Here is a 62,181-nt window from a genome sequence, read left to right on the forward strand (position 1 = left end):
GGCCTCCAGAAGCTGGAAAAGACAAAGGAACGGATTCGCCCCTAGACCCTCCAGAAGGAATGCAGCCCTGCTGACATTTTGACGTTAGCCCTGAACTGTACACTCAGAGATTCATGTTGTTTTAAGCCTCTAAGTCTGCAGCAATGTGTCCCAGTAACGACAGCAAGCTGACGCAGAGGGAGCTGGGAGGTACTTCGGGGCATCCGGGATGGTCCACCCCTACGCCACTTGGATCCATGTGCTTTGCAGGGAGGTTGGCCACATGCTGGGATAGCTACTGCGGGAGATTTGCTGATCTCTCTCCCAGACAGAAAGTGGAATCATCCACTGCTGCCACTGAATCGAGCAACTCCAACTATTCATCATCTCCCTCCCCAACCATTCCCTCTGGATTCCCTTCCACTTCAGCTGGCACTTCTGTTCCTCTAGGTGGCTTGTCCAATGAGGTGACCCAGTTCCTCACCCCTGAGGGGTCAGAGACCCTGGTCACCATACCTTTAGACCTTCAAGAGTGGCACTGATTTCTGCCCTTGTATTGTGATGCAAGACTGCATTTAGTTTACTACCTTGATTGGCAAGGGATGTGGAGGAGAAGGATTTGGGAGGCTTCCACTTGACCTTATCCACAGCAAAAGCTTACTAACAATACTTGACCTGCTCAGTGACTTCCAAGGGCCAAGTGCCAGACATACATTATCTCTCTAAACCCTCACCACCATGCTGTGGTGTCAATATTATTATTGTCCCCTGACTACTAGAAGAGGAAACTGAGGCATTGGGAAGTGAAGCAACTGGCCCAGAGTCCTTCATCTAGGAAATTATGGAGGCTTCTAATCCCAGAGCCTTTGCCTAAATCTCTTTCCTAAATCTACCACATGATACTCCAGTGTATGCATAGACCCCATTTTATTATCCACTCCCCTATCGATGGAGACATAGGTTGTTTCATAATATTATACAAAATACTGTCATGAATGCCCCCATCATGACTTTTTGTGCAGGTGGCCCCCCTCTTATAGGTCCTGGGTGCCCCTCACGCGAGAGCTCGAGAAGGGTTCTGAGCTTGTATGCGTTGACCTCCATCCTGGGACCTCAAATCCAAGACTTCCACCCAGCCTCCCTGCCTCCCCCACCGTTTCTCCTCCATGACCCACCCTGCCTCCTACTTCAGGACACTCTCACCAACACTTGTCCCTGAGGACTGACTTGCTCTACACCTAAGGGACTCCCTCCCCCATGTCACCCTGGTCGGGTCCCTTTACCTGACTGAGCCTGTTTCCCCAGCTATAGAACATGGGACCAGTCACTTCAAAGATCCCATGCAGGGAGGAATAATGATTTTGAAATCATAATGTAAGATCTTTTTCCCTTCCTTCTTCTGATCTAAATATTTACTTCAGTTACTGGTTGAGTGACCTTAAGTAACTGGCTTAAACCTCTCTCTCTGTTTCTTTGTTTGAAAATTAGGGATTAGGGACACCTGGGTGGCTCCACAGTTGAGCACCTGCCTTTGGCCCAGGGCGTGATCCTGGAGTCCTGGGATCGAGTCCCACATCGGGCTCTCTGCATGGAGCCTCCTTTTCTCTCTGCCTGTGTCTCTGACTCTCTGTATGTGTGTGTCTCTCATGAATAAATAAATAAAATATTTTTAAAAAGAAAATTAGGGATTATAATATCTCCACTACCTCACACCTCATAATACAACCCCACACACACACTACTTGAGCACAGTGAAAACATGTTAAGGTTTAGTTGAGTGGTTTCTGGTACATACTAAGTGTTCAGTAAATACTGGCCACTGTTGGTGATATTATTATGGTTGACCCTTGAACAACCTGGAGTTTAGGAGTACTGACCCTCCGCAACACAGTCAAAGATCCACGTATAACTTTTGACTCCCCAAAAACTTTACTATAAGCCTACTGTTGACTAGAAGCCTTACTGATAACATAAACAATCGATTGACACATATTTTCTGTGTTCTACGTATTATACACTGTGTTCTTACAGTAAAGTAAGCTAGAGAAAAAGAAATGTTATTAAGAAAATCATAAGGAATAGAAAATACATGTACAGTCTTGCACTGTATTTATCGATACCGTAAGTTTACATCAGATCTTTACACGACCAATCATCTATTAGTACCTACATCAATGTTACTTTATATGACCAAAAAAAAAAAAAAAAACACCACACACACTTCAGATCGATACATATTACTAATACTAGACACCCAAAGTGAAAAGATAATATGAAAAAGAAATTCATATTTCTTAACAGGAATCATGATTCATGCATTTGTAACAAAGAGGTGGCAATAAGATTGCTTTGGGGTGGCCTAGTGTAACAGATACAGTTGCTTCACTGTAGCCCAGCCTATACACTAATAAATGAATTATTATAAATTTTTTTTAATTTTTTATTTATTTATGATAGTCACAGAGAGAGAGAGAGAGAGAGAGAGAGAGGCAGAGACATAGGCAGAGGGAGAAGCAGGCTCCATGCATCGGGAGCCCGATGTGGGATTCGATTCCGGGTCTCCAGGATCGCGCCCTGGGCCAAAGGCAGGCGCTAAACCGCTGCGCCACCCAGGGATCCCCTATTATAAAATTTTAATACGATTATGTTCATAATACAGCATCAGAGACCTTATTGCACTTTTTAAAAAACGTGTGATGATAGGCTGATTCGCAGTTCCTCCAATTCTTTGAAAGCGAAGTTATAAAAGTCAGAAAACTAATACATTAATAATTTTACATTAAATATCACTTATCTTAGGCCTACATAAGGATACGCTGTGCATGGCCCCACGTACGTTCTGTGTTCATGCGCCTAAGTTTTTTTCTGTTTCTTTTTTCATGCGCCTAAGTTTTGATAAATTTTAACTTTTTACAACAGATTTCTGTACATTTTATGATAGCAAATGATAAAATAGATCACTTATCTACATATATTTTATGCATTCATGGCATACCTAACTTTTTCTTAATTTGTCCATATTTCGAGGCTACCCAGTTCATCTGCATATTTTTTTCAAATTGTCACAAATCTCCAAAAATGTTTCCAATATATGTTTTGGAAAAAGAATGCATGTAAGTGGACTCACGCAGTTCAAACCTATGTTGTTCAAGGGTTGACTATCTCCCTTGCCTCTTTTCCTAGTTAAGGAGTCGTTGGTTTTGTATATTCTTTCCTTCCCAAGAGAGATGGTGGGAACCTATGAGTCTCTTGCATCGATCTCCAAAAGCCTAAAGTGATGAAGTTTGGGATTTGACCAAATAGATGATGTTTGTAGCCATCACAATGACATTGGAAAACTCAACATCCTTGTCTTGTTTCTGATCTTTAAATGAATGTTTTCCCGGTTTCCCCACCAAAGATGGATCTGCTGCTGGGTTTTTTAGGTAGCCCTTACCAGATGACGGAAATCCCCTCCTATTCCTAATTTGCTAAGAGGTTTTGCAAAAATCATGAATAAAGGTTGAATTTTATTATATGTTTTCTCTGTATCACATAATCTGAAAAGTATTACAGAATTCTTCCCCTTGAGATTGACAATGTGGTGAATTATGGACATCAGTATTCTAATGTTAATTATCCAACCTTTAATTTCTGGAAAAAATCCAACTTGATCAGGGTGTATTTTTTAATACATTGCTAGATTCAATTTACTGATATTGTAGGTAGGATTTTTGCATCTGTGCGAAGGAGGAAGATGGTCTATGATTTTTCTGACTCATACTATTCTTGGTCAGGTTTTGGTATTAAGGCAAGGCTAGCCTCATTAAAAAAGAAAAAAGAAAACTGGGTGTTGGAGCACGTGGGTGGCCCAGTTGGTTAAAGCATCCAACTCTTGGTTGTGGCTCAGGTCATGATCCCAGGGTCATGAGATTGAGCCCTGTGTTGGGATCTGTGCTGGGCATGGAGCCTTCTGAAAATTCACTCTCGCCCTCTCCATCTGCCCCTCCTCGTCGACTCTCTCTAAAAACAAAAACAAAAACAAAAGAACACCTGGGTATCCTTTTTTTTCTGTATTCTGAAATAGTTTGCATACTGTTAACATTATTAGTCACACAGATATTTGTAAAACTCGCTTGTAAAAACATCTAGATCTGGCATCTTATTCGTGGGAAGGGTTTTTTTTTTTTATGGGAGAGGAAGGTTTTTATTATTCAGTTTCTTTAATGACTTTTTTAGACTTGGTATTTCTTCTTGGCTTGTTTTTTATATTTTATCTACATTGTCCCAATCATGGTTGAATAGATATATTGGTGAATAAAATCATTCCTTGTGCCGTCTTATGGCCTCTACAGCCCCATGCTTACGTTCCCTTTCTCGTCGTAAATAATTCTGATTTGCACCTTTTTTTTCTTTATTTTCCTTGATCAGTGTCACCAGAAGTTTATCTTCTCTACTTTTCAAAAAAAAAAAGAAAAAAAAAAAGAAATATTGCCCTTTTTATTATGTTTGTTTTCTAAATTTTCTGCCCTTATTTTGGCTCTTTCTTTACTTTCTATGTGTTTATTCTATTGTTCTTTTCTGACCCTCAGTTCAATACGTAGCTCACTGATTTTCACTTTAAGGCTGCAGATTTTCCTCTAAAAGTTTCCTTTGGTTTCATGTCATAAATTTGATATGTAACTATTTTCATCTGGATATGGAAACATTGCATACCGTGTGTTCTGCTCTGTTAATAAACATTTTCTGACTTTTGGCTTTTCCATAAGGTTAGGGCTTCTCATGCCTTTTTATTACCCCTTGTGGCAATGAACAAAATGCCCACACTCATCCTTGAAACCTACAAGGTTTCTTTTTTTTTTAAGATTTTATTTATTTATTTATTTATTCATGAGAAACAGAGACAGAGGCAGAGACACATGCAGAAAGAGAAGCAGGCTCCCTGTGGGGAGCCTACTGGGGGGCTCAATCCCAGGACCTCAGGGTCATGACCTGAGCCAAAGGGAGATGCTTAACCACTGAGCCACGCAGGTGTCCAAGAGGGGTGTTTTTAAAATCTCTGACTTCAGTGGTATAATTATCTAATACAAGATATTTTACATTAGTCCTTTTTTTTTTTTTTTCCGTTCTGGGTCTTCGATTTTTGCAGAGCATTTTACATAATAGCACATCTCAATTCATACTACCCACATGTTTGAATAGTTCTGTCAATTTTTGCTTCATTTATTTTGAGACTTTTTAAGTGCATACACTTAAAACTTATGGTTTTTCTAGTGGTTTTATCTAGTAACGCCTTTTACATTAAACTCTGTGCTGTTATTTGTAGGGCTAAACCAACTTTCTTTCTGGCTATTTATATCCTTTTTTTTTTTTTAAGATTTATTTATTTATTCATGAGAGACACAGAGAGGGGGGAGGGCAGAGACACAGGCAGAGGGAGAAGCAGGCTCCTTGCAGGGAGCCCGTCGTGGGACTCGATCCCCGGTCGCCAGGATCATGACCAGAGCGGAAGGCAGGCGCCCCACCGCTGAGCCACCCAGGCGTCCCTGGCTGTTTATATCCTTTAACTAGTAACTGGTTACATCTTACATGTCTAAATGTAAACAACACGTTGCTGGATCTTAAGTTTTCTTATCCAGCCTGATAATATTTGTATTTTAATTTGAGTATTTAAAACAATGCTGTCCAAAATAAACATAAGGTGAGCCATCTCTGTAATTTAAATCTTTTCTAGCAGCCACAATTAAGAGTCTAAAAACTGGTGAATGGAAAAAATAAATAAATAAATAAATAAATAAATAAATAAATAAATAAATAAACTGGTGAATGTTCATAATGTAGTTTATTTAGCAATGTACCCAGAATGTTATTCATTTCGAGGTGTAATCGGTATAAAATTATTAGTAAGATGCGCTTCACTTTTTTTCATTCCAGGTCTCCAAATTCTGGAGTGCATTTGTCACTGACGCAGGAGGGATCTCAGCACAGACTGCCTACCTTTCAAGGTGCTCCACGGTCCCCGGCCACTCTATCAGGTGGCAGAGATTTAGAGCATCCGCGTTCATTCCAATTACTGATGGGTTTGGATTTATTTTGTGATTTCTGTTTGTCCCTCTTTTTCTTTTTCTTTTCTTTTTTTTCATTTAAGATTTCATTTCTTTATTAGAGAGAGAGCATGAGCAGTGGGGAGGAGCAGAGGGAGAGGGAGAAGCAGACTCCCTGCTGAGCAGGGAGCCTGACAGTCCCAGGACCCTGGGATCCTGGATCATGACACTCAACCCATTGAGGCATCCAATCGCCCCATCTCTCCTTTTCTGTTTCTTTTACTCGCCCTCCTTGCTTTATTGTGGATTTTTTTCTCATTCCAGTTTTTTTCTTCTACTTACCCAGAAAATGACGGTTTCTGTTCTTATTCTTTTAACCATTTCCTCAGGCACCTTCATGTGGAGGTTTAACCTGTCTAAAGCTCCTGAAGCCTCCTGACGGTTCTACCTGTATCCACTCTCGCCCCCTCCAGGCTGTTCTCCGCACAGCAGCCAAAGTGAGATTTTTGGTGACCTTTTTTTTAACATGTAATATTTATTCAAAATCACAGATAATCTCATTTAAAGACATCTCTTTGACCAAAACATTCTTAGGATAAAAAATATGTTTTTTCTATTCTTCCAAAAATGGAAATTACTCACCAAAAGGAACAAAAACCAATTCAAGTATCACAAGCTAACAACAACAAAAATAACCAAAGAATTGTAAGTTCACTTTCTGTTTTAGTGATGTAAAAAGAAAAAAAACCTGCATTTATTTTATTTCACTGAGGTATGACTTATGTACAAAAATGCTGTATATGTTTAATACTACATATTGATGATTTTAAAGAAAAGTAAACACCTATGAAACCATCACCACAATGTCACAAGCTTAACCATCACTTCTAAAAGTTTCCTCTTTCCTTCTTTATTTATGTGTGATGAAACCTTTTTTTTTTTAATATGGAACGCTTCACGAATTTTTGTGTCATCCTTGTGCTGTGGCGATGCGAATCTTCTCTTGGTATCATTCCAGTTTTAGTATATGTGCTGCTCAAGCAAGCATGACAAGAACATTTAGTATAAGAGCCATCCTCTATAAAAAAAAATTTTAGGGGCACCTGGGTGGCTCAGTTGGTTAAGCGACACACTCATGGTTTCCACTCAGGTCATGATCTCAGGGTGGTGCGATCAACCCCCGCAGGGAGCTCTGCGCTCAACATCGTGGGGTCTGCTTAAGATTCTCTCTCTGTCCTTCCCCCTGCTCATGTGCTCTCTCTCTCTCTCTCTCTGTCTTATAAATAAATAAATATTAATTTTTTTTTAAGTTTAAGTAGGGATGCCTGGGTGGCTCTGTGGTTGAACATCTGCCTTTGGCTCAGGTCATGATCCCAGGGTCCTGGGATCAAGTCCCTCATTGGGCTCCCCACAGGGAGCCTGCTTCTCCCTCTGCCTATGTCTCTGCCTCTCTTTCTGTGTCTCTCATGAATAAATAATTAAATATTTTTTTTAATTTAAAAAGTTTAAGTAGACAATACAGTATTGTTAGCAATATGCATTGTGCTTTATCATAGATCTCTAGGACTTACCCAGCCTCCATAACTGAAACTGTATACCCATTAAACACCAATTCCCAACCCTCCCTCCCCCAGCCCCTGAAAGTCATCATTCCACTTTCTGTCTCTATCCACTTGACTTACCAGTTCCCTTGTATAAGTGGAATCATCTTTGTTCTTTTGTCCTCTGCTTTATTTCATGTGCTTGAGAGAGTGGCAGATTTAACTTCTTCCTTTTCTTTTTTTTTTTTAAGATTTTATTTATTTACTCATGAGAGACACAGAGAGAGAGAGAGGCAGAGACACAGGCAGAGGGAGAAGCAGGCTCCATGCAGGGAGCCTGACATGGGACTCCATCCCGGGTCTCCAGGATCACGCCCTGGACTGAAGGCGGCGCTGAACCGCTGAGCCACCCGGGCTGCCCTAACTTCTTCCTTAAGGCTGAACAATATTCCATGATACGTATACACCATGGATCCTTTATCCATTCATCCGCTATGCCTTTGCTTCTGTAAATAACACTTCAACGAACATAGAAGTGGAGGTATCTCTTGGAGATCCTGATTTCAATTATTTGGGATTTATACCCAGAAGTAGGATTACTGGATGGTAAAGTAGTTCTATTTTAACGTTTGAGGAACCTCCACACTGCTTTCCATAACATGGCACCATTTTGCATTTCCATCATCAGTAGTGCACAAGGGGCGCCAGTTTCTCCACATCCTCAACAGCGCCTGGTGTCTTTTGTCTGGGATTTTGTGTTGGGTGGATTGAAACCATCGTAACGCAGTGGGATGGTATCTCACTGGTTTTGATTTGCATTTCCCTGATGATTCATGAGCACCTTTTCCTTATGCCCATTCGTCTTTATATCTTTACTGAGTGCTCACTAATATTTTTATTAGAACTTTTGCATATGAGTTCATAAATGAAATCAGTGCCTTCTTGTGTCTTTTAGTGACCATATGTGTACATTTGTGCTGAGTATATATCTAGGAGTGGACTTTACACCCAACATGGGGCTCAAATTCACAATCTCAAGATCAAGCCATTAACTCCACTGACTGATCTAACCAGGCACTCCATGCCCTTGTAGTTTTATTTTATTTTATTTTATTTTATTTAGATTTTATTTATTTATTCATGAGAGGCAGAGACATAGGCAGAGGGAGAAGCAGGCTCCATGCAGGGAGCTCGATGTGGGACTCGATCCCAGGTCTCCAGGAACATGCCCTGGGCTGAAGGCAGAAGCTCAACCTCTGAGCCACCCAGGTGTCCCGCCCTTGTAGTTTTAAACTGCATTTTCCTGATAGTTAATATGGTTGAGCATCCCTTCATGTTTATTATCCATTTATATATTGTTTTATGTGAAATATTGGGTCACATCTTTTGGCCCTTTTAAAGATGAGTTGTCTTTTTTTTTTTTTTTTAAGATTTTACTTATTTGAAAAAGAGAGAAAAAAAAAAAAAAAAGCATGAGCAGGGGGGCAGGAGAGGAAGAAGCAGACTCTCTCCCCTGAGCAAGGAGGGGAGAGTCTTGATCCCAGGATGTGAGGCTTGATTCCAGAACCCTGGGATCATGACATGAGCCGAAGGCAGATGCTTAACCAACTGAGCCACCAAGGTGCCCTTTTCCTTTTTGATTTATAGGAACTCTTCATATAATCTGGAAGTGAGACCTTTTGTCAATTATATTTTTGCAAATCTTCTTTCTCGCTCTGTGGATTACCTTTTCATTCTCTGAACTGGTGTCTTTTGAAAAACAGAAGATCTTACTTTTAAAATACTATAAGAATAATATTTAATGGGGATCCCTGGATGGCTGAGCGGTTTAGCGCCTGCCCTTGGCCCCCCGGACGTGATCCTGGAGTCCCAGGATCAAGTTCTGCATCGGGTTCCCTGCATGGAGCCTGCTTCTCCTTCTGCCTGTGTCTCTGCCTCTCTCTGTCTCTCTCTCTGTCCCATGAATAAATAAATAAAATCTTAAAAAAAATAATATTTAACTTAATGATCATTTTAATAACTTCCTTTATATTTATAGTATTTTTAGTGTTCTGCTTTTAAAAATCTTTGCTTACTCTAACATAAATAAATATTCTCCTGTAAGAATATAAATCTCTTTCTTTAAACTTTATCTTTTACTTTTATATTTAAAATCCACCTGGATTGCAGTCCATCCTTGCACTAACAGCACATTGTCTAAATTCCTGTGGCTTTATGATAGATCTTAATGTCTGAAAGGGTAACACTCCATTTTGTTTTTCTTCTTGAAAATCTTCCTGGCTATTTTTGGTTATTTGCATTTCCGTGTGTTTCTTAAATCAGCATCACACACACACACACACACACACACACACACACACACCCTGCTGAAATATTGCTAAGATGGCATTGAATCTATAGATCAATCGATGTTGGTGTAGAACTAATGTCTTCACAATTTTAAGTCTTTCAATCCATGACCATAGTATATCTTTCTTTTTATTTAGATTTTACTTAATATCCTCAATAACATGTTAAGTTTTGTGTGTAAATTTCTTGTACTACTTTCCTTAGATTTAGTCACAGGTCTTTGATGTTTTTTGATGCTCTTGTAAATGGCATGATTTTCAAATGTCTTTTTCTAGAGATGTTGATACATAAAAACACCATTGATTTTTGTATTTTTATTTTTAATCCAGTAACCTTGCTAAATTCCTTTATTAAATCTACCTATAGGGCAGCCTGGGTGGCTCAGCGGTTTAGCGCCACCTTTAGCCCAGGGCCTGATCCTGGAGACTGCGGATCGAGTCCCATGTCAGGCTCCCTAGAGGGAGCCTGCTTCTCCCTCTGCCTGTGTCTCTGCCTCTCTCTCTGTCTGTGTCTCTCATGAATAAATAAATAAAATCTTTAAAAAAATAAATCTACCTATAGTTTCTTTTAGTTATCTGCCTACACAATAATATAATCTTTTATTTCTTCTTTTTCAAGCCTTTTGCTTCTTTTTGTTTGTTTGTATGTTTTATTGTACTGGCTAGGACCTCAGTGCAATATTAATAAAAAGTGGTGATAACAATTCCAATTTCAATTGTCCACCCTTAATTATGTTGTTGTTTTAGATATTTTGGTGATATTCTTTAGCAGATTGCTAGATTGCTGCAAGTTTTTATCATTAAAAGATGCTGAATTGATCAATTGCTTTCTGCATTATCTTTTGAGATGATGTCATTTTTCCTTTATTATGTTCATGTAACAAATTATAATAATTGATTTTTAATGTTAAACCAACCTTGCACTTAAAAGGCAAATGCACAATCCAATAATCATATGTTAAGGGGAACACAATGAATAAAAATGCAATCTGTGACACTAATGACATAAAGGAGGAGGGACAGAGATGCAGAGGAGCAAAATGTATACTATTGAAAATAACTTGGTATTATTAAAACTAGATTACTATGAGGTTAAAATGTTAATTGTAATCCCTAAGGTAACCACTAAGAGAATAAAATTTTTAGGAAAGGAAAGAAAAGGAAAGGAAGGGAGAGGAGAGGAGAGGAGAGGAGAGGAGAGGAGAGGAGAGGAGAGGAGAGGAAAGGAAGGAAAGGAAAGGAAAGGAAAGGAAAGGAAAGGAAAGGAAAGGAAAGGAAAGGAAAGGAAAGGAAAGAAGGAGAGGAAAGAAAGGAAAGGAAAGGAAAGGAAAGGAAAGGAAAGGAAAGGAAAGAAGGAGAGGAGAGGAGAGGAGAGGAGAGGAGAGGAGAGGAAAGGAAAGGAAAGGAAAGGAAAGGAAAGGAAAGGAAAGGAAAGGAAAAAGGAAGGAAGGAAGGAAAGAAGGAAGGAAGGAAGGAAGGAAGGAAGGAAGGAAGGAAGGAAGGAAGGACGAATGAACATCTGAGTAACTCAGTCAGTTAAGCATTGGACTTTTGATTTCAGCTCAAGTTATGGTCCCAGTTTCCTAGGATTAAGCCTGCAGCACTGAGCCCACATTGGGCTCTGCATTCAGTGAAGCAGAATCTGTTTGTCTCTCTCTCTCCATTACTGATCCTGCTCCTGCTCTCCCATGCTGATGCTCTCTCTCACTTTCTCTCTGAAATAAATAAATACATACATACATACACACATACATACATAACTCTTTTTTAAAAAAATAAAGAAAAAGGAAAAATAAGAGAAATCAAATGGGTACACTACAAAAAATCAACTAAAAATTTTTTTAGAGCCAATAATGGAAGAAATGAGGAACAAAACATGTAAGACATACAGAAAACAAATAGCCAAATTACAGAAGGAAATCCTTCCTTATCAGTAAATGCTTTAAATGTAAATGGATTAAGCTTTCCTATTAAAAGGCAGAGATTGGCACATTGGCAAAACAACACAACAACAAACATGTTCCATCTGTCCACAAAAGACTCACTTTAGATGCAAAGACACACAAAAGTTAAAAGTAAAAGGATGGGAAAAGATATTCCATCCAAATTATTCCAAAGGAAAGCTGGGGAAGCTATATTATTGTCAAACAAAATAGATCTTAAATCAAAAAGATCTCAAGACACAAAGAAGGATATTGTATATCTATTAAGATTCAAAATAGAAAAAGATATAACAATAATAAACGCATATGCACCTAACAAAAGAACCCCAACATGTAGAAAGCAAATATTGAAAGAACTGAAGCAAGACTAGAGAATTCGACAATAGTAGTTGTAGACTTTAACACACTACTCTCAGTAATGACTATAACAATCAGTAGAAGATCAATAAGGAAACAGAAGATTTGAACAACATGATAAACCAATTAGACTTCACACATATACAGAATACTTGGCCTAACACTAACAGAATACACATCCTTCTAAAGTGCACATGCAGTATTATTCAGGATAGACCATATGTTGTGACACAAAACAAGTCTTAATAAATTTTTAAAGATTGGAACCATATAGAGTATTTCCTCCAATCACAATGTAATAAATCAGAAATGAATAATAGAAGGAAAACTGGAAATTTCACAAATACATAGAAATTAAGCAACATAATTTTAAACAACTAATGTGTCAAACAAGAAATCATAATAGAAGTTAGAACATGGGATCCCTGGGTGGCGCAGCGGTTTGGCGCCTGCCTTTGGCCCAGGGCGCGATCCCGGAGATCCAGGATCGAATCCCACGTCAGGCTCCCGGTGCATGGAGCCTGCTTCTCCCTCTGCCTGTGTCTCTGCCTCTCTCTCTCTCACTGTGTGCCTATCATGAATTAAAAAAAAAAAATAAAAAATAAAAAAAAAAGTTAGAACATATCTTTAAATGAATGAAAATTAAAACACAACACACCAAAATGAATAGGATGCAGAAAAAGCAGTACTAAGAGAGATATTTATAAATGTAAATGTACATATTTTTTAAAAGATCTAAAATCAGTAACTTCAATGCATACCTTTAAGAACTAGAAACGGAATGTCAAGTTACATTGAGACCTATCAGAAGAAAGGACAAGGAGGCCTGGGTGGCTCAGCGGTTGAGCACCTGCCTTCACCCCAGGGCATGATCCTAGAGTCCCAAGATCGAGTCCCATATTGGGCTCCCTGCATGGAGCCTGCTTCTCTCTCTGCCTATGTCTCTGTCTGCCTCTCTCTCTGCCTTTCATGAATAAATAAATAAAATCTTTAAAAAAAAAAAAGAAAGGACAAAATAAAGGTTAGAGCAGACACAAATAAAATAGAGAATAGAAAAACAACAGAGAGAATCAATAAAACCAAAAATCTATTATTTGAAAAGATCAGAAAAACTGCAAACATTTAGCTAGATTCATGGGAAAGAGAGCAGAGACAGAGAAGAGACTCAAATTACCAAAATCAGAAATGAATGTGGGGACATTACTACTGATTCTACATAAATAAAAAGTATAGTAAGAGAAGACTATGAAAAATTTTACACTAACAAATTAGATAACCTAGATTAAATGCATAGATTTTTAGAAATATATAACCCACTAAAGTTGACTCAAGATGGAAAAAGAACATCTGAGTTGACCTATAACAAGTAAGGAGGTTAACCACTAATCAGAAACCTCCCAACAAAGAAAAGCTCAGAATAGGGATCCCTGGGTGGCTCAGTGGTTTAGCGCCTGCCTTCAGCCCAGGGCGTGATCCTCGAGTCCCAGGATCAAGTCCCACATCGGGCATCCTGCATGGCGCCTGCTTCTCCCTCTGCCTGTGTCTCTGCCTCTCTCTCTCTCTGTGTCTCTCATGAATAAATAAATAAAATCTAAAAAAAAAAAAAGAAAGAAAGAAAGAAAGAAAGAAAGAAAGAAAGAAAGAAAGAAAGAAAGAAAGAAAAGAAAAGCCCAGGACCAGATGATTTTAAAGGTAAATTCTACCAAACATTTAATAAAGAGTAAACACCAATCTCTCTCAAATTCTTCCAAAAAAAAAAAAAATGAAAAGGAGAAAATACTTCCTAACTCATGCTGAGAACAGCACTACTTTGCTACCAAAACCAAATAATGGCATCACAAGAAAAGAGAACTACAGACCAATATCTCTTATGAATATGTATGTAAAAATCCACAACAAAATACTAGAAAACAAAGCTAGCAGCATAAGTGGGATTTATTTCCAGAATGCAAGAATGGTTCAACATACAAAAATCAGTCTGTGTAGTATACCAAATTGATAAAATGACAGGGAAAAAACACATGATCATTCCAAGCGATACAGAAAAGCTTTTGAAAAAATCCGGTTCCCTTTCATGACAAAAACACTCAGTAAACAAGGACTGCAAAGGAACTTCCTTAGCTTAATGAAGGCCAACTGTGAAGAACTCACAGCTAATATTATACTTGATAATGAAAGCCCAAGAATAAGACAAGGATGCCTACTTTTGCCAGTTCTATTAAACATAGTACTAGAAGTTCTAGCCAGAGCAATTAGGCAAGAAAAAACAAGACTGCAGACGCAAAACTTTTTAACCAAAACTAGAAGCTGTTCATTCCTGAAGACTCACTATTCCCCTACAACATTCTTTTTCAGATTTGCTTTGTGACCCATAGGGAGAGGTGAGCCTTATGCTGGCAAGTCAGCTTCAAAGCCTATTACATTTGAAAAAGATTGAAATGTGCATTTTGCAGGGAGAGGGAGAGGCTCAGTATTCTTTAGGGAAGAAAAAGGTGGTGTGACACTGAAGATCCAAAAACAGATCCTGAAGTTATACCAAATGAGTAAAATATTAATGAGCCTTTCATTAGCTGAAACCTTTAAGTTTGAGACACGTAACACGAAATTCTGTTAATCATGGAGAAACTAATGGTTTCGTTGAATCCTGCTCTGTGTCTATGGGAATTCACACGTTTATAGCTACTACCCATGTGCCTTTTCCACCTTTCTTCACTGTATTTTTTCCTAGGGACACCATAACAAAGCACTACAAACTTGGTGGCTTAAAACAATGAAGATTTATTCTCTCATAGTTGTATACACCAGAAGCCCAATACCTAAGTGTTAGCAAGGCCAGGCTCTCACTGAAGACTTAGGGAAGGAGCTTTCCTGGTTTCCTCCAGCTTCTGGTGGCAATCCTTGGTGTTCTTTGACTTGTAAATGCCTCACTCCAATCTCTGGCTTTTTCACATATACATTTCATGTGTATGTCTGTATTTTGGGGAAACTCAGTTTTATCCTCCTGTGTTTCTCCTTTACACACCCTGCTACCACACTCACAGCACTTCTGAAGCAATTCTCAGAGATCAGCTGGGTGTCCTACAATTCAACTAAATTTTCGCCCTCTCTACCTGGAGATGACACCTACGAGACTCTCCCCAATGTCAGATGCCAATCTGACCTACTGGCTATATCAGAGGTTCCAGTGACTCTCCCTCCTTGTGTTCCATTAATTTGCTAGAGTGGCTCACAGAATGCAGAGAAATATTTTACTTACTAGATTACTGGTTTATTATAAAAGAATAGAACTCAGGAATAGCCAGATGGAAGAGATGCACAGGACAAGGAGTGGGGAAGGGGCATAGGGCTTTGATGCTCCATCTGAGCACACCACTCTCCCTAGTCCTTAGGGAGACAATCCATGGGAAAATGAGCAAAAAACTTAGAACAGACATTCCGCTGAAAAGAATGTCCAAATGACCTATACACATTTGAAAAGGTGTACATCTTCACTGAGCATCATTAAAATGCGATTTATTTATTTATTTTTTTGAAAATGCAATTTAAAACCATAAGATAGCACTATACAACCATCAGAATGGCTACTTATGTGTGTATGTGGTGGTGTCAACATGTAGGTATATAACGCAGTGTTGTCAACTATAGTCACCATGCTGTACATTAGATCCCCAGAATTCATTCATCTTAGAACTGGAAGTTTTTATCCTTTAACAAATGTCTTCCATTATCCCCATTTGTATGTGTGTGTGTTCTTTACACATTCATCTGAAGATGAACACTTAGGTTGTTCCCACGTCTTGGCTATTGTGAATAACACTGAAATAAATTTTTTTTTAAGATTTTACTTACTTATTCATGAGAGACACTCAGAGAGAGAGAGAGAGGCAGAGAAATAGGCAGAGGGAGAAGCGGCCTCCATGCAGGGAGCCCAATGTGGGACTCGATCCCAGGGCTCCAGGATCACACCCTGAGCCAAAGGCAGATGCTTAACCACTGAGCCACCCAGGTGTCCCAATAAAAGTTTTTTAATGGCAAAAGATTCTGTCTGTGTTCTTAGCAGGACCACACTCTCACATTCAAGCTATGAGAAGATCTGACCCTAGTATTGACCCCATGGCAGAGAAGGGGGGTAGGTTCCTGTAGAGGGCTTATTAAAGAGGGTGCCCTGCAAGACACCAGCCTCATTTAAAGCCTTTGAATAATCTTCCAACAACAGAGATGGGACCATTCTTGTGGGTCCAGAGGCTCAAGGGATGTGGAGACTCAAAGTTTTCAACTGTACCTATCCAGGGACTTGGCTTACTACTCATCCCTCATCAGGACCCTGACTTTGATATTGGAAACTTGCTTCAATAGCCAAAACAACCTTAGGTAAAATTCTGTAACCCTTACTATTATGTTGTGAGTCTGATGCTCAGCTCTGCATGACCTTCACTATAGGTGAGGACCCTTCCAGATGCTGCCAAAGAGCCCCCAGACTCTTGCACTACACCCTGAATTGATCATTAATATATCTTTTTTAAAAAGATTTTATTTATTTATTCATGAGACACAGGGAGGGGCAGAGACACGGGCAGAGGGAGAAGCAGGCTCCATGCAGGAAGCCCGATGTGGGACTCAATCCCGGGAATCCAGGATCATGCCCTGGGCTGAAGGCAGGTGCTAAACCGCTGAGCCACCCAGGCTGCCAGATCATTAATATATCTGAGCCTGTTCTCTCTCTTCAAAGCATCAGTGTTGCTCAGCAATAGCCACTCAATTCCACAGTATTTTTTTTTTCACGGTCTTTTTAGTTATTTTTTCCTCTAACTCCAACACCAGAGGTACGGCACAAGCTAGTGCATACCCCTCCTCCTGTATCCCATTTCAGTTGATCACTAGTGAAAGTATTAACACACTGCACTAGGCTTGGGGAAAGGATGTTCAAAAATCCCCATATCACCAAGGATGGGGTTCTCACTGACATCTGATCAGTGAGGTACCCTCTTCCAAAATCTCTTTTAGAGTCCTTTCCCAGGACCACTTTTGGCACCCAATGTTTAGATTGGGTCTCCTAAAACCATATGTGCATATGGCTTACTGAAGAAGGTCTCTCAGAATAAACCTGTAGAAGAATGAAGGAAGCAGAATAGGGGCAGAAGAAGCTAGCCTTGTAGATGTGATTGCAAAGGAAGAGAATCTGCCTCAGCCTGATCTCATAGGGAGCTCTGGAGCATGACCTGCATCACAAAGACTTTCTTACCCAGAGACACAGAAGTGTGATCTGTTATTTATGTAAACCATTCACTCATTGGCCAAGGGCTACCCTTAGGGAGGGGAAAATAACTTTCATACCATCTTCAAGCAAAGAAACATCTGTCAGGCAAGGACACTCTCTTGAAAAAATAAAGTACAAGAATGAGTCATTAGTAGCCAACACCCACAGCAGCTGGAGGTTGGGTGCCATGGCCCAGCAAAGAGGATCTGGGAGAGGCAGTCACAGCACCATGTGTTCTTTGTCTATCACCACCTGGAACATAAACTTCAAAGAGCAGAAACTTTGTTTTCTTTACCATTGCATCCCCAGTGCCTGTAACTATGCCTGGCACAGGGTAAATGCTTATTAAATAGTTATTGATTGAATGAATGTTCTCTAAGACAAGATCTATCAGGCATGCCCTGACTCAGAGGGACTCCTTGCTCTCTATTCTCAGTCCTGAGAAGAGGCAAACAAAAGAGGGATTAAATAGAGAACACTTACTGATATTAAAAGCATTCAACCATGAAAGAAGAATCCAGTGGACCATACAAAAATTAAAAACATCTGGGATACCTAGCTGGCTCAGTCGGCTAGATGTCTGCCTTTGGCTCAGGTTATGATCCTGGGGTCCTGGGATCAAGCCCTGGGTTGGGCTCCACATTGGGCATAGAGTCTAGTTACAATTCTTGATTCTCTCTCTCACTCTCCCTGTGCCCTTCTCCTCACTCCCGCTAACAACATGCGCTCTCTCTCTCAAAATTAAGTAAGGGGGTGCCTGGGTGGCTCAGTGGGTTAAGCATCTGCTTTCAGCTCAGTTCATTATCCCAGAATCCTAGGATCTACCCGCATGCTGAGCAGGGAGGCTGCTTCTCCCTCTCCCTCTGCCTACTGCTCCTCTGCTGTGCTCTCTCTTTCTCTGTCAAATAAATAAAATATTTTTAAAATAAATTAAAAATTGAGTAATTGCAAATATTTGCTCTTCTAAATATCCGATTAAGAAAGTTTAATAAAATTCACAAAACAGGAATAAATATTTACATATTTTATGCCATGCATCTAAAAAGGAATTTGTACCCAGAATATATCAAAGACACCTGGGTGGCTCAGTGGTCGAGTGTCTACCTTCAGCTCAGGGCTCAGGTAATGGTCCTGGAGTCCTGGGATTGAGTCTTGCATCTGGCTCCCCGCAGGGAGCCTGCTTCTCCCTCTGCCTGTGTCTCTGCCTCTCTTGCTGTGTCTCTCGTGAATAAATAAATAAAATTTACTTATTTAAAAAAATAATTCTTACAACTCAATGATTAAAAGACAAAAACCTCAGCAAAAAAAAAGAAAAGAAAAAAGAAAATTGTCAAAAAGCTGGATAGCTATGTCCTAGAGAAGCTATACAGCAGACAAATGAACATATGAAAAGATGCTCAATATTTATTTGTTTATTTATTTATAAATATGGTAACGCTTCACAAATTTGGGTGTCATCCCTGCACAGAGGGTCATGCTAATCTTCTTAGTATCATTCTAATTTTAGTATATGTGCTGGTAAAGCAAGCACAAAGTGCAAATTTAAATGACAACAAATTGGGGCACCAGCATGGCTCAGTTGGTGAGGCGGTAAAGTATTTGCCTTCAGCTCAGATCATGATCCCAGGCTCCTGGGATGGAGCCCCACATCTTCTCCCTCTGTCCCTCCCCCTGCTTGTGCTCTCTCTCAAATAAATAAATAAAATCTTTTTTATAATGACAGCAAATTACCACAAGAATGTCTAAAACTAACATGACTAACCAAACCAAGTATTGTTAAGGATATGGAGCAACTAGAACTCAACATGGGATGGCCACTTGGGAAAACAACCAGAAATTCCCTACAAAGTTGAACATACTCTTGGCTTATGACCTGCAGTCCCACTCCTATGAATTTATCCAAGAGAAGTGAAAACATGCCCACATAAAGACCCACACAGAATGCTCATAGCATCGTTATCCGCAATAGCCCCAAACTGAAAACAACACAAATGCCCATCAGTTGATGAATGCACAACAAAATGGAATATTACTCAGCAATATTGATACACATAACATTATGTCAAGCACAAAAGATACTGTGGGATTCCATTTACATGAAATTGTAGAAAAAGCAAAACCAGAGTGACAGAAAGTAGATCGATGGTTGCCTACGGATGGATTGGGAAGAGCAACTATAAAAGGGTCATGGGGTGGGGATCCCCAGGTGGCTCATCAGTTTGGCGCCTGCCTTCCGCCCAGGGCGTGATCCTGGGGTCCCGGGATCGAGTCCCACATTGGGCTCCCTGCGTAGAGCCTGCTTCTCCCTCTGCATGTGTCTCTGCCTCTCTCTCTATCACTCTTTCTCTCATGAATAAATAAATAAAATATTTTTTTAAATGTTAGCATTTAAAAAAAACGATTGAGGCTAAAGAGTTATGGAAAGCCAGTTGAAAAAAAAAGGTCACAGGGTAACTTTCCAGGGCAACAGAAATATTCTAGATCTCAACTGTGGTATTATTATATGACCTTGTGCATTTGGTAAAAATCATCACTCTATCCACTTAAATGGGTGAATTTTATTAGATAGAAATTATACTTCTGTTAAAAATAAACCTTTATGTTGATAGTGGCAAAAATAAAAAGGCAGAGCCTGGGTCTGGTACTGATGGCTCCACTGATCAGCTAAACCATGTCAGCAAATATTCATTTCCAAACATCTTATTCTCTGAGGAAAGTACTTTTCTCAACAAAAGTAATCACTGTTGGTCAACTTCCCATTTCCTTGCCACTGAAAATGATCTTCAACACAAGAGGTGACCTTCTCAGGCCACAGGTCTCCTGCTGATCACATCTTCTCCCTGTGTAGTCACCTGTGCAGATTTTTCAAGAAACCTGGGAGTAGGTGGTCTAGGTTTTCACAGACCCAGAATACTGAATGGGAGTCTTGGTCAAGTTATTAGTTAAAACCACATTCAATTCTCATGGCAAGGCGGACCAACCTGGAGGACGTTATGCCAAGTGAAATAAGCCAGATGCAGAAAGACAATCACTGTATGGTCTCACTTATACGTGGAATCTAAAAAGTCTCATTCATAGAACTAAAGAGTGGACCGGTGGCTGCCAGGCGCTGCGGGGTAAGAGGGGCGAAGTTGGTCAACCGGTACAACTTTGAATAATAAATAAGTTCTGGGGAATCTAGTGTGACAGAATGATGAAATAATGAGTAGCACTGTGTTATAGACTTAAAATTTGCTAAAGGGGTGACACCTGGGTGGCTCAGTTGGATGAACCATCTGCCTTCAGCTCAGATCCGGATATTGGGGTCCTGGAATCGAGCCCCCACGTCCGGCTCTCTGCTCAGTGGGGAGTCTGCTTCTCTCTCTCCTTCTGTGCTCTCTCTCTCTCTCTCTCTCATTATCTCTCAAATAAATAAATAAAATATTTTTTTAAAAAATTTGCTAAGGGGGCAGCCCTGGTGGCTCAGTGGGTTTAGCGTGGCCTCCAGCCCAGGGCGTGATCCCGGGGACCCAGGATCAAGTCCCACATCAGGCTCCCTGCATGGAGCCTGCTTCTCCCTCTGCCTGTGTCTCTGCCTCTCTCTCTCTCTGTGTCTCTATGAATAAGTAAATAAAATGTTTAAAAAAGAAAGATTAAAAAAATTTGCTAAGGGAATAGATCTTAAGTGTTTTCACCACAAAAAAACAGCAAGATGGCAACTGTGAGGGGATGGACCTCTTCATTAACTTGATAGTGGTGATCATTTCACAGTGTAAACATATTAAATCATCCTGTTGTATACCTTTTTTAAAAAAAAAACACTGCATTGGGCACCTGGGTGACTCAGTGGTTGAGCTTCTGCCTTCAGCTCAGGGCATGATCCTGGGGTCCAGGGATCCAGTCCCACATGGGGATCCCTGCAGGGAGCTTGCTTCTCCCTCTGCCTGTGTCTCTGCCTCTCTCTGTGTGTCCCTCATGAATAAATAACTAAAATCTTTTAAAAAAACACACATAATACAACCTAAGCTGCATATAATTTTTATTTGTTGATCATACCTCAATAAATCTGGGAAAAATTAGAAATGTTTAAAAACCACATTAGTTCCTTTTTCAGGCTTGAGCTTTGTCCTTTTAGTAGACTGTCTGCAGAAATGATCCCCAAGCATTCCCCATCTCTATGTGCATGTGTTCCTTCTCCCATCAAGTCATGGATTCAGTCTACTTCCCATTTCCTTGAATCTGGGTTGATCTTTGGATTTGCTTTCACCAAAAGAATACAGTGGAAGTGACACAGTTGCCACTCCCAAGCTGAGATCCTGTGACCATCAGCTTCTAGTTTTGCCTTCTTAGGATCCAGCCACCACGTATAGAAGCTTGGCTTAATTTTGGAGGATGGCTTGGCAGTTTCTCATAAAACTAAACATACCCTCACCATAGGAATCTGTAATCACAGTCCTTGGTATTTACCCAAAGGAGTTGGAAAACGTATGCCCGCACAGTTTTATGCATAATTGCCAAAACTTGGAAGCAAGTGTGCAGTAGGTGAATTGACAAATAAACTGTGGGGCATGCAGACATCGGCATATTATTCAGTGCTAAAAAGAAGTGAGGACTCCACCGCGAAAAGACACAGAGGAAATGTAAATGAATATTACTGAATAAAAGAAGTCAATCTGGGAAGCCTACGTAAGGAATGCTTGCAAATATCTGCAATTCTCGGAAACACAAGCTCAGGAGAAAAGGGATCTTACTTCCTTGCAACCAGATTGCCCCAGGGCAGGGGAGGGGGTGGAGAGGCTCTATCCTCTTCCTTCCCTACGGGTCAGAAGAGGAGTAGTAAGGGAGGTGGAAAGTTAGCTGGTAAGGGGAGGGAGCCAGCCTCTTGCTTGAAGGTAGGGGAAGCTCTGGTTTCAGAACTTCCTCAAACATCCCACACCGTCCCAGCACAACTGCACAATTGGGAGAACAATCGATTGATGGAGCCCCCCTAATGTCCCAGGCCAGTAATTTCAGAGCAGCAGGGAAAACCCAGACATGGGGTGCACATGTGCAATCAAACTCCGGCACACCCCCTCCACCCACCTCTCTGCGAGGTGGTTTCGGCTCATCTTTCTAGCCCTGCTGCCCTGAAAGATGGAAGTCGTAGCATGACACGCTTCACCGACCATGCAAAGTCTCAAAAATGTGATTCTTTATTTATCACAGGTATAAGCCCCCAATAACAAATGGGTGTTTGCGTTGGTTTTGTTTTCCCTTTTGTTACTACAAATCACACCACGTCGAATTTAGGTGTGAGCATCCGTGTTTGTGATGTGTGAGGGTGTGCTTATCACATAAAATCCTTCAAGGACAGCTGCTGGGACACAGGGAAGCTGTATTCTGGTCCCTTGACTGGTTCTGCTCTACCTCATCCTTTGCAAAATTGCGGATCCATTTCAAATCCCATCATCTGGGCCGGAGGATGCCTCCCAGCCAGATGCCGAGAAAACACAGCAAATCATCCAGCGCTTTGATCTTTCACCAAACCGCAGGTGAAAATGAAAATGTGTATTCCACCGGCTTTGAACTTCCAAATTCTCTTATTATGAAAAGAGAGTGTATCGCTTGATGCTATTTCTTGTGCGTATGCGTTTCTTTTTATAAACGGACTTTTTCTGTTTCACGTTTCTAGAGAGTGTCAGTCATTTCTTAAAGACTTCACAGGTATATTTTATACCTTAAAGAAAATCGTCAGTGTGTGATCCACTTTTCCTTTTTCACTCCCGCTTCCCATCTTGCGTGTGTATGTGCCCTTAAACTTGCTATTTTTACTGGAGCAATTATTCATTTATCTGCGAATCATTTCAGCATTCTCTTTTATGCCTTCTTAGTTTGTTTGCTTTTTTTGTTTTAACATACTTAACACATCACTGCACCAGGATGAATTTTTATGAAATCACCATGCTTTCGGTGTTTTCCTGGTTTCTTTTTTCCTTTTTACACTTAAACCTTTGCTCCAGCTGGAATTTTTTTTCTTTTTTTTTAAATTTTTATTTATTTATGATAGTCACACACAGAGAGAGAGAGAGAGGGGGGCAGAGACACAGGCAGAGGGAGAAGCAGGCTCCATGCACCAGGAGCCCGATATGGGATTCGATCCCGGGTCTCCAGGACCGTGCCCTGGGCCAAAGGCAAGCGCCAAACCGCTGCGCCACCCAGGGATCCCTCCAGCTGGAATTGACTTCGGGTTTGGCCATCTCTTAGCTTTTCTGTCAACTGGTGATTGATGTAATTACCAATTGACTGCCCAGAGAGGTTGATACCCTTTTTCTGCGTTTATAAACCACTTGAATTCCTTTCTTTGTGAATTGTTTGTACCCTTGTACGTTCTTTTTTTATTAATTTTTATTTATTTATGATAGTCACACACAGAGAGAGAGAGAGAGGCAGAGACATAGGCAGAGGGAGAAGCAGGCTCCATGCACCGGGAGCCCGATGTGGGATTCGATCCTGGGTCTCCAGAACGCGTCCTGGGCCAAAGGCAGGCGCCAAACCGCTGCGCCACCCAGGGATCCCCCTTGTACGTTCTTCTAATGAGTATTTTGTGGGTGAAAATAACAAAATCAAGAGCGGGCCTTTATTGAGCACTTGCTGTGTGCTTGGCGCCAGGCTATGGCCTGACACATACCTTTTCCTCTGAACCCCTTCACGGCCCACGTTAGGGATTCCAGGAACATTGACCCTAAAAGTTGATGAGGATATGAGTTTCTCAAAACGTCAAAGCTAAAATGTGACATTCCAGAGACTGGAATACAGGTGCGCTGAGGGACTGCAGATTCCACGTACTTGACTATCCTCTGTAGCAATTAGTCTTACCGCGTTGAGATGGAGGTCGGGAGGGACACCAGGTGGACTGCAGGAAATCGTCAAAAGTCCGTTGTGGGGAACAGGACATGATGAGGACTAGAGGCTCTGGAGATGGGGTTAGCGGCTGGAGCTAGACTTTAGAACCCAGGGGCGGGGGCGGGGGGGTGTTATATAGTAAGAAAGAAGGTTGGGAAAATTTTCTAGGATCATGCCACCACGCTCAGGAGAGCTGGAAGGGGAAAGCCCTTGGGGGTCCTGCCCGCTAAAACCCCAAACTTAATCCTAGGGCTTTAGGAAAGGTAATTCCTTTAGCAGTTGGGGGTCTCAGCGTACAAATGCCAATCACCTGCATCCCAAGGATTATGGGTGCGTTTGACTCCTTTCTTTTCTTTTCTTTTCTTTTTTTTCTCTTTTCTTTTCTTTTTCTTTCTTTCTTTTCCTTCCTTCCTTCCTTCCTTCCTTCCTTCCTTCCTTCCTTCCTTCCTTCCTTCCCTCCTTCCTTCTCTTGCCACCCCACCAGCCAAGGTGGTTGGCTCCGGCTCTGAAATCTCTGAAATCTATCCCGTGTCCGCCCTCCAGACCAGGTCTCTACCCACTCCTCACTTTGGAAGGAAATTTTTAAGTTCCGGTGTCTATCGGCAAAGCTTCTTAGAACACAGCTCTGGGCACTTGTTGCGGCGACAGCAGCTTTCATGCAGTGAAAGTGCAGGGTTAGATTCACTGATACGGACCGCGATGGGCATGATCCTGCAAGCCCAGGCCATCTCTCTAACGTCTTGTTGTAGGATTTTTGCGGCTGCCACAGCACAGTACCACAAATGGGGTGGCTTACAACGACAGAAATTCATTCTGTCACAGGTCCAGAGGCCAGATGTCTGAAATCAAGGTGTCCGCAGAGCCTCGCTCCCTCTGGAGGCTTTAAGAAAGAATCCTTCCTAGCATCTTCCCGGTTTCTGGTGTCCTGAGCAATTCTTGGCAATGTCTCTGCCTATGTCTCTGCCTCTCTCTCTCTCTCTCTCTCTCTCTCTCTCTCTCTCTCGGCTTGTAGATGAATCCCTCTGATGTCCACCTCCATCCTCACATCTTCCCTCCGTGCCTCTGTGTGGCCTTTCCTCTCCTGACAAAATGCCATTCTTTGAATTTAGGACCCACCCTATTCCAGGATGATCTCATCTAACGACACCCATCTAATGGTGTTCCCAAGTGAGGTCACATACCAACTGCGGTTCTAGGCACCACAGGAATTTGGGACCGGATACTATTCAACCCACTGCAGCCATTAGGGACAGGTGGTCTCCGAAAAGAAGAGAACCCTGAAGGGTGATGTGAAGTGTTTATAAGAGCCGGCCACCAAAGTGACCTTTACAGGCTTCTACTCTCCTCCTATTGGGCAGGTCAGTCACGTGGCCCCGCAGCAGGCTGGGGAGACACGGGAAAGTGAAGAGAAGCACGTGGGTGTTTGGAGAGCCTCCCTGCCATCCCTGGCTGCTTGCCCAGCGCAGCATCTGGTCCGTAGGGGATGCTCGGTGAAGATTTGTTGAATGAGTGAATGAGTGAATGAGTGAGTGAGTGAGTGAGTGAGTGAATACCAGGAAGGTGAGGGGAAGGAACCAACTAGGAAGCTCAAGGGGCCCAGTGCAGCTGGCCCACCGCTCTGGGAGCTGGGGGTGTGCAGGAGCTGGGGTGGGGGGATTTCCCTGCTGAGTGAGTGAACCACTCAAATCCCTCCCCTTTGCCGGACATCCCCAGAGTGGGGCGGGGCGGGTCCCAGGCAGGTTTGGGCAAGCAGAAGCCTCAGAGCTGAGGGAGGGCTGACGTTTCATCCGGCTGATGCAGCGCCGACTGAAGACCACGATGGCAGAGGAGGGCTCCGGCTGCCCGGTGCCCCGCTTGCCCTGGGCGTCCGTCCTGCGGGTGGCTCTGCCGCTCTTTCTGGCGGGCGCGGTTATCTACTGCTTCCTCTGCACCCAGCGCCTCGCGCAGCAGCGGCAGCTCGAGTCACCTGGGGTGAGTTGAAAAGCAAGGCGGAAAAGAGATGCAAACCTGCCACCTGCCCCGTGGAGCCTGGGGACCTCCGGGCGCGACCCGGTCTTGCGCGGGTGGGGGGAGGGGCGCGGAGGGAGCCGGGGCGAGCGACCGGAATCGCGGTGGGATCCAAGCCCAGGGACCGAGCGGCCGGGGCTCTCGGAGCCAGATGGAGAAAAGTCGCCCGGGGAGACCTGGTTGGGAAAGAGTAGGGCGAGAGTTAGAGACCCGAGCAAGCGGATAGGGCCCGGCTGCCCTGGAGGGTAGGGGATGTCGCTTGTGTTCCGGAGGTGAATCCCGGGTGGGGATCCCGGGGTGGGGAGGTTGCCGCTGAGCAAGGGGCATCCGATGTGGGCATAGAAAATGACTCGTCTTTGGTGTTCCCCCGGCGGGCTGACTCAGAGGCTGCTGGGGGCTTCACAAAGCCGGGAGGCCGTGGGTCCGGCGCCTGCGAGACCAGGGCGGCCCGGCCCGCTCTCCTGGAAGCCCTGGACACCCATCACGGGGGCCCCACCTCGCGGGGGACCAGGGGTGCGCAGCGCAGGGGGGTGCGCAGCGCAGGGGGCTGCGCGGCGGAGAGAGCAGGTGTAAGCAGTTCATTCAAAACTACTTCCTCTTTAAGAGATCTTTAAAAAGTCGACTCAGGCGGACGGGTCGAGAAGCGGGTAGAAGGATGAGCAGAAGAGAGAGGTCTTCATTGGGGCGCCGAGGCGGGGGGAGGGGGGCAAGGGGGGGACTTAAAACCTTCATGCTATGTGCCCACCGGGAGGGGGGGGACTTAAAATCCTCATGCTCACGTGCCCACCGGGAACGGGGAGGACTTAAAACCTTCATGCTTATGTGCCCATCAGGAGGGGGGTGACTTAAAACCTTCATGCTTATGTGTCCACCGGGAGGGGGGGACTTAAAACCTCATGTTTATGTGCCCACCGGGAGGGGGGGACTTAAAACCTTCATGCTTATGTGCCCACCGGGAGGGGGGGGACTTAAAACCCTCATGCTCATGTGCCCACCGGGAGGGGGGACTTAAAACCTTCATGCTCTTGTGCCCACCGGTTTCCCCTTCTTTTCTTCCAGTGGGACATGGCTGAGCTCCAGCTGAATCACACAGGTAACCTCGCGCGCGCGTGGGAGGCAGAAAGAGAGAGGGACAGAGAATGAGAAATCGCGATAAAGAGACAGAAAGAGAAAGAGCCAGAGAAAGGGAGAGAGAGTGAGCCCGGGAGGGAGAGGAAGGTGAGGGGGGCGTAGTGTGTTTATGGCTCTCTACGACCTTGCTCCTTCTGCATCCCTCGCCCTTTACCGTCCGCCTTTTGGGGAAAGAAAGCGCACTCAGCACAGTCGCCAGGTTCCTCCCTTCGCCCCGCAGGCCTTAGCCCGGCGCTGTTCAGGTGCCACCGCAGACAAGGGAGCGGGGCTCCCTTCTACCCAGAGGCTCAGCCAGTAAATACAAGAACATGCAAACTACCTACACGCCGAGGGGAGGGGGGGTACACCCCGCCGCCTCGGACGTGTCCTACCGAAAGATTAAGCAGGGGAGGGGATTGGGGCGCACCAGGGCTGGCTTTGCCGGGGACAGTGGAGTCCTCGGGAGCGGCAGCGTCCCTGAGAAGGTGGCCTTAGAGAAAGAGGTGAAGGTGGTGAGGGAGCCAGCCACTGGGTGGCCCGTGGGGAGGCCCTCCCCCTCCCTCTAGCCCTCCCCACCGTGGGGCCTTTCCCGCTCATCCCCAGAGGTTTGGATGCTGTGTTCATTCCATTTTGTAGTGGAGGGAAACCCTGTTCCTCTTTTTCTTCTCTGGCACTTTCTATTCTGGCTGCTGAGACACCATGCCGTAAATTAGGTGGTTTATAACAGCAGACATTTCTTTCTCATGGTTCTGGAAACTGAAGTCCAATATCAAGGCATCAGCAGATTCTCCGTGGCTGGTGAGAACCTGCTTCTTGGTTTCTAGCTGACCATCTTTTCTCCGTGCCCTTACGTGGCAGGAACGGGGAGAGTGGTCTCCACACCCATGATCTCATCCCCTCCCAAAGGCATTATCCAATACCATTATCTTGGGGGTTAGGGTTCGACAGAGGAATTGTGGACATTGGGGCTGTAGCGCTGTTTCCCTAAACCTCCATCCTCCCACCTCCCTGACGCTCTGCCCCCAGGACAGCGGCAGGACTGCAGGCTGCGCTGGCAAGGAGGCCCAGCACTGGGCCGCTCCTTCGTGCATGGACCGGAGCTGGACAACGGGCAGCTGCATGTCCAGCGCAGTGGCATCTATAGGCTGCACATCCAAGTGACACTGGCCAACTGTTCCTCCTCCCTATGGGCCACCACGCCCCACAGGGCCACCCTGACGGTGGGCATCTGCTCCCCAGCAGCTCGCAGCATCAGCCTGCTGCGCCTCAACTTTCACGGAGGTTGTGTGGTCACCTCCCAGCGCCTGACACCATTGGGTCGAGGAGACACTCTCTGCACCAACCTCACCCTGCCTCTGCTGCCATCCCCAAATGCCGATGAGACCTTTTTTGGGGTTCAGTGGGTCCACCCCTAACTATTGCACTTCCTGGCCCAGATTTATTGGGAGAATGTGTTTTTCTCTTTTTTATTTTCTCTTATAAAAATGTTTTTCTTTGTGTATCTCTGTAATATAGTGATTTATAATAAATATCTATTTGGTTTTTGTCCTCTTTTCTGGCACTGGAGCCTAGTGGCAGAAAACCCTTGGCATTTCCTCTGTGTGGAGAGCGTTAAAGGTTCTGTTATAAACAGAATACTTTTGGATTATAATTCAAAATATAAAATAAATATCCATGAGTCCATATTGATATAAATAGGTGGTTGAATATATTTGTAAGTGGAGAAGAAGAGACAAAGCCCTTGTGCAGAATTTCAAATACTTTATATTGTCAACCCTAGAAGTGAAACTGCCAGTTATGGGCACTTGGTTTTGACTCAGGTCCGGATCGCAAGGTCCAGAGATCAAACCCCACATGAGACCCCATGCTCAGCCAGAGTCTGCTCATCCCTCTCCCTCTGCTCCTCCTTCTGCTGTCTCACTGTCTCTGGTGCACGCTCTCTCTCTCGAAAAGATAAATAAAATGTTTTTTTAAACTGCCAGTTATTTTATCAGCAAAAATAGATTTATTCAGGAATAGTACCAAACTGCAATCCATAGCGAGCAAAACCTATGCCAAGTCTGCCAAACAAAGGAGAGGACTGCTCTTTTCTAGAGGAAAGCAGAAAATTGGGAAGGCATCATAGATGAAGTCCATTGGAGTAACCTGGGAGATTGAAGTAAAGTGGCTTCTCATTAGGTGAGTTGTGACTGTCTGCCATTGGCTATACTGCTGCCCGGGGAGGAGGAAAACTTTCTTCCTCCTGCTGATATGGTTAAATAGTATCCACATGCAAGATGTGGCTCTTCCTATTGGGTTTGCAGTCAATGATGAGTGGTAGGGCATGAGAGTTCCTCCTGCCACACATCGCAACTTCATTTAAATGAAGTTTCGCTTTATAATTTTCACAATGGGGGGATCCCTGGGTGGCACAGTGGTTTGGCGCCTGCCTTTGGCCCAGGGCGCGATCCTGGAGACCCGGGATCGAGTCCCACCTCGGGCTCCCGGTGCATGGAGCCTGCTTCTCCCTCTGCCTATGTCTCTGCCTCTCTTTCTGTCTGTGTGTGACTATCATAAATAAATAAAAATTAAAAAAAATAATAATTTTCACAATGTAGCTACTCCATCCTAAAGGAGGAGTAGCTCCCCACTCCTTAGGTGTGGACTTCACCATAGTGACTTCCTTCCATGGAGGACAATATGGAAAGTGAGAGGATGAGGAGTAATTTTATGGTGGAAAAACCTGACCAGGTGCGCCTCAGTGGTTGACCATTTGCCTTCTGTTCAGCTCGTGATCCCAGGGTCCTGGAATCAAGTACTGCATTGGGTTCCCCCCAGGGAGCCTGCTTCTCCCTCTGCCTGTGTCTCTGCCTCTCTCTGTGTGTCTCTCATGAATAAACAAATAAAATCTTAAAAAAAGAAAAAGAAAAACTTGACCAACACACCTCAGTCATGTGACCAAGGCCAACATCAGTAGTGTTAAGCCACTGCCACAGCACACACCCCTAACATGAGAGGATGAGAAAAACATTTCACTTTTGCAGTCTTCCTCCCAAAATCCATCACCCCAGTCTAACTAGGAGAAAAAAATCAGACAAATTACAAGAAGGAGGCATCTTACAAAATACCTAACCAGTCTTCTTCAGAATGCTCAGTCATCAAAAACAAAGAAAGTTTGGGAAACTGTCGTAACCAAGAGGAACCTAAGGAGACATGATGATCAAATGTACTTAGGAATCATGGATGGGATTCTGGGCAGATAAAGATATTGGAGGAAAAGTGAAGGAAATCTGAATCAACTATGAGATTTAGTTAATAATAATGTATTAGGACTGGTTCATGAATTGTAGCAAAGGTTCTATACTAATGTAAAATGTTAAAAATAGAGAAACTGTGTGCATGGAAGTATATGAGAAGTCTATACTCTCTGCTCAGTTTTCCTGTAAATCTAAAACTCATCTAAAAAATAAAGTTTATTAGTAAAAAATAATGAGAATTGCTTCAATGGAAGGATGGTGTAGCCAAGTATGAAAGTCTGAGTTTCAAGATGAATGGATAAAGAAGATGTGGTTTATGTATACAATGGAATATTACTCAGCCATTAGAAACGACAAATACCCACCATTTGCTTTGGATGGAACTGGAGGGTATTATGCTGAGTGAAATAAGTCAATCAGAGAAGGACAAACATTATATGGTCTCATTCATTTGGGGAATATAAAAAATAGTGACAGGGAATAAAGGGGAAAGGAGAAAAAAATGAGTGAGAAATATCAGAAAGGGAGACAGAACATGAGAGACTCCTAACTCTGGGAAACGAACTAGGGGTGGTGGAAGGGGAGGAAGGTGGGGGGATGGGGTGACTGGGTGACAGGCACTGAGAGGGGCACTTGATGGGATGAGCACTGGGTGTTATTCTATATGTTGGCAAATTGAACACCAATAAAAAATAAATTTACAAAAAAAAAAAGAGAGAGAGAGAGAGAAAGTCTGAGTTTCAGGGATGCCTGGGTGGCTCAGCGGTTGAGCATCTGCCTTTGGCTCAGGGTGTGATCCCATGGCCCCAGGATCGAGTCCCACATCGGGCTCCCTGAGGGGAGCCTGCTTCTCCCTCTGCCTATGTCTCTGCCTTTTTCTGTGTGTATCTCATAAATAAATAAATAAATAAGCCTTTTGGAAAAAAAATAAATTCTGAGTTTCAAAAGTTTAAGCAGTAAACTTGTAAAATCTCATCTTCCAAGATGATCTCCACAAGGCATGCAAGATGATGTCAATCAGATGTAAATTTCTAAATTTAGTACACCTATGCTCATAGCAGCACCATTCAATGTAGCCACAGGTAGAAGGGTTAATAATGACTCCTAAAACAATAGAAAATTGAAGTTAAGAGCTAGCTCTTTAAAAATAAACAAAATACACAAACCTCTAGCTAGACTCAATAGGGGAAAAAGAGAGAAGACTAAAATAAATAACATCAGAAAAGTGAGAGGAGACATTACAACTAGCTCCATAGAAGTACAAAGGATCCTAAGAGGACTCGAATAATTGGAAAGTTATTCCATGCTCATGTATTGGAAGAATTAATATTGTTAAAATGTCTGCATTACCCAAAGCTAGCTACAGATATAATACAATTCCTATCAAAATTCCAATGGCGGGATCCCTGGGTGGCGCAGCAGTTTAGCGCCTGCCTTTGGCCCAGGGCGTGATCCTGGAGACTCGGGATCGAATCCCACGTCGGGCTCCCGGTGCATGGAGCCTGCTTCTCCCTCTGCCTGTGTTTCTGCCTCTCTCTCTCTCTCTCTCACTCTGTGTGTGTGACTACCATAAATAAATAAAAATTTTAAAAAAATTTTAAAAAATTCCAATGGCATTTTTCACAGAAATAGAAAAAAAATCTAGGATTTGTATGGAACCACAAAAGGTCCCAAATAGCCAAAGCAATCTAAAAAAAAAGAAAAAGAAAAAGAAATAATGCTGCAGGTGTCACACTTCCTGATTTCAAATTTATTTATATTACAAAACTATCGTAATCAAAACAGTATGGTATTGGCATAAAACCAACACATCAATCAATAGAACGGAATAGAGTACAGAGGTTCAGATGGCTATGTGTCGGCCTTTGGCTCAGGTCATGATCTCAGGGTCCTGGAGGCTCCTTGCTCAGTGGGGAGTCTGCTTCTCCCTTTGCCCCTCCCCTCTACCCTGCTCATGCTCGCTCTCCCTCTCAAATTAATGAATAAAATCTGTTTTTTTTTTTTAAGAATAGAGTCCAGAAATAAATTCATGCATATATGGTCAATTAATCTATAAAAATATGTGATGGAGAAAGGACGGTTGGTTTTAAGAAAACTAGACAGCCACATGCAAAAGAATGAAACCAGACCCCTACCTTACACCATATACAAAATCAACTCCAAATGGATTAAAAACTTGAATGGAAGACCTGAAACCATATAACTCCTAGAAGAAAACACAGGATATAAATTCCTTGATGCTGGCCTTCGCAATGATTTTTGGATTTGCAGCTTTTAAATTTTTTCCAAAAGTAAAACATGCCCAGTGGGAAAAATCCCAACAGTGCAAAAGAATATTAAATAAAACAAACAACAAAAAAGCCAGATTTTGTATAGTCCTTCCCTTAATTTACCTTTTAAAAGGACCATAGTAGAGATATCTGGATGGCTCAGCCGTTCAACACCTGCCTTTGGCCCAGGGTGTGGTCCTGGAGTCCTGGGATGGAGTCCCGCATTGGGCTCCCTGCATGGGGCCTGCTTCTCCCTCTGCCTGTGTCTCTGCCTCAGTATCTCTCCCTCTCTGTGTGTGTGTGTGTGTGTGTCTCATGAATAAATAAATAAAATCTTTTTAAAAATAAATAAATAATAAATAAATAAATAAATAAATAAATAAATAAATAAATAAATGGACCATAACTGACCATTTGGCAACACACCCTTCCGATCACTTGCCTAGTAGATCTGAGTTTCAAGAGGATAGCAAAGATAAGTGAGTATGGGAAGGATAACCATTCTGATGAGTGTAAAGGGATATCTCATGTGATTTTGATTTATTTCCCTGTTAATCAGTGATGGTGAGCATCTTTCATGTACATATTGACCACCTATATGTCTTCTTTGGCAAAATGTCCAGTCAGGTCCTCTGCTCATTTTTTTAATTGGATTACTTCTTTTTTTCACTACTGAGTTATATGAGTTCTTTATGTAGTTTGGATACTAATCCTTTAAGATAGATGGTTACAAATATTTTCTCCCATTCCTTAGGTTGCCTTTTGATTTTGTTGATGGCTTCCCTTTCTATGCAGAAGCTTCTTCTCTTGAGATAGCCCCATTTGCTTCTTTTTGCTTTTTGTTTCCTTTACCTTTGGTGTCAAATGTTCAAGACATTAATCCATTTTGGAGTTTTTGTTTGTTTGTTTAATATTTTATTTATTTATTCATGAGAAAGAGAGACAAAGACACAGGCAGAGGGAGAAGCGAGCTCCATGCAGGGAGCCTGACATGGGACTCAATCCTGGGTCTCCAGGATCACGCCCTGGGCTGAAGGTGGTGCTAAACCGCTAAGCCAACCAGGCTGCCCATTAATCCATTTTGAGTTGATTTTTGTGGATGGTGGTAAGACAGAGATCCAGTTTCGTTCTTTTAGCCCAATGAGACCTATTTCAAACTCTGACCTTCAGAACCATAGGAATGTAAACTTGTGTTGTTTTAAGCCACAAGGCTGATGATCATTCATATAGTAGCCACGGGAAACCATATATGCCCTCCGCCTTTGGCCTTTGCCGTAGCTGTTGGGGTTACATTTTCTCACCAGCTGCTCCTCACCTCTCCCCCCTTATCTCTCTCTTCATAGATCTCACTCCCTTGTCTCAAAATTCTGCTGATTCTATCATGCAGAGCTCCTGAATTCTGTCCTTACTGATATCCAGGGTTATATTACTCAACAATCACCAAAGATCAAGACCCATCAAGAGGTTTTCATTAACAAAAAGTTCTCATCCACTTTCAGGAATGAATTGTAACATTCCACTAGAAGGCTAGGAGCCATAGTCGGGATCATGAACCTCTGATGGTAGAAATGCAAGGGGCTCTTGGGTGTATTGTGAAGTAGAAAATGAGTCTAGAACCAGGTTAGGCAGACCTCTAAATTCCAGACTAAGGATTAAGGATTTATTGCCCAGGCAAGAGGGAGCCATTAAAGATGTCAGAATGAGGAGGGACCTGACTGAATTTGCAGTTTTAAAAGGTCATTCGAGGGATCTCTGGGTGGTGCAGCGGTTTGGTGCCTGCCTTTGGCCCAGGGCGTGATCCTGGAGACCCAGGATCGAATCCCACGTCGGGCTCCTGGTGCATGGAGCCTGCTTCTCCCTCTGCCTGCGTCTCTGTCTCTGTCTCTGTCTCTCTCTCTCTCTGTGACTATCGTAAATAAATAAAAAAAATTAAAAAAAAAAAAAAAAAGGTCATTCGAGGAGTCTTTTACACAATCCTCCCCACCCCAGGACTGGATCACATTCTCTCCTTCTGCATCCCTAGTGCTTTCCTTCACCATGCTGTCTACAAATAATAGCTATACATGGGGATATTTTGCTGACTCTCCATCAGGACCAGGGTAGCCTTGTTTATTTCAGACATTAGGGTATCTGTGGTTTGGCAAGGGAATGAGTATAATAATGATGGGGGAAAGGATAAATACTGGTGAAAGAAAAGAAGAAAGAGGGACGCCCGGGTGGCTCAGTGGTTGAGCATCTGCCTTTGGCTCAGGGCATGACCCTGGAATCCCAGGATCAAGTCCCGCATCGGGCTCTCTGCATGGAGCCTGGTTCTCCTCCCTCTGCCTATGTCTCTCCCTCTCTGTGTATCTCTCATGAATAAATAAATAAAAATTTTTAAAAAAGAAAATGAAAAGAAAAAAGAAAGTCTCAACATCATTAGCTATGAGGTAAATATGAGTCAAGACCACAATGAGATATCACTACATACTTTCTAGGATGACTATAATAAAAAATATAGACAATAGGGGCAGCCCGGGTGGCTCAGCAGTTTAGTGCTCCCTTCAGCCCAGGGCCTGATCCTGTAGACCAGGGATCAAGTCCCACATCGGGCTCCCTGTATGGAGCCTGCTTCTCTCTCTCTCTGTGTGTGTGTCTTTCATAAATAAATAAAAATCTTTAAAAATAAAAGATAGACAATTAAAAAATGCTGGCAAGGAGGGATAGAGATTAGAACTAGGATGGTTAACTTTAGGTATCCACTTGACCAGATCATGGGACACCCACACACCTGGTTAGGTATGATGTCTGGATGTGTCTGTGAGAGTGTTTCTGGAAGAGCTTAGGTTAGCATCTGAATCTGTAGACTGAGAAGGGAGTGCTGCCTTCCCTGATGAGGATGGGCCTCATCCAACCTGTGGAGGGCCTAAACAGAACAAAAACAGAGGAAGGGAGGACACATGTCTTTTTTAACTGCCTAACTGAGCTGGGACAGTGGTTCTCTCCTGCCCTTGAACTGTGATGTCCATCAGCTCCTGACCCCTTCAACTTGGACTCAAATTATACCAACAGCTCTCTCCAATCTCAGGCATGCAGATGGAAGATCATGGGGCATACTGTCATGAGCCAATTCCTCATTCTAAATCTCTTTACAGATGCACATCTCCTGTTGACTGTGTTTCTCAGGAAACCCTGACTAATGCAGAAATCCTCATATATTGTTGGTGCGATTCTAAAATGGTTCAGCCTCTGTGGAAAACTGCTCAGACATTTCTCAAAACGTAAACACAGGACTGTCACATGATGAAGCAATTTCACTTCTAGGTATGTACGCAAGAGAAATAAAAAAATCATATGTCCATGGGATCCCTGGGTGGCTCAGCGGTTTAGCGCTGCCTTCAGCTAAGGTCATGGTCCTGGAGTCCCAGGATTGAGTCCCACGTCGGGCTCCCTGCGTGGAGCCTGCTTCTCCCTCTGCCTGTGTCTCTGCCCCCCCCCCCGTCTGTGTCTCTCATGAATAAATAAATAAAATCTTAAAAAAAAACATGTCTACACAAAAGCTTGTACACAAATGTTCACTACAACATTATTCATAATAGCTCAAAGTTGAAACAACCCAAATGTCCATCAACAAATGAATGGATAAACAAAATGCGGGACTCCATATGATGCAATATTGTTTGGCAGCTAAAGGATGAAGTAATGACACATTTTACAACATGAATGAATCTTGGAAAGGGGATGCTAAGCGAGAGAAGCGAGACACAAGAGACAACATATTATATGATTCCGTTAATTTGAAATGTCCATCACAGAGAAACCTACAGAGACAGACAGTAGACTAGTGGTTGTATTAGTAAGGATGCTTCAGAGAAACAGAATCAATACGATGCACAAAAATATGGAAAGAGATTTATCATAAAGAATCAGCTTACAGAGTCATAGAAATAGACCAGTTTCAAGAGCTGACGTTGGCAAGCTGGATACATGGAGAAGCAATGGGATAGGCAATCCGGAGGCCCACGGGCTCAAGACCAACTGAAAGAGCCAGTGTTCCAGTTTGAACATGAAGGCATGAAAAAAAATCCCAGTTCAAAGGCAGGCAGGAGTTCCCTCTTCCTCCACTTTTTTGTTCTACTTGGGGGTTTCAGCTGATTGGATGAGGTCCACCCATATTAGGAAGTCATGACTTTAACAGTATTGTTGTTTTTTAAGATTTTATTTCTAAATTATGTCTACACCCAGTGTGGGGCTCCAACTCACAATATTGAGATCAAGAGTCACATGCTCCACCAACTGAACCAGCCAGGACACCCCATTTTTAACACTCTCTGTGTGCCCCTTTGGGTTTTGTGTTTTTTAAAGATTTTATTTATTTATTCATGAGAGACACAGAGAGAGGCAGAGACACAGGCAGAGGGAGAAGCAGGCTCCTTGCAGAAAGCCCAATCCGGGACTCGGGACTCAATCCCAGGACCCAGGGGTATCACACCCTGAGCCATAGGCAGGCACTCAATCACTGAGCCACCCAGGTGTCCCTCTGCATGCCCCCTCCCTTTTTTTTATTTTTTATTTATTTTTATTTTTTTTAAGATTTTATTTATTTATTCATGAGAGACAGGGGGTGGGGGAGAGGGAGAGGCAGAGACACAGGCAGAGGGAGAAGCAGGCTCCGTGCAGGGAGCCGGTCGTGGGACTCGATCCAGGGTCTCCAACATCACGCCCTGGGTCAAAGGCAGGCGCTAAACCGCTGAGCCCCGCCAGGGATCCCCTGGATGCCCCTTTTGATGAATGATGATAAACGCCAGAGAAAGAAAGCTGAAAAAAGGAAAATATGTCTTTTTCAAAGTCACCAAATAGTGACTCAAAGACCATGCAAGGATGTGATTCTAACCTGAATTTCCCCCAGACCTCATCACCCCTAGGACCTAAATGAAACTATTTGAACAAAGATAGCTCAGATTTCCCCAGTTGAGGCAACCACATCCTTCGGTATGATGCAAGACACCAGAGCCCTCATATTCTGTATTTCTTTACCCGTAGGGGCTTGGCATGTGTATACGGGCCAAGATGCACCTGTCGTACTTACTATCAGTTCCTTGGTGATCACATCAATGTCCAGAAACACAGCCCTTGAAGATATAAATCTGTGAGGCTTATCAGACAGTGAGACCTCCTCCAACACTGGGTTCTAGGAAAAGGTGGCAGGATCTTTCAGCCTAAGTGAAAACTGATCCATTAATTTTTCCTCGAATTCCATCTGTTGGGATCACACAAGACCCAGGGAAGGTAAAAAATCCATGCTGGCAGATCTGGAGCAGACTCTTCTTTTTCCCCCCACCCCCAAGATCACATTATAGTCCTGTGATTCTTTCCTCCCTTACAATTACTCTATACTGTAAGGACTCTTCATTATCATAATGCAAATAAGCCGGATAGATTGGTGCCCCAACGCTCAGGAGACAAGCCCAGACATGCCTGGACTTTCTTTAGCTTGACTGCATTTGGACTCCCAGTCTCAAAATCAAACCGAAAACACTCACACCCAATGTGCCTACCCCTCTCCCCACATGCAGACAGCCTTTTATAAGGCCCTGGGTGTTCCATGCTTGCCTAATAAGGATATATAATGAAATTTGTCAGCAAGAAAAGCGATTTAAAATGATGGCTAACGTTGCTTAGTATTTGTTTGTTTGTTTTAAGTTTCTATTTATTTAAGTAATCTCCACACCCAGAATGGAGCTCTAACTTACAATGCTGAGATCAAGAGTCACGTGCTCTACCTGCTGAGCCAGGCATCCCAGTAAGTAATCTAAACATAATTGTGGCGGGGGGTGGGGGTGAGTGTGTGACGGGCACTGAGGGGGACACTTGATGGGATGAGCACTGGGTGTTATTCTGTATGTTGGTAAATTGAACACCAATAAAAATTATTTCATTAAAAAAATAAAAAATAAAAAAATAAAGTCAGAAAAATTTTTTTAAAAATAAACATAATTGTGAACAAATGAATTAAATAAACATAAGCTAAACATCTATAGATGAACTTTTCAACAATGATTATGTTTTATAAAGTATGTCTACTTTAAAATAGTTTCTAAGGGGCACCTTGGTGGCTCACCCTGGTGGCTCAGTGGTTAAGCATCCACCTTTGGCTCAGGTTGTGATCCTGGGGCCCTAGGGTACTGGGATCGAGTCTGGCATCAGGCTCCCCACATGGAGCCTGCTTCTCCCTCTGCCTGTGTCTCTGCCTCTCTCTCTCTCTCTCTCTCTCTGTGTGTCTTTCATGAATAAATAAATAAAATATTTAAAAATAAATAAATAAAATAACAAAATAGTTTCCAAAATGTTTTGGTACCTTGAAATCTTAAAGTTCTACCAGGTTAAAAAAGTTAAGCGATTGATATTCATTGAATATCTAGATTATTTCCAAATTAGATAATATAATGAGACACTAATTGCCAAACAAAAGTCTGAGTTTACCTGCTTTTGGCTTTCTATTTGAATGAAAGAATTTTGAGGTCTGTTAGTAAACATGTCTTGTGCCACACTGAAAATTGTGGGAAATGTATGCTTCTAGAAATAATAAAACAGTATATTCATAATTTGCCAACATTCTATGGAATGTTGGTATGTAACAGTTCATAATTTCTTGCTCTTTAGTTTTCACTAGAAATTAAGATTTCTAAGAGATGAGAATTCCAACTAATGTATATAATTAAAACTACTAGAAATAATTCCCCAAACAGGGTAGAGAAATTTTCCCCCCTGCACCATATATGTCTGGCTGGGTACACAGACTATCATTCTGTCCAATAAAAAAACAAACCCAGAATTAGGAGAGACTTTATCCAAAAGGAATCTTAAAAGGGGGCAGGGGAAGATACTGAAATTGGTCCGCGGAGTATTGTGATAGAACACTGAGCATAAAGTCTTCAAGCATCACAAGAGTTAAGCCAGATTTTTCTTTTATGGAAAGGAATAAACAGGGACGCTTGGGTGGCTCAGTGGTTGAGTGTCTGCCTTTGGCTCAGGTTGTGATCCCGGGTCCTGGGATCGAGAACTGCATCTGGCTCCCTGCAGGGAGCCCGCTTCTCCCTCTGCCTAGGTCTTTGCCTCTCTGTGAGTGTCTCTCATGGAAAATAAATAAAATCTTAAGAAAGAAAAAAAGAAGGAAAGAAAGCTAGAAAGAATTGAGCTTTCTGGCACTGGGGAAATAGAATGAAAGGATAGTGAGGTCGGATACTGGATCAGAGAAAGTTTTATTCTGAGGCCAACTTGTTCTCAGGAGGGACTGTCTACTGGCTTAGGTGAGGAAGAGCCAAAGTCCAGGGCCTATGAGAAAGACAGGAGCTTAACCAAAGTTTGGTTAGCAAGCACTGTGTTCTGATGGATCCGTGGGAGCAAGCAGTTTGGCTGATTTCTTTTCAGGCTAAGAATGAGGGTTTGGAGGATCTGTGTCTAGCCTTGCTACAGGTAAATAAGGGGGGACCATCTGTGAGTCTTATCTGTGTCATATGGTGAAGGGTGGTTCCTTCACGAAAGCAATTTTCCCAAACACTGACCATAAAGGGATTTCTTAACCTTCAGTCAATCAGCATTGCCAATTCGCAGCAGCAGATGCAGAAGAAAGAAGACTTTAAAAACCTGGACATAGAGTGCCTGAATGTGCCCTTTGATTTATTCATTCTACAAAGGTCTAATGAGGACCTGCTATGCACTACTATGTCTCTACCCAGAGATACAATGAACTACATCCCATAATGTTCCCTGCCTCTACAGTATCAGTCAGGTCCAGTCTGGAAACAAATGGCACAATCACTATGCTTGGTAAAGGGACCGTGTTCAACAGTGTGGACAGCATTTAGGGGAACCCACCAGGAATGATGTGGGTCCTTAGGGCTAGCCACAGCCCACAGGAGCCAGAGGAGGAACCAATTCCAGGAACCCAGAGAGGATAGCTGTAACTGTAACAAAAGGCTGCAAGAGAAGATCTGTGGCCTTCAATGAAGTTCAAGAAATGAAAGCCACAATGAAAGTAAACACGAGTCAAAAGATTTTATTCAAGTCATTTGTTAATGGAGGAATTGGTAAGATGGTAGGGCAGATTTCAAATTCAGGGAACATAACCTACAGAGTCAAAGAACATGCAACATGAATTTGCTGATACATACAAAACTGACTCATGCTTTTACACCAAATTCTGTAGCAGCAGTAATTGTAATAACCAAAAAGTAGAGACAACACAAATGTTCATTAAATGATGAATGGAGAGACAAAATGTGCTATACAATGTAATATTATTCAGGCACAAAGAGGAAGAAAGTTCTGGCACATGTTACATTGTGGGCAAAACTTGAAGACAGTATATTAAATGAAAGAAGCAAGACACAGAAGGTCACATAGTGCATGATCTCATTCACATAAAAATATTCAGAATCGGCATATTATAGGAACAGAAAGTATATTAGTGGCTACCAAAGGCTGGAAGGAAAATGGAATGGAGAGGTAGCAACAAAAGAGAATGGGTTTGGGTGTGTGTGTGTGTGTGTGTGTGTGTGTTTCACTCTAGTATCCACACTGGCTTGACTGGAACTTGGGCAATCTGGATTGTAGTCCGAGGTTCTTTCTGTCCCATCTTGTTTCCTTCCCGTTTAAAATTTGAGTCATTCGCTTTTGGTCATTGTCTTACATTTCTGACTCAGTCTCAGCCTCTGCTTCCTGGAGAACCTAACTGACAAACCCAGCGGACAGTGATCCTGAAAGGAAATGAGGCCATCTACTCAGTTGACGTTTTATCAAGTTTTAGATATTTTTCTCTCTTAATGTAAGGGGACCCAGCAGAGATGGAGCTAAGGGGAATAAATACCCAGTTCTCGACAACCCCCTATCCCTCATTCCCTTCCAGCACCTCTTACCAGTTAAGCCCAATTGGGAATAATGGTTGTGGTGGTGGTGGAAGGGTACTTATTGACACCATCAATATAGGTCTTCCTTCCAGAAGATGGAGAAGTATGGACAGTGCATCTAAAGAGACAAACAGAAAAGAAGTGGGCATTGAGTGAGCCAAAACACCAGCCTGAGAATCAGGGCATATTAAGATAACTCTAGCTGTTGTAATAGATAAACACCAAAGCCCCAGTGCCTTAGCACAATAGAAGTTAACTTCTTGTTCATACAAAGTCTAAAACAGGTATTTCCAGCTTATTGGGAAGCTCTGCTCCAAGCAGAGACTCAGAGATCCAGTCTTCTCCCATGTTTTGGTTCTACCATCCACAGATGTGCTCATCTGCAAAAGAGGAAAGGTGATGAAGGATCATTTGTGGGAAGCTTTTAATGGGCCAGGCATGGAAGTGGAGCATACAGCTTTCTCTTAGAGTCCACTGACTAGAACTCAGCCAACCTACAGAAAAGGAAGCTGAGACACACGGTCTAAGAGTTGTATGTGTCCAAGAAGAAAAGGGAATGCTTTTGGGGAATGACCAGCCAGCCTCTGGAGTGGGGGTAGCAAACAAATCATTACCAAAAAAACAATGTTGTAAAAGACATTTGTAATAAGATTTGTAAAAGCATCAGTTCAGAGAGCTACAAGTTTTTATCTATCAGGGAGATCTTGCTTAATTTGGGGACAGGGGTTAAGGAAGGGTCCCTGAAGTAGTGACCTTCAAGGCAAACACCAAAAAGGGATCAGTTGGAACTGGCTAGGAGGAGAGGGGACAGTTTCAGGGGAGGAAGGAAGGGAGTTCCTGACTGTAGCGGCAGCAGTGGACAGTAGCTGGGAAGCAGGAAGAAGCTAAAAGAAGGCTGATGCAATGAGGAAGATGTTGGTGCAAGATCCTTCTGAAGAAGTGGGCAAAGACTAGTTCACTCAGGACCTTACAGGACCCCCAAGACACATCGTTATGTCTAACAAAGAGAAGTCAAATCTATAGGCCCTAACAAGGCTTAATTGGACCAATAATCAAGGCTCAAGTCCAAGACTGCCCAATAGACTCGCATCGTGATGGAAGGTGATTAATGTAGCCGATTAGCTCTTCCCTGGCACACACTCCATTGTCCATGGTTCTGAAGTATCTTTGCACACAGGACAAGTGACCCAATCAACAAGCTGGCCACATAGAAATGACAAATGTAGTGGTTTAAAACAACACTCATTTGTTATCTCACGGTGTCCACAGATCAGGAGTCCAGACAAGGCTCAGCAGGATTCCGTGCTCAGGGTTTGGTAATTGAGATGTTAACCATGCTGTATTCTCATCTGGAGACCAGTCTGAAGAATAATCATGTCCCAGTTCATTCATGTTGTTGGCACAATTTAGTTCCTTGCAGTTATAAGACTGAGGTCCCCACTTTATCGCTCATTGTTGGCCAGGGGTTGCTTTCAGCTTGAAGATGTGCTTGGGTTCTTGCCATGGGATTCCCCTTATCTTCAAAGCCAGCAAGGACAGGGTGATTCTTTCTCAAGTTTGTGAATCTCTCTGGCCTCTGACTTTCTCTGTAGCTAACTTATAGATCCAGATTTAAAGAGCCTGTGTAATTAGCTCAGGCCCCCCTGAATTATCTCTTTGGATTAACTCAAAGTCAACTAAATAAAACCTGCAAAATCCCTTTTGCCATGTAACATAATCATGGGAGTGACAGTCTATCATTTTTACATGGAAGGTAATTATATAAGAGCCGGGGTCATTGGGGTTGATCTTCAATTCTGCCTACCACATCCAGCAACCTGTTAAAAATGCATATTCTCAGACCTCATATCGAGGTCTCAGATGGTCCCAAGGCTCAGTGCTGGTTAAAGCTTTCCAGATGTTTCCAATAGACAGTTCTCTACCAGGTGTGTGTCTTGTAAGCCTGAAATAGTTATAACACATGTTCAATTTTCTCCTGAAGATCTGAATCAGAGGATGAGACAGGAAAAGAGAGAAAGCAACAAATGGATAAACTATGTTAAGAGAGAGAGAGAAAAAAAAATTTTTTAAAGAGAGAGAGAGAAAAAAGAGAGAGAGAGAGTTACAGAGAAATACTCAAGAGGAAAATAAAGTTATAGGAAAATGCTCAAAAAAAAAGAAAGAAAAAGACAACGGTTCAAAACCAGTTTTAGGCTTTCCCAGTTTCCGGGTCATTCCCAGAAAGTTCAAGCCACCAGGGGGAAGGAAGAAACGTAAAAGCAAAAAAGAGCAGGATAGAAACAGTCATGGGAATGAGTGATGGGGATGGTTGCACAATATGAATGTACCACTGGCCTTGAATTGTATACTTTAAAATGGTTAAGATAGTAAATATTAGGCATATTTTACTGGAATAAAAGAAAATATCTTTTTTTCATGGGAGGTTTTGAATGATCATGTGGTTGCGGGAAAATCGTTAACATATGGGGGCCACATTTTTTAACTGATGTGCAAACGTATACATGTGTTTCAAGTTTCTGTTTCTATTTTATTTTTAAATTGCTATTTTACAAAGAAATTATGGTACAGGCCTTGTAAAATTAAAATTGTGCCAACCCTGTAACTGATTGTTTCACTTTTAGGTATCTCCTGGAGAATAACGAACATGTGTTCACAAACACATATGCAGTGCTGTTTGTAGCAGCATTATTCATAATAAGCAAAAACTGGAAACAACCCAAATGTCCATCACCTGGGGAACGGATTTTTAAAGAAAGAAAATTCAACAGAGTAAATTTAATAATTCACCAGTTGGGCAGCACCCCTTCCAGTAAATAGGTACTCCGTGGAGCAGACAAAACAGAAAGTATTTCTGAGTAGGAGAGTAGGGCAAAGAAATTATCAGCAAAACAAAAGAAAGTATAGTTTCAGGCTGTCTTGTACGGTCTGGGGAAGAGGGAGAGGAAATAGCAGGGGTATTAATTCAAGCATTAGCTCTTTAGCACTGATCAGGACATTTCAGGTTGACTGTTCAAAGGTCACATTTCTGGGAGGTTGAGGCTGCAATCATGTCTTGATTTGCGTTGTGAGAGCAAATGACCCCATTCACGGTCGTTGTCTCTTTTCCAACATGATAAGAAACTATGCTCTATTCATACAGTGAAATGTTATGCAACAATGAAGAAGGGATGGAACTGCTGGGGCTGAGCCTCAGAAATATTCTTTTGAGTGAAAGAAGCCAGACACCAAAGAGCACACTCTATATAATTCCATATCTCAGAAGTTCAGGAACAGGCAATGCGTATGAATTGTAATAGGTATCAGAACAATGTTGTTCTGGGAAGGACACATAGGACATGTCTGCAATGATGGAGATGGTCTAAATATTTTTTTTTAAGATTTTATTTATTTACTCATGAGAGGTACACAGAGAGAGGCAGAGACATAGGCAGAGGGAGAAGCAAGCTCCCCATGGGGACCCTGTTACGGGACTCAATCTCAGGACCCTGGGATCAGGACCTGAGCCAAAGCCAGACACTCAACCACTGAGCCACCCAGGTGTCCCAGAAATGTTCTAAATCTTGTAGGGCATGTGAGTTACCCTGGTATAAGCATTGCTTCAATGTCATTGTAATGCTATGCTTGTCATTATGTAAATTCTATCTCCATTTTAAAAACAGTGTGATTTGGATTTCCTAAGTAACATAATTTATTACAGACACTCACCAACTTTCTGAAATTGTTAGCTGTTAAAATCTCTTCCTTCTGATGAATTGGAAGCCAAGTGGGTCCCCAAACTAAGCTCCTGCATGAGAAACAAAATGGGGAGTTCACTGAGAAGGAAGTAATAAACACCAGAAGCATAAGCAGCTGGGGTTGTAGACCAGAAGAACAGCTTGGTAAGAACTCAGCCAAAGCACAAACGGGGGAGGAAAAAAAATGTTATAGATGGAATGTGTCCCACAGATTATGCAAGTTGAAGGCTTATACCCCAATGTGATGGTAGTTGGAGATGGGGCCTTTGGGAGATGTGAGATTGTGTGTAAAGTATATATATTTATGTTATAAATATATAATATTATTATGTTATAATACAATAATACAACAAATATCATATAAAATATGTTTATATATTTTTTAATGTCTAATTTAAATATATATATTTGCTCTTGTCCCCAGTCCCTAGTACGGAGCTCCTAAAATCCTGTAATTTCCTGTTACTATTCATAATAAGCCCCGTTTGAAACTGAACCACCTGAATTTGTTTTAACCAAGTCACTTTTGGAAAGCCCCTAAGGATGGGGGAGCCGGTTGCCAGAGGATTTGCACCTTGGGCCCCGCCCCCTGGTGACCTAGGGGGGCCGAGGGACTAGAGGTTGAGCTCATCACTACAGGCCATCAGCCAATCAATTTAATCAGTCATGCCTACATAACAAAGCCTCCATAAAAGGCTCTGACCAAAGGGGTTCAGAGAAATTCCAGGTTGTTGAGCACGTGTTGGTGCTGGGAGGGTGGGGCACCTGGACAGGGCGGGAAGCTCCCCAGCCCTCCATACTTAGTCCCTTAAATTAGTAGACCGTTTTCCTGAGCTCTGTGAGTTTGTGTTAGCAAATTATCAACCCAAGAAGGAGTTGTGGGAACCCTCCACGTAGAGCTCCCTGGTCAGAGGCCCAGACGTGATTGGCATCTGAAGTTGGGGGCACCCAGCAGATGTCAGAGAAACGGTCAGTGTCAGGGAGGGCGCATGGTGGGAACCCACACGTTTGGTGTCCAAGGTGTTCTATGAGTAGAGTGGAAGGAAAGAGGGGGATGGAATAGGGGGAATTTGGTGAAGGTGATTAAAAAGGACCAACTTCCAGGTATCAAAATGTTCTAGGGATGTAATGCACAGCATGGTGACCATAGCTAATAATAGTATTTTGTATATTTCAAGATTGCTGAGAGGAAATCTTTAAAATCCTCACCACAAGGGGAAAAAACCTTTTTATGACCATGTGAGGTGACCCTTGCTGTTGGTAATCGTTTCATAATACCTACGTGTGCCACATCATTATGTTGTACACTTGCAACCTACACAGTGTTATATGTCAATTGTGCCTTGTCAACTGAAGTGTAACTGGAGTGTGGGTGGGGGGAGAAGGAAACAGTTCTCCTTAGTGGGCCTAAGTGGAGAAAGCTTTCTTTTAGTCGAGTAAAAGAACCAGTGTTTTTCCTTTGAGAGGAGATTGGTTTACAAGAAGTCACGAGCGTGGTACCCTCATGATGGGATTGGTGCCCTGATGAGAAAAAAGAAAAAAAAAAAAAAAAAACTACCAAAGAGCTTGGTCCCTCTTTTTCTTTCCAGGATGTGAGGACACAGAAAGCAGGTGGCTAGAGAGTCCTTACCAGAAACCCTGCTGACACCGTGATCTTGAACTTTCCAGGTTCCGGAACAAGAAAATGAATATCTTGTCTACACCCCCTATTTTGTGGGGTTTTTGTTTGTTTGTTTGTTTGTTTGTTTGTTTTTTTAATGGCAGCTCAGGCTAACCAGGACAGCCCTCCTGGAACTGGATGCTACACTTCAGAAAGGGAGCTTTACTCTGAATCCACCTGATACAGAGTATTTCATAAGCAGAATAACCAGATTCTGGGATCTAGAGCTGGGTTCCCAAACTCAGCACTACTGACATCCGGAACCGAATCATTATCCATGGTGGGGGCGTCCTGGGCACTGAGAGGTGTCAAGAAGCATCCCTAGCCCCCACCCACCCAAGGCCAGGAGTTCCCCCCACCATGTGACAACCATAAATGACTGCACCACTGCCCAGTGGGGAGGACAGAGTCACCTCCAGTTGTGAACCACTAGTCTAGGTCTGGAATTAAAATGTGTAGGTGTTAAGTCCTGAGCCCCCACCTTAGGAAAATTATTTCAACTGCTAGCCTCAGCTTCTTGGTTGCTTATTTACTGCCACACAACAAGCCACCCTAAAAGGTACTGGCTTTATTTTTCTTAAAATTGTAAGAGTCAGGAATTGAGAAGAGTTTGAGTGGTTTATCTCTCATCCAGGTGGTACCTGCTGGGGCAGGTGAGGCTGGAGAATCCAATTGCAAAATGACCTCTTCATTCACTGGTCTGTGTCTTGCTCCCTTCTGTCCTCTACCCCCTTGGTCCTCTCTGATCTCCCTCCCCGCATCACAGAGCCAGGATTCAGTACGTTTATTTACCATGTGTATTACTATATGTGTATATTACTGTATATATATATATTTTTTGAGTACCACAATCCATTTTTTAGATGTGGTGGAAATAAGGCAAAAATAGAAGTGGCACCAATCACCCTTTAGTGGTCCCAAGGGAGAAGAGTCTTGAGGTTGAGATGGATGAGGCTGTCATTAGGTGGTTATCTTTTTCTGGACCAAGATTTAACGGCTGAGCCCCCATTTTTATAGTTTTGCCTGGCTTTTTAAAAAATATTTTATTTATTTATTCCTGAGAGACACACAGAGAGAGGCAGAGACACAGGCAGAGGGAGAGGCAGGCACCCTGCAGGAGGCCTGATGTGGGGCTCAATCCCAGGACCCTGAGATCATGACCTGAACCAAAGGCAGTTGCTCAATCACTGAGCCACCCAGGTGCCCTAGTTACTACTTTGTGATGTGTGGTGAGAAGGTTTAAGATTTATTTTCAGCAAATTTCAATTATACAACACAGTGTTGTTACTATAGTCCACAGAACTTATTCATCTCCTTTGGCCAATATCTCCCTATTTTCTCCACCCTCCAGGCTCTGGTAACCACAGTTCTCCTCTGTTGCTATAAATTTAACCTTTCAACCTTTCTTTTCCTGATTCTACATATAAGTAATATCACCCAGTATTTGTCTTTCTCCAATCCGGCTTACTTTATTTCAGGTTCATCTACATTGTCACAAATGGCAGGACTTCAGTTGTTTTATGGCTGAATAATATGGACATGTAAATATATATAATATTACTATATTATTAGCACAACATTAATATTAGTTCATCTATAATGACATAATTAATATGCATCACTGATAACATATTTCATTAAAATAATATTCCATTTATATATTTATAAATATACCTCTTTATATAATATATAAATATATAATATATAACTGTATATATTAGCATTCCAGGAATCCCTGGGTGGTGCAGCGGTTTAGCGCCTGCCTTTGGCCCAGGGCGCGATCCTAGAGACCCGGGATCAAATCCCATGTTGGGCTCCTGGTGCATGGAGCCTGCTTCTCCCTCTGCCTATGTCTCTGCCTCTCTCTCTCTCTCTCTCTCTGTGTGTGTGTGTGTGTGACTATCATAAATAAATAAAAAATTTTTAAAAATGTGCTTTAAAAAATATATATTAGCATTCCATTGATAATAAAGGTGATATATAGAGATAACATTTTCATTATTCATCTGTCAATGAACATTGAGCTTATTTCCACATCGTTGCTATTGTGAGTAATGCAACAATGAATGTGGGAATGCAGGTATCTCTTCAAGGTATTGATTTTGGTTTCTTCGGATTTATACCCAGAACCAAGATTGCTGGATCATAAGGTAGCTGTGTTTTGTTTTGTCTTGTTTTGTTTTTTTGAGAAACCTCCATATTTTCTGCCACAGTGGCTGCACCAATTTACATTCCCACCAACAGTGCACATGTTTTCTGCACTTCCTTGCCCACAATTGTTATCTTTTGGGTTTTTCTGATAAAAGCCTTCCTACCAGATATAACATCTCTTGAGGTTTCAATTTCCATTTCCCTGATGATGAGTGATGCTGAGCATCTTTTCATGTACCTGCTGGCCATTCGTATCTCTTCTTTGAAAAAAGTCTATTTAGGTCCTTTGCCCATTTTTATTTGGATTATTTGGGGTTTTGCTATGGATTTGTAGGAGTTCCTTATATATTTTGAAGATTAACTCTTTTTATCAGATATATGGCCTGCAAATATTTTCTTCCACTCAGCGGTTGCCTTTTCATTATGTGGATGGTTTCCTTTGCTGTGCAGAAGCTTTTCAGTTTGATGTGGTCCCATTTGCTTATTTTTGTTTTTGCTGCCTTTGCTTTTGGAGTTGGTTCCAAAAAATCATCACCAAGACCTATGTCAAGGAGCTTACTGCCTGTTTTCTTCTAGAAGTTTTATGATTTCAGGTCTTATATTCAAGTCTTTAATCCATTTTGAGCTAATTTTTGTGTAAGGTGTGAGAGAGCAGTCCGGTTTCATTCTTCTATGTGTAACTGTCCAGTTTTTCCAAAATCATTTATTTAAAAAGACTGTTCTTTAAAAATAAACAAACAAACAAATAAATAAATGCTGTTCTTTCCCCATTGGTATACTCTTGGCTCATTTGTCATAAATTAATTGCCCAGATGGGTACGGATTTTTTTACGGGCTCTCTATTCTGTTCCATTGATTCGTGTCTGCTTTTATGCCAATACCATTCTGTTTCAATTATTTGTAACATCCCTGTCTGGCTTTGGTATCAAGGCAATACTGACCTTATAAAATGAATTTCAGGGATCCCTGGGTGGCGCAGCAGTTTGGCGCCTGCCTTTGGCCCAGGGCGCGATCCTGGAGACCCAGGATCGAATCCCACATCGGGCTCCCGGTGCATGGAGCCTGCTTCTTCCTCTGCCTGTGTCTCTACCTCTCTCTCTCTCTCTGTGACTATCATAAATTAAAAAAATAAATAAATAAAAATTAAAAAAAATAAAATGAATTTCAGAGAGTTGACTTCTCTTCTATCATTTGGAAGAATTTGACAAGGATTGATTATTTTTCTTTAAATGTATGGAAGAATTAACCAGTGAAGCCACCTGGTCCTGGACTTTTGTTCATTGGGAGATTTTTTATCACTGGTTAAATTTCCTTACTAGCCACCGGTCTGTTCAGATTTTCTATTTCTTAATGATTTAATCTCAGCAGACTGTCTATTTCTAGAAATTTATCCATTTCTTCTAACTTATCTAATTATACAACCGCTTTGCAGCATCCCCATAAGTTTTGGCATATGACATTTCCATCTTCGTTTGTTTCGTGATATGTTTTAATTTCCCTTTAGATTTCTTCCTTGCCCCATCGATTGTTCAGGAGTGTATTGATTAATTTCCATACATTCGTGAACATTTTCCATTTTCCTTCTGTTATTGATTTCTGGTTTTCATATTACTATGGTTAGAGAAGATACTTGATAGGATTCCAGTCTTCTTAAATTTGGTTAAGACTTGTTTTGTAACCTAACACATGATCTATCCTGAAGAACATCCCATGTGTACTTAAGGATGTGTACTCTGCTGGTGTTAGATGAACTGTCTTGTAGAGCCTGTTTAGTCTATTCAACGTAAAGTACAGGTCAAGTCCGGTGTTTCCTTATTGATTTTCTGCCTGGCTAATCTACCCACCGTTGAAGTTGTTGTGTTACTGTTTCTTTCTCCCTTCAGATTTTCTGATATTTGCATAACATATTTTGGTGTTCCAGTGTTGAATGTTATATGTGCATTGTTATAGGACCTCCTTTGTCTCTTTTTTTTAAAGATTTATTTATTTATGATAGACAGAGAGAGAGAGAGAGAGAGAGAGAGGCAGAGACACAGGAGGAGGGAGAAGCAGGCTCCATGCAGGAGCCTGATGTGGGACTCAATCCCGGGTCTCCAGGATCACGCCCTGGGCTGCAGGCAGCACTAAACCACTGCGCCACTGGGGCTGCCCCCTCCTTTGTCTCTTGTTATAGTTTTTTTTCTTGTTATAGTTTTTATTTAAAGTATATTTTGTCAAAAAAAATAAAGTATATTTTGTCTGATAAAAGTATAGTTGCCCCTACTATCTTTTGGTTTCCATCGGCATGAAATATATTCTTCTGTCCCTTAATTTGGAGCCTTTGTGTGTTCTTGAAGCTGGTATGTGTCTCTTGTAGGCAACATATAGGTGTGTCTTGTTGGTTTGTTTATTTATCCATTCACCCACTCTATGACCTTTTTTTTACTTTAAAAAAAAAAAAAAACCTAGGCTCCACACCCAACATGGGGCTTGAACTCACCACCCTGAGATCAAGAGTCACATGCTCTACCAATTGAACCAGCCAGGTGCCCCTACTCTATGTCTTTTGCTTGGAGAATTTAATCCATTCACAGTTAAACTATTGATAGATAAAGACATACTATTGCCATCTTATTAACTGTTTTCTGGCTATTTGTAGCTCCTTTCTTCCTTTCTTGCTGCCTTCCTTTTGGTTCGTTGATTTTCCATAGTGATATGCTTTGATTCTTTTCTCTTTATCTTTTTGTATCTATCAGTTTTTGCTCTGTGGTTATAATGAGTTTTACATAAAACATCTAACAGTCTGGGATTTTGGGGGGGGTGTTTGTGTGTGTGTGTGTGTGTTTATATAACAGTCTGTTTTAATCTGATGACAGCTTAACAACTTCAATCACATAAAAAACTCTACCCTCTTATTCTCCTGCACCATATGTATTTGGATTTGATTACTGAAACATTATGGTATTTCTTTGGCGGTGTCTCAGCCCCTTGATTTTTTTCATATTCCTTAAAGTTTTGCATTTGCTGTCTTCACATTTGAAGAACAAGTCATGTCTTCCAGTCCTTCCAGACTGGCTGCAAGAGAGAGATGCCATCACCAGTCAGCCCTGCTAGGGATTTTGAGGCTCTCAGACGTTCCCTATGAATGCACCCACTGCACACTTCCTGTTCCATCTTAGGGAGAATTCCTAAGATTGTAGGACCTCTCTGGATCCTACAAAGCCAAGCCAGGTGCTGAGAGCCTCTTGTTTGCTTTGGTAGTGCCCTGAAATGCTCAATGTTTTATGTTTCCTCCTTTCCCACTCACATTTGTTGAGCACCTAATATATCAGGCACTGTTCTCAATGCCTGGGATTCATCAGTGAATTTCAGCGAACAGAAACTCTTGCTATCATGGAGCTTACACTTTGGCAAGTCAAAGATGGGTCTCTTGTCTGCATCTCATCCTACATATCAGATTCTACCACTTGGTGGAACAAGAATGCTTTCTCTGGTTACTAAAGATACATTATCGGGGCACCTGGGTGGCTCAGTCGGTTGGGTGTCTGCCTTAGGCTCGGGTCGTGATCCTGGGGTGGTGGGATCAAGCCCCACATCAGACTCTCTGCTTAGCGGGGAGTCTGGTTCTCCCTCTGTCTCTCCTGCTTGTGCACACGTGTGCACATTCTCTTGCTCACTCAAATAAATAAAATCTTAAAAAAAAAAAAATAACAAAGATGCATCACCAAAGCGGTATGGCAGACAGTATGTTCCCAAGATGACTGTCCTAACATCTCCCATCCCAGGGGACCTTTCTGCAATTGGAACTTGCCCCTCCAAAGTCACTTTCTCTGCCTCCTTAAACTTGGGTGGCCCTGAGGAAAGAATGGCAGATGACAAAAGTGACTCTCAGATACAATGTTGAACTATCCTGGCAGCCTCCACTCCCTGCCTCTTGGAATCCAGCTCTCGTGTGAGGCTGCTGTGCTGTGAGAAGCCCAAGCCACATAGAAAACACAAGGGTACATGCATAACTTGATAGTCCTGAATGAGCTGAGTGAACAAGCTTCCAGATGATTCCAGGCCCTGGTTATTCAAATCGTCAACCATTTAAATCTTCCCAGTTGAGCCCTAGGCATTGCAGAGAAGAAAATAAGTCATTTCTACTACACTCTGCCCTGATTCCTGACCCACTGAAGCTGTGAGTATAATTAAATGGTCATTGCTTTGTGCCACTAAGTTTGGGGCATTTATTATGCATCACTGGGTAACTGGTACACACTGAAAACAAAATAAGACAGGGTCAGTAATAAATAGTGAATTGGCGGGGGTGCTCTTTTTAGTGGAGTGTCAGGTAAGGAGATGGCTTTGGAGCTGAGCACTAAATGACAAAAAAGAATCTACATGGGAAGATCTGGGAGAGGAGCTTTCCAGGCAGAAGGAACTGCCAGAGCCAAGGTCCTGAGCCAGGACTGTGTCTGGCATGCATAGGAACAGCTAGGAGGCCCCTTGGGGCTGGAACAGAGAGAGGGGGCAGATGGGAGAAGGTGAGATGGGGGAAGTGACAGGAGCACATTGGGCAAGATCCGATGAGCTGATGTGAGCAGCTGGGGGTTTTTGGTTGTGGTTAATAGAAAGCCACTTGAGGTCATTGAAATAGCACCAAATCCCAGTCAGTGCAGCCCATGTTTCTCTGCTCTATCTAGCCCCACAATTGCCTCCTCCCCCACCTGAGCCAATCAGATCTTTCTTCTAGAAGCCTCCACAGCTTCCCAGTTACATTTCTGCTTCCAATTTCCACACCACAGTGTCAGCTTAAATTTTTCCACTGACTTAACACTGAAGGCAGAAAAATGTCCAAACCTCTATCTCTGCACATGAGGCCTTCATGATTCCTCTAACCTTATTCCCTACCGCTGTCCACCTCATGACTCCCCTCTAACCACACTGGTCTCCCAGGGCCCAAACATACCTGGAATGTTCTCACCTCAGGGCCTGCTGTGTCTTCTGTGTGGAATGCCTTTCCCCTGGATAGTCCCACAGCTGGGTTTTTGTCGTCACTCAAATCTCAGCACACATATTGCCTTCTAAGAGAAAATAGCTGTGACCACCACTTAAAAAATAGACCTCCTTCACTCTTTAGAACATCTCCCACATATTTCTTTCAAAACATTTGTAATGGTTAATTTTAAATGTCAACTTAGCTAGATCACAGTACACAGATATTTGGTCACACATAAGTCTAAATGCTGATATAAAAGTATTTTTTTAAGATGAATAATACTTAAATTAGTAGCAGAGAGGTGGGAGCGAATGCCGTGCCTCAAGTCTGACCAGCTTGTGAAGTCAGCAGGATGAATGTGGGGGTGACACACAGCGAAGTAAACCCCAACACTCGAGTGATGAATAGCCGGGGCATCTGGCTGGCCTACATCATCTTGGTAGGACGTGAAGCATCCCCTTCTTCAGCAGACCTGTTGTCTGGACCCTGAACAACGTCTTCCATAACTTGGTTATGTATGTCTTCTTACATACAGTGAAAGGGACACCCTTTGAGACCCCTGACCAAGGAAAGGCTCGGCTATTGGCCCACCGAGAACAGATGGACTACAGGCTCCAATTTATCTCTTCCTGCAAATTCCTCAGCATCTCTCCTATTGTACTCTACCTCCTGGCCAGCTTCTACACCAAGTATGATGCTACTCACTTCCCCATCAACACAACCTCATTGCTTAGTGTGCTGCTGTCTAAGTTACCCCAATTCCATGGGGTTCATCTCTTTGGCATCAACAAATACTGAGGGATAGGGCTGGAGATAACACTGGACCAAAGGGCTAGAACATCCTTTCCTTCTCCATATTGTTTTCTGTATCTTGAAAGCCTGAGAACTAGATAACCTTTCCCAAACTCCAGGAAGAGAACAGGTTGGAAAATGGAGCTCCCTGGGCCCAGCTCTAAGAGCAGATTTTTTTGAATCAGGAAAGGTGGGAAAGATAAGGGCTAAATCACTCTCCCTCACAGCAGGAAGCCATGTTTGAACAGCTTGTTTGGTAACTGAGCAGCTTGTTTCGTGATTAAGTTTTTCTAGATCTTCTACCCACACCACTCTCCAGCTCTGTTTTGCTGTGTATTTTCCTTATAATAAAGATACTTTTTTTTTTTTTCAAAAAAAAAAATTAGTAGCAGACTTTGATTAAAGCGTATTAATAATGTGGGCGGGTCTTATCCAATCAGTTGAAGGTCTTAAGAGATAAAGACTGAGGTCCCCTGGAGGAAGAGGGAATTGTGCCTCAGGAATGCCTTCAGATTCAAGACTGCAACTTCAACTCTTCCCTGGGCCTCCCCTGTAGATCAGACTTGCAAGATCCCACAATTGTGTTAGCCAATTCCTCAAAATAAATCTCTCTGCACATATATGTACATCTTATTGGTTCTGTTTCCCTGGAGAACCCTGACTAATATAGCATTTATACCATCTTTAGTTATTATGTTTAGGGATTATCTAGGAGGGAGACTTTATTTTCCATAAAGATCCAGAGAGTAAATATTCTAGGCTTCATGGGCCAAATGGTCTCTGTCACAGCTACTCATCTCCACTACCTGCAACACAAAATCAACTATAGACAGTACATAAACAAATCATCATGGCCATGTTGCAATAAGACGTCACTTGCAAAAACGTGATGGGCTATACAGCTTGCTGATCCCCAATCTAGAATATAAGCAGAACCCAAGACCCTCTTCCTTACCTTGTATCCCCAGCCCTTAGAAACATGCTGCCACATTAAATACCTCCAGTAAATATTTGTTGAATAAACAAATGAGCAAATGAAAAAGTGTTGTCTAACCTTATTCTGCTAAATCAATTCTTTGCACTCTAATGACTTTGAACTTTATTCAGCAACGATATTTAAGCTTTAATATCTCTCTGAAAGTTTGATAATGGAGGGTTTTACTCAAGTTTGAGGAAGTGTTCATGTTCATATAGATTTTATTATCCATGTATTTAAATAGAATTAATCTAAAATTTGTTAAGGCCTTTCTAGGGAAATGATTCAGACTTACTCCGGAGTCTTTTGTTTGTTCTATTCTTCTTTTTTTTTTTTTTTTAGATTTTATTTATTTATTCATAAGAGACACATAGAGAAGTCAGAGACACAGGTAGAGGGAGAAGCAGGTTCCTCGCAGGGAGCCCGATGTGGGACTCAATCCTGGAACCCCGGATCACACCCTGAGCCAAAGACAGATGCTCAACCACTGAGCCACCCAGGCATCCCAGATCTGCTTCTGCATTTTTTTAAAAGATTTTATTTATTTATTCATGAAAGACACACAGAGAGACAGAGACATAGGTAGAGGGAGACGCAGGCTCCATGCAGGGAGCCCGACGTGGGACTCGATCCCAGTACTCCGGGATCACGCCTTGAACCAAAGGCAGACACTCAATCGCTGAGCCACCCAGGAGTCCCCCAGTTCTGCTTCTTTAGATGTTGATTATTTCCTGCTGATGTGGAGTTTGGGATGTCTCTCTCATGGTTTGGATTTCGGTCCTGTGCCTGGTGAGCCTTCGCTGCAAGTCTGAAAATTCCAATTCTCCCTGCGGCATCCAGCTGGCTCAGTCAGTGGAACATGTGACTCTTGATCTCAGAGTCATGAATTTGAGGCCCATGGCGGGGGGCGGGGGGTAGGGGGGAGTAATGATTACTTAAAAAAATAAATAAACTTTTTTTTTAAATAAACTTTTTTTAAAAAAAATAGAAAGTTTCAATTCTCCTGCCTATTCTGTTTACTATAACTTGACTCAGGAGAGGAAGGCTGGTAACTCAATATATTACATTCCCTGATTTAGCCCAAGGGCAAACTATACCACTGGGTGGGTTTGTTCAGTATGTGGATCAGAAGAGAGGGTAACGCTAACTCAGCTAGCTCCCATGTCCATCTGTCTGTCTATCTGTCTGCATGCTTTCTTTCTTTCCTTCTTTCTTTCCCTCTTTTTTCTCCTTCTCTCTTTCTTGAGTATAGTTGACAGCATTATGTGGGTTTCAGATGTACAGCACAGTGATTCAACAAGCCTATACATTATGCTCCGCTCAGCACAAGTGTAGCCATCATCTGTCACCATACAGCTTCGTTACAATACCATTGACTATATTCCTTATGCTGTGCCTTCCATTCCGACAATTTGTTCATTCCATAACTGGAAGCCTGTATCTCCCACTCCTCTTCCCCCCATTTTGCCCACCCTCCCACCCTTTTATGTTTCTTTCTAAGTAATCACCTTGATAAATACCCCCAAAACTTCCTATTTCTTGAATCTACTCACACCACATTTGGAATTTCCTAGAACTGCCCAGTCTTTGAGGTTTTGGTTTCCTCCGGTTTTGTTTCTTAATAATCCTGATCTTGTCTGACTCATCTTAAATAAATAACTTGTAATTTGTACTCCCAAACAAGGGCATGGGGAGAGCAAATGGTAAATGGTAAAGCAAATGAGACAAAATGTTACCTTCGAATAAAGGATACATGAGTGTTCTTTGTACCCTTTTTATTCATGTCACTTTTCTTGAGATTCAAAATTATTTCCAAATAATTTTATAAAGAAGCTACCTGCAGAGGCAATCTCAGAGTCTCCACTTGTCACTAATTTCTCAGGCCACTCTGATACAACTTGACTCATTCATGCCCTTGAAAATAGTTAACCACTCATGATTCTGATGATCCAAAATCTTGTGAATATTTTTGATTCCCATCTTAACTGACTCTCAGCAGTATCATATATCATTGACCACTACTTCCTCTTTGAAACGGATTCCTTGGGATCTTGATTTTTCCTCCTTCCTGTTTGGCTGTTCCTTCTTAGGCTTTTGGGTGCACCTGACTTCCTACTGAACCATTATATATTGAATTTCCTCAGCACTTGATCTTAGACCCTCTTTTCTGCTGCCTCTTCACATGTTATTCTAAGAAATCCCATCCTCTCCCCAAACATCCTTTTATAAATATACCAACAACTCTTACAATTCCATCCCAGCCATAGAGCTTGCATGGCCGCAGAATCAACTCAATATCCCACATGGCCACTTCGGAGGCACCTGGAAATTTCGCACATCCCAAAGTGACCCATGAGCTTCCAGGGTCTCCAAATTCCTAAGTGCTTCTATCTATCCAGTTGCATGAGTCAAAAGTCTTGGTTTCTCTATCTCCTCTGTCTCACCCATATTCAATGCTTAGCCAACTCCTGTTCTTTTTATTGTCTATCTCTTGTATATATAAATTGCCTCTCCATCTTCAAATCTATTACTCCGTCCCAAACATCCTCTCAGCTGAGTAATTCCATGAGCCTCCTGTCCCTGCTTGCACATGCTCTCTCTCTCTCTTTCTCTCTCTCTCAAATAAATAAATCTTTTTAAAAAATACTGTGTTGTGCACTTAAAATGTCATCTACCCATGAGAGGGTAGATCTTACATTAAGTATTCTTAATGCCATTTTAAAAATGCCCTGCAGACCCATCTCTCCACTCATTCCTCACCATACTGCTCCCAGCGCCCACACATAGGCACATGAGAAAGTGGTGCAAGGCTTAGGGCTATTCCACTCTGCTTCCACCACTGGAGACTCATCGGACAGCACTTCTGGAGTGGGGTGGGGTGTGAGATCTCTATTCAGTGGCCTGACTCATTCTCATCCTGGGTAGTAGGAGTTTCCTAGACACACTGAGCCAGAGCCTGTGGAATGAAAGAGAGGGACAAGAAACAGCTTTGGGTCTTCATAGAGATTGGTAATCTGGCTTGAAAAGTCTGATAAAAAAAAAAAGAAAGAAAGAAAGAAAAGTCTGAGAAAGCTCAGGTAAGAAATTTCCCTCTCCAAGCAGTACTCACACTGCGGTGGTGCGAGTGAGCCATCACACTTTGTAACATCCCACTTCTTGAAAAACGGTCTCGATTCACATCCCAGTCCCTCATACAATCCCACAGTCCCTGATCCCAAACCCTAGACACCAAATATGTTTTGGAATCCAGAACTGACACTGCTAATATGATATATATGTCTTTGACCTCATCCCCAACACAGGCTCCTAAACCCTAGCAAATTCCTAAATGATAAGAACACTAGGAGCATCTTTTGTTCTAAAGAGGCGACTCTGGGTGGGCTCCTGGATGATTCCTGGGTGAGGGCTGGTCACCAAAAAGACCAAGCCATGATTAGAAACTTGTAATTTTTGGCCCCACACCCATCTTCCGGACAGGGAAGAGAGGCTTAGAAACAGAGTTTATGATTGATCATGCCTACGTGAGGAAGCGTCCATAACATCCCAACAGTAGAGGTTTCGGGGAGTTTCCAGGTTGGTGAACACAACCACACAAGGAGGGTGACACATCCCAGCTCCACAGGGACAGAAGCTCCTGCAGTCAGGGTCTTTCCAGACCTCTTTATCTGGTGCTACTCTGCATCCTTACCATAAATTGGTTTCTCTGAATTCTGTGAGTGGCTCTAGCAAATTAATCAAACCCAAGGAAGAAATCATTCCAACCCACAACCTAGAGCTGGTTTGTCAGAAGTGCAGGTAACAACTGAGATTTGTGACTGGTATTTGAAGTGGGGAATGGAGGAGACAGTCTTGTGGGAACTGAGCATTTAACTATGGGATCTGGGCAGACCCGGTGGCCCTGCGGTTCAGTGCCGTCTTTGGCCTAGGGTGTGATCCTGGAGACCCGGGATCAAGTCTCACATCGGGCTCCCTGCATGGAGCCTGCTTCTCCCTCTGCCTGTGTCTCTGCCCGCCCCCCCGTGTGTGTGTGTGTGTGTGTCTGTCATGAATAAATAAATAAAATCTTTAAAAAAAAATAACTATGGGATCTGATGCTATCTCTGGGTAGATAGTGTCAGAGTTGAGCTGGATTCTTGGACACCTTGCTGGTGGCCGAGAATTGCTTATTGGTGTCAGGAAATGGCTCCACAGATTTGGTGATCAGAAGAGACAGAAGTTAAGTGTTTTGGGGTGCCTGGGTGGCTCAGTCGGTTAAGCGTCTGCCTTCACCTCATGTCATGATCTCAGGGTCCTAGGATGGAGCCCTGCATCCGGCTCCCTGCCCATCTGGGAGTCTGCTTCTCCTTCTCTTTCTGCCTGCCGCTCACCCTGCTTGTGCTCTTTCTCTCTCTGTCAAATAAATATATAAAAGGTAAAAAAATGTTAATTATTTTGTGTGGATAATAAAGCAGACTCATGTACCATATCTATCACTTCTATATATCCCATCATATATATGTATTAAATGGTACTCATACTAGATTACACATTTATTACTCCCCGCCGGGGGCTTCTGGGACAGCATCCAATAATCAAGCATATCAACACCCCTATTATGTGCATATCTGAGCTAAGGAATGAATACAAACCATAAACACCTTCACATGGGTTCAGCCAATTTGGGCTTCTAAAGGAGCCGGGGACATTTTTCTTTTGGAGGATTTTACGGTTGTAGATTCAGGATTATGAATTATGATTGTCTTTATAACACTACATCTTTCCAAAATTGCCTTTGTAATTCCCATCATGGCAAGAGTGTCTTTATGACATCACAGATGTGTCATTGTAACCCTTCTCTTGTGAATTGTTGTGTCTTTGTCACATGTCCATGGGACTCTATAGAAGTCTAAGTGTGTGTTGGTATGAACTGTTCTGAGTGCTTGCTGAGAGCCTGGCACTGTGGCACATTTATACACGAGCGTGTATTAAATGCATCAATTCCTATAACCATCTGTACTGGTCTAGGACTGTCATAACAAAGTACCACAGACTGGGTTCCTTAAACAAGATGATTATTCTCTCACAGTTTTGGAGACCAGGAGTCCAAAATCAGTGTTGTCAAGATTGGTTCTTTCTGAGGCTGCAAGGGAGAGGTCTGTTCCAGGTCTGATATTCCTTGGTTCTTAGATAGCCATCTTTATGATCACATGGCATTTTCTGTGTGTGCGTGCACACACATCTATCTCCAAATTTCCCTTCTTACAAGGACGCCAATTGTATAGGATTAGGGCCCAGCCTAATGACCTCACTTTAACACAATTACTTCTGTAAAGATTCTGTCTTCAAATACAGTCACATTCTGAGGTCCTGGGGGTTAGAGCTTCCTCATATGAATCTGGAGGGCACACAATGCAGCCAAAACTTTTCACCCTGGCCCAATCAGCTCCATTCTATGAGGTCGCTTGGAAGTGACCAGGGTTGCAGGAAGACTGGCCCTACAAACACAGTGTCGACCACTCTGTTATTGGCTGTGTGACCTTGGGCTAAAGTCCCTGGGCCTTAGTTTCTTTGCCTGTAAAATGGGAATGAAAATAAAATCATACCTTCCTGTTGAAGTCTTTGCAAGGCAATTAGTTAGTACTTGGGACCAGTAAGCATTAATAAATGTCATCTATAGTTCTTGTCACTGTTGTAGAATTCTATCCGTATACCTTGGCTCTTGGTAATATCCTACAACATTATGGGGCCCAAGTATCTTTGCTGTGGGCCACTCCCAAGCTCAAATAATTCAGGAAGCAGGACAGACTCTCAGATCCCAAAACTACCAAGAAAGTCACTGACAGCCTTGAGGGCCTGCATCCTCAAGCAGCATGGAACAGAACCCATCCCAGAAGGAAATTCATGGAAGGACACTCATGGCCCTCAAGAGTAGATACTAAATGTACTGGGTTGAATAGTGTCCCCGCCCCCCCAAGCCAGGCCAAAAAAAAAAAAATCTTCATGCCCTTCCTGGAACCTCGGAATATAGATTTATTTGGAAATAGGGTCTTTGCAGATGTAAGTAGCTAAGATGACTATACAGGACTAGTGTGAGCCCTACATCCAATAT

The 62,181-nt window shown here is 42.5% G+C and overlaps 1 protein-coding gene, 2 non-coding genes and 1 pseudogene across 3 annotated transcripts; 2 read left to right on the forward strand and 2 right to left on the reverse strand.

Moving 5' to 3' along the window:
• Window positions 1-6,941: 6,941 nt before the first annotated feature.
• Window positions 6,942-7,046, reverse strand: LOC140611518 (U6 spliceosomal RNA). Its single transcript, XR_012012670.1, has one exon. It is a non-coding gene; the product is annotated as a U6 spliceosomal RNA (small nuclear RNA).
• Window positions 7,047-18,871: 11,825 nt separating this feature from the next.
• On the reverse strand, window positions 18,872-18,979 carry LOC140611516 (U6 spliceosomal RNA). Its single transcript, XR_012012667.1, has one exon. It is a non-coding gene; the product is annotated as a U6 spliceosomal RNA (small nuclear RNA).
• A 7,002-nt stretch (window positions 18,980-25,981) lies between these two features.
• On the forward strand, window positions 25,982-28,957 carry CD70 (CD70 molecule). The gene is made up of 3 exons (XM_072788163.1): window positions 25,982-26,280; window positions 27,376-27,409; window positions 28,453-28,957. The coding sequence occupies exons 1-3, from the start codon at window positions 26,104-26,106 to the stop codon at window positions 28,839-28,841; spliced, it is 600 nt and encodes a 199-aa protein (XP_072644264.1). The 5' UTR covers window positions 25,982-26,103; the 3' UTR covers window positions 28,842-28,957.
• A 25,720-nt stretch (window positions 28,958-54,677) lies between these two features.
• On the forward strand, window positions 54,678-55,259 carry LOC140611385 (ORM1-like protein 2 pseudogene; annotated as a pseudogene).
• Window positions 55,260-62,181: the final 6,922 nt, after the last annotated feature.

The sequence above is a fragment of the Canis lupus genome, chromosome 19 (assembly GCF_048164855.1).
Source record: "Canis lupus baileyi chromosome 19, mCanLup2.hap1, whole genome shotgun sequence".
Lineage (NCBI taxonomy): Eukaryota > Metazoa > Chordata > Mammalia > Carnivora > Canidae > Canis > Canis lupus.

Excerpts from the sequence above, each read along its gene's own strand:
- CD70 (XM_072788163.1), top strand. The coding sequence starts at position 26,104 with ATGCAGCGCCGACTGAAGACCACGATGGCAGAGGAGGGCTCCGGCTGC. Across the intron at positions 26,281-27,375 it reads GGCAGCTCGAGTCACCTGGG|TGGGACATGGCTGAGCTCCA; the intron begins GTGAGTTGAAAA and ends CTTTTCTTCCAG. Across the intron at positions 27,410-28,452 it reads GCTCCAGCTGAATCACACAG|GACAGCGGCAGGACTGCAGG; the intron begins GTAACCTCGCGC and ends CTCTGCCCCCAG.